The sequence below is a fragment of the Strigops habroptila genome, chromosome 9, assembly GCF_004027225.2.
Source record: "Strigops habroptila isolate Jane chromosome 9, bStrHab1.2.pri, whole genome shotgun sequence".
NCBI classification, from domain to species: domain Eukaryota; kingdom Metazoa; phylum Chordata; class Aves; order Psittaciformes; family Psittacidae; genus Strigops; species Strigops habroptila.
The window spans coordinates 22,472,341-22,536,968 of NC_044285.2; the positions used below are offsets into that span (position 1 = coordinate 22,472,341).

Genomic DNA, 64,628 nt, shown 5'->3' on the forward strand with positions numbered 1-64,628 from the left:
GAGCCATGCACAGCCTGTGTCCCCATGCCCACTTCCCCTGCCAGCGCCAGGGCAGCCCTGGTGCTGCCCCCAGCCTGGAGTGGAGGGCAGGTTGAGGCTGTGCTGGCCTGTGCCCCCCCACCCCGGGGGAGGGGTGTATGTGGTAGTGGGGTGTTGGCTCCCTGGGATCTTGTGCCCATCAGAGGGGCTAGTGGGGTGCTGGGAGGGGGGCAGCAGGCACCCCTAACGCCGGCATGGGGCCGGGTGGCAGTGAGCTGTCCCTGCAGTGGAACCCACTGTCCCGGCACTGCAGCACTGACCGGAGCAGCTCCATCGGGAGCATGGAGAGCCTGGACCAGCCTGGCCAGGCCTACTATGAAGGGGACCCCTCACCCGTTGACCAGGGCATGTACCACAGCAAGAGGGACTCGGCCTACAGCTCCTTTTCCGCCAGCTCCATCGCCTCGGACTGTGCCCTCTCGCTCCGCCCTGAGGAGGCCGCCTCTGTTGACTCCAGCCTCCAAGCCCCCTCCAAGCCCCCCGACGGGCGCTACCTGACCACAGGGGCTGAGCCGCCCAGCAGCCGGCACCCAGAGGCCTGGCGGGCGCCTGTGCCCCCCCAACCCCCTGTGAGGAGGGACAGCCTGCGGGCAGCCCCAGCTGGTGGAGGGGACCGGTGTCGGACCGTGGTGTCAGCAGATATGCTGCATGCCAAGGGCCGGTGGATCTCTGACACCTTCCTCTGCCAGCGGGATGGGGAGGCAGAGGCAGCAGGCAGTAGGACACCGGTGCCATACCCCATGAAGGACCGTCTCTCTGCCGACCAGTATTACATGCTGAGCTCCCACCTGGACCGGTGCGCAACCGAGCTGCTTGTGGGGGAGAGTGTGGAGCCTAGCAATCGGCTGTACCCGGATGGCAGTGCGCACCGAGTGCCAGATGCTGCGGCAGCAGGTGACAACCCTCTGCTGTCCCCACTCAAGGGCCACATGCTGCACCGGCACAGTGCTCCTGAGCAGCTCTTGGCCTCCCAGCTCCGCTCCCTTCAGATGGGCACCGGCAGCGGGCGAGCCTCGCTGGCGCCCGACGGGCACCGCTGGACTCTCTCCCCGCTGCAGCCCGAGGGCAGCCGGCCAGGGGCTACCCAGGACCCCCAGCTCTGCCCAGAGTCGTGCTGCCGCCTCCCGCCGTGCCGCTGCTGCCCGGAGCTGCAGCGAGCCTGCGGGCAGGACGGGCCGGGGGCCAGCCCTGCGCGCAGCACGGAGGGGCCGGGGGAAGAGGAGAGCCGGGGGGGGGGCCGGCGGGCCGGGGTTCCTCTTCACCGCTCCTCTCAGATGCGCCGCCGCAGCGACCGCTTCGCCACCAGCCTGCGCAACGAGATCCAGCGGCGCAAGGCCCAGCTGCAGAAGAGCCGCGGTCCCGGCGCCCCCCCGCCCGGCGAGGAGCCTGTGGAGGAGGCGGAGGAGCCCCCCGAGGGCAGCGTGCCGGCGGAGGGACCCCGCGCCCCGCCGGAGCGACTCAGCCCCGCGCCGAGCGAGGGCGGCAGGAGCCCGGACCGCTCGGGGGACCGGAGCATCCCCACCCCTGACCCGCCGCCGGTCTCCAAAGAGTCCCCGTCTCCCGAGCGGCTGGTGCCGACAGGCCGGGGCCACTGGCGCTGGTCCCCCGAGCGCAAGTTGCCGCTACGGCACTCGCCAAGCCTCGGCGAGCTGGAGGGCTACGGGCAGGGCCCGGCAGCCCCCGGCTCCCCACCACGGGGCGGGGATGAGGCCATCCTCCTGCCCTTCGCTGACCGCCGCCGGTTCTTCGAGGAAAGCAGCCGGCCGGCGCCGCCCCGGCACGGCAAATCTGCGGCGGGTGAGCCCGGTGCCTTCCAGCCCTCCGGCCCCGACCGCCGAGACCCTCGCCGTCTCTCCGTGGACCAGCCCTACAGCCCTCCCTCGCCCGGCCACCCTGGCTCTGCCGGCCCCTACGCTGAGTGCTGCCGGGAGAAGCCTCCCTGCTACAAGCCGTTGGGGAGGCCGGAGCTGGAGTACGTGCGGGGCTTCTCCTACCCCTACGGGGTCCCGATGCGTCCTGAGCCCTGCCGCTACTGCGGGGGGGACCCGTGCCCCCCGCCGCTGCCCCGTGGCCACACCTGCCGCTGCCACCTCCAGCCGTGGGCACGCTGCCCCGACTGCTGCTGCCCGGCGCCGCGCCCCGGGCGGGAGGAGAGCGACGCCTGGCCCCCCCGGAGAGCCTTTGCCCCGGTGAGTGAGACCCTGGGGCTGCGCCAGGAGCGCGCTGGCACCACCCTGCACCCCTGCAGCGTGACTCTGGGTTGGGATGGGCCAGGTGGTGCTGCAGAGGGGGATGCTGACCCCGCTTTCAAGCTCCCTCTACTCCCGCGTGCTGGAGAGAGACTCTTTATCAGGAACTGTAGTGATAGGACAAGGGGTGATGGGTTCAAACTGAAACAGGGGAAGTTCAGATTAGATATAACGAAGAAGTTCTTGACTGTGAGCATGATGAGGCACTGGCACTGGTTACCTAAAGAGGTGGTGAATGCTCCACCCCTGGCAGTGTTCATGGCCAGGTCAGACAGGACCTTGAGTGATGCGGTCTAGGGTGAGGCGTCCTTGCCTGTGCAGGGGTTGGAACTAGATGATCTTAAGGTCTTTTCTGACCCAAACTGCTCCATGATTCTACTTCCCCCACGCAGGAATTTCCTCTGGATGAGTGGGAACCACCAGCAATAACCAGGAAAGCCAGCCAGTCCAACAGGTGAGCACACGCTGGGTGCTGGGGTGATGGGATGTGCATGCCACTTGGTGAGGATCTCCGCCAGTGAGGTGTGGGAACCACTGTGGTTTTGGTCAGTGATGTACAAGGTGCTTCCCTTAACACCCCGGCCATAGTCGTGCTGTGCCCTGCAGAGCGGGGACATGTGCTACCTTGGGCATGCAGGGCCAAGGGCTGTGAGGAGGTGCCTGAGGCAGGGGAAGGGTCCATCCTACCCATGCTCAGGGGTCTGGAGGCATCTCTGGGGGGCTATGCCCAGCATGGGGGCACGGGAGAGCGTGGGCTTCCCCTGCCGGCTGGTGACTGGTAACCGAGGGAGGGCATGAGCTTTGGGGGGGGTGACTGACTTGGGAGATCGGTGTCCCCTTCTCTCCCCAGTGAGCTCACCCACTACCAACTGGGCTTCCCAAGGCTCGGCCCCTTCCACCCCTGCTTCAAGAGCAGCACTGAGCCAGAGTGGCTGCCCTGCTACCGAGCCACGTCTACTCATGATCTCTCATGGGATGGTGACCGCCTGGCCCGCTCTCCCGAGAGCCCTCCAGACCCCCTGCACCGCCCGCTGCGAGGCAGAGCCTTCTCTGAGAGCCACCTCAACCTGGAGCCTGCCAGCCCCCGGGGCCGCAACCAGAGGGGCCTGCTCCATGCTAAGCTGGACCCTGCTAGCATTCCCAAAAAGAAGGGTCCTCCGCCTCCCCGCCCACCGCCCCCCAACTGGGAGAAGTACAGGCAGCGCCGGACATTCCAGTGCCTGCGGGATGGTTCCGGGCACAGCTCTGCCTTCACCGCTGCCCCAGTGCTGCCCTGCAGCATCACTGAGGCTGCACGCGAGCGCTCGCAGAGCCTCACCGGGGAGCAGGGGGGCCGATCCTGGGGGCTTGCTGCCCGCCCCCCTGCCCCGCCAGGTACCTGGACCCAGTCTGAGCCTCCCAGATCACTCCACAAGATGCCTGGGCCCGATGCTGAGATTTGCAGGCAAGTGCCACCATGGTGCGGGAGTGGGAGCAGGGCTGCGGGCTCAGCCTGGGCACAGGGACGCTTCTGGGGCCATTTTGCCTTTTGAACCCTGTGTCGAACCATCCTAATCCACCCCTTGGGTCAGGCTGTGGGATTTTCTTGGGGCGGGGGATGTTCCTGAGCTCTTTCCCTGGGGTGGGAACAGTCCTGTGTGTCCCCTTGGCCCACGGGCAGGCAGGGGAGCTGATGTGGGTGCCCCCGGGCGGGGTGTTGGCAGGGCGGCAGAGGTCAGGGAGGAGCGGCTGAAGGCAAAGCACCCCTGGGAGGTGGAGGAGCAGCCCAAAAGGCTCAGCCGGAATCAGGAGCGGGGCTGGGTCAGCCCCCGGAGGGTGGGTGAGTGTTCCCTGCCCCTGCATGATGGCTCCAGCCCTACCACCCTGGAGGCTCCCAAACCCACCCCTGGAGTGACAGAGGGGGCGAGCTGCCAGGGGAACCAGCCCCAGCCCCGCCGCGTGGACTCGGAGGAGCTGCTGTGGGATGTGGCAGGCAGAGACCACTCTCTGGGTAGCATCCTGGCCCCCTCAGCCCCTCCTGGCACAACCACCAAGGTGGTGGGTGAGCTACCGGTGACGGGGCAGCGGCAGACCTGGCGGGAGCGTTTCCAGCAGGACTGGCATGTGGAGACCCTGGCGCAGGACAGGTAGGGACAGCGTGGCACTGTGCTGAGGATGGACTGCACCCTGCTGTCCCCAGTGCTGAGCCCCTGTCCCCACAGGCAGGGCTTTGAGCCCATCTCACCACCCCCTGCAAGCGCTGCCAGCTCCGCCTCCTACCCGGTGTATTATGGCTCAGGAGCAGGCAAAGCCGAGCTACTCGGCAAGGTGAAGGAGCTGCCGGACATGGTGGAGGGGAGCTCCGAGGAGGAGGAGGAGGTGGACCATGAGCTGGTGGAAAAGAAGGTAAAGCGGGCACTGCTGGGGACCATGGCCTCAGGGTTCCCTACTGCCGTTGCCAGGTACTTGCAGGGACTGGGGCATCATTGGTTGCTTGAGCGAGCCAGGGGTATTGCCAGATGCTCGTGGGTATTGGGGCCATTGCTGGGTGCTCACAGGGGCTGGGATGTTGACAGATGCCTGCGAAGACCAGTGGCGTTGCTGGGTGCTTGCGGGGCCTGGGAGTGTCACTGGATGCTCATGGGAACCAGGGGCATCACCAGATTCTTGTGGTCTGTGGGGCTGAGTGTGGATGGCAGCCCTGCACCCATGTGCCAATCCCCCAGCCCCAACGTGGGTGGCCCCCGCCACCCCTGACTCCTTCCTTCCCTCTGGCAGCTGCAGCTGATAGAGAGCCTGAGCCGCAAGCTGGCGGTGCTGCGGGAGGCGCAGCGGGGACTGCAGGAGGACATCAGCGCCAACGGGGCACTGGGCGAGGATGTGGCTGCGCGCCTGCAGGCCCTCTGCACCCCAGGGGAGTTCGACAAGTACCGCCTCTTTGTGGGCGACCTGGACAAGGTGGTCAACCTCCTGCTGTCCATCTCAGGGCGCCTGGCCCGGGTGGAGAGTGCCCTGGGCAGCCTGGGGCCGCATGCCCCTGCTGAGGACAAGGTGGGCACAGGGCAGGGGGGGGCTTGTGGGCCACTGGGCCACGGGACCCCACCAATGGTGCCAATCTTGCCCACAGGTGGCCTTGCGGGAGAAGCAGCAGCTGCTGGTGGCACAGCTGGAGGATGCCAAGGAGCTGAAGGAGCACGTGGGGCGGCGGGAGGAGGCAGTGGGTGCCATGGTGGCGCGGTACCTGCCCGCCGAGCACCTCCAGGACTACCAGCACTTCGTCAAGATGAAGTCAGCCCTCATTGCTGAGCAGCGGGAGCTGGAGGAGAAGATCAAGCTGGGTCAGGAGCAGCTCCGGTGCCTGCGTGAGAGCCTCGGCCAGGGCCCCAAGGGCTGCTAGCCGCCAGCCCAGCCTCCTCCCCCGGGCACTGGCCCCAGCTTGCTGCCAAAGCGGATCTGGCCCCTCGGGGGCTGTCCCTGCATCTGTCCGTCTGCTAGCCCCTGCCTTTTATTTATTTTTCCAGTTTACGAAGCAGGGGAGCTGGTGCCAGCCCAGGCGCTCGCAGGGGAGTGTGTGTGTGTGTGCCTCTGAGCTGCTCTGGGCTCTGTGGCCACCCAGCACCCTGTGGCCCAGCAGGACCAAATGGACAGATCCTGGCCCCCCACGGGGGGCTCCCTCTGCCTTGTCTGGGACATCAGTGCCTGTCCCATGGCTGGTGCTGCACCGTGTGCCTTAAACATCCTCCCAAGGTGCCCCTGGGCATATGCATGCAGTGCCTGGAAGGGTTAAACTGTCCTTATTCTCCCTCCATTATGTCTGTTTGTCCGGCTCTGTCCATCTGTCCGGTGGGAGCTGGAGGAATTTTGGCCCCCCCGGCATCCTCCTTCCTCTCCATTGTGTCCAAAACAATAGCCCTGGCCAGCAGGTCCTTAACCCGCTCCCCGCTGGCCTGAGGCACTGTGGGTGGCCAAGGCGGGTGCTAGTGGGTGCAGTGCACCCCTGACCTCGGGGACACTGCAGCGGGTGCCCTTGGAATGGTGCTGTGCCAGGGGCTGCAGGTATCCGCTGCCACCAGTGCTGTGGGTGCAGTGGCTACCTGGCCTCACCCAGCCCTTGCTTCCAGCCTCTGCTCTGCACCAGCAGGGATTAATAGAGGAAAAAACACACTGACGATGAAGGGGGGACCTGTCCCCCTGCTCTGTGCTGCAGCAACCCCAAGGAGCGCTTGGACCTCGCCCTGGGTCACCCCTGCCCTGCTACTGCCTGTCTATCCCCATGGGATGGTCAGGTGCCTTGATCCTGATTTTGCACAGGGGTTTCATGCGACCAACAGCAGCTTGGGGCGGGGGAGGAGAGAGGTGGGGAAAGAAGCGTTTAGGAGACGCAGGGTGGCCCACAGCCCCTTTCGGCGTGGCCGCAACTGGGCAGCCCAGCCCCAGGGTGCAGGCAGTGCCCGTGCTTGCCTGCTCTGCGCTGCAGCAGTCCTCCATGTCCCCCCCGCCCATCGAAAACTGCTCCCCGCACTTACTCGAGTGCGGTTCCCATCGCAGCGCCCCCCTCCCCGTGCCTGCCCTGGGACACTGCTAGGACCAAAGAGAGCACCCGCTGGGCACTGGGACTGTGCTGCTCTCGGGGGGAACAGGGACCCTCCCCAGGTCACCGCGCCGGGGCGGTGCCGGTGTCGGTGCCTTGCCGCGTTCCGTCGTGCCTCAGAGTAAAGGAGCAGCCGTAACTGCACAACTGCCGTGTGTCCCGCGTGGTTTGTCGCTTTGTCCCCGGTCAGTGGCACCAGAGCTCGCGGGTGCCACCGTGCAGGGTCACTCGAGCCCCATCGAGCACTTGGGACCCAGATGTCCCCGTGGCACCGCAGGTGTCTGGGCAGGCGGGTCCTTTGCGCCCGGTGGGTGCTACCAGGGTGTCAGGGTAGGGCGCAGTGCTGGAGCCCCCAGCGGCACATGGGGGGCTCACAGTGCTCGGGTGACGGCTGCAGCGTTGGCCGCGGCACCCAGCGCTAGAGCTTCGGGGGTGGCCCGTGGAGGGGTGGCGGGGCTGGGGGGGTCAGGGCCAGGGGGGGCCGCAGTGCGGCGTCAGCGCTGGCCGCTGGGTGGCAGCAGCGCGCGAGTGCGCGGGCACACACGTGTGAGAGCAGGTGTGTGTGGGCGCGCGCGCGCGCGTCAGAGTGCGCGTGCACAGGTGTTGGCGCGAGACCCCGCGCTCCGGGTGACCGCACGTGCATGTGCCCGCGTGTGTGAGCGCGTGTGTGCGCGCAGGCGAGCAAATGTACCGGCGGGTCATCGCCTTTGGAGACCATCTTGTCCCAACCCCACCTCCCACTAGAGCAGGTTTCTCCAAGCCCTGTCCAACCTGGCCTTGAACACTGCCAGGGATGGGGCAGCCACAGCTTCTCTGGACAGCCTGTGCCAGCGCCTCAGCACCCTCACAGGGAAGAGCTTCTGCCTCAGAGCTCATCTCAGTCTCCCCTCTGGCAGGTTAAAGCCATTCCCCCTTGTCCTGTCCCTACAGGCCCTTGTCCAAAGCCCCTCTCCAGGTTTCCTGGAGCCCCTTTAGGCACTGGAGCTGCTCTAAGATCTCGCCGGAGCCTTCTCTTCTCCAGGCTGACCCAGCCCAGGTCTCTCAGCCTGGCTCCAGAGCAGAGCTGCTCCAGCCCTTGCAGCATCTCCATGGCCTCCTCTGGGCTCACTCCAACAGCTCCACGTCGCTCTTGTGGTGTTGTCCCAGAGCTGGATGCAGGACTGCGGGGGGGGGGGGCGGGGTGTGTCTCCCCCGAGCACAGCAGAGGGGAAGAATCCCCTCCCTCGACCTGCTGCTCATGCTCTGGGGGTGCAGCCCAGCACATGGAGAGGGTTCTGGGCTCATATAGTTCATGTACAAGTGTATGGAGGTGCCAGTGCGTGTGCTCAATCATGCCTGTGCATGCCTGTGCACGTGTGATCGTATGCATGTATAATTGCATGGAGGTAGTACCCCTTGACTGGGGGATATGTGCCTGTGCATGTGTGGGCATGTGCACACATGTGTGTGCATGGCAGCAGTGTGTGTGCTCACCTATGCGCATACATGTGCAAGTGTGTGCCTGCAAGGGTGTGGGCACACGTATGTGCACAGCAGCAGCACATTTCCTTGCCAATGCCTGAGCTGTGCGTGCCAATGCGCGCATGGGTGTGTACACACATATGTGCATGGCCACAGTGTGCGTGCCATCCATGTGCATGCCCTTGCCTGTGTGGGTGCATGTGCTTTCCCACAGTGGGGGTGTGCATGCTGGTGCCAGTGTGCCATGTTCATACATGCGGGCACGGCAGCCGTGCATGTACTCACCCGTGCCCGTGCTTATGCCTACCCATGCTTGCGTGGGTGCTCACAGTGGTCATGCATGTGCCTGCCTGTGCCCGTGTGAGTGCTGCACCTGCGTGTGCGCTCACGCCTGGCTAAGCACATGTATGTGCACGGGCTTGCTCATGCCCGGGCCGCGCAGTCCCGTATGGGCGCGGGCGTGTGCACACGTATGTGCGCGCGGCTGTGCGTGTGCTCTGCCATCCCCGTGCCCGCGTGGGCGCCGCACACGTATGTGCGCGCGGCGGTGCGGGTGCCCGCCCGCGTTCTCGGGGCCGTGCGTGGGCCGCCCGCGCCGCCGCGCGCACCGGAGCAGGCCGGGGCTTGCGGCGCAGGGGCAGGGCCGGGGCCGCCCGCAGAGGCGCATCCCGCGGGGCCGGGGGGGCTGCGGGCGGGGGCCGGAGCAGCGGCGACCTTGCACGAGCGGCGGCGGCGCGGGGTGCGCAAGGTGTGTGCGCGGGGGGGTGCGCGGGGTGCGCTCCACCTTCCCCCCTCCCAGGCGTGCTGCGGGATGCTCGGCGGAGACCCGGCACCCGGCAGCCCCGAGGTTGGGGGGGTAGGGGGGGAGGGGCGAGGCCCGCAGCGAGGCGGGGTGCGCCCGGAGTCGGGCGGGGGGGGGCGGCAGCGCTGCGGTGCCCTCTCCTCCCACCCCCAAAAAGCTTGTTGCTGCTCGGGGACACGGCAAAACGTTTGCCTGCATCCGCGGGAGGGGGGCGGCGCAGGAGCCGCGTGGGGCCGGGCTCGGTGCCGTGGGGTGTCCCCCGCCAGCGCTGCACTGGCCAGGCTCGCTCGCCCAGGTAGGTGCCCCCCCAGTCCGACCGCAGCCCCCGTGGCGGGAGGGGGTACCGTGCGGTGACGGCTTCTCCTGCATGCGGGGAGCCCCGCGTCCCCCTCTCCATCCCACCACACCCGCAGCCACCTGCTTGGGACTGGCGACCCACCAGTGTGGGACCAGGAGATGCTCCCAGCCCTTCCCGGCTGCTGGAGTGGATGGCAGGAGGCAGCTGCTGCTTCTCATTGCCCACCCCCATCCCACCTCCCTCGATCTCCCCCCGCCACTGAGGGCAGCACAGCGTCCCGGGGATGGGCACCAGATGGGGGCCTGGCGCAGGCTGCAGCAAGGGTGGTGCACCCCAACGCCAGGGCATTGGGTGGCCGCAGTCTCCCAAGGTGGAGCAAGGAGCAGTGTTGGCATGCCAGGCAGGGTAAGGAAGAGTTGGGACACCAAAAAAAGGCAAGGAAGGAAAACTTTGCCTGCAAGGAAGCCACCCTGAGTGGCGTTCCTGTGCGAGGAGGTGCCTTCTCCCCTGATTTTGAGGATTGTACCTCCCATTTGGCTGAGCCATAGAGGATGAAGTGCCGTGCACCCCCTTTCAGGGCTCTTCCTCCATTCCTGTGTGTCCTTGTCCTCCCAGGGCTGTGTCAGGAGCCAGTGGAGCCGTGAGCCAAGCTGGGTGGGAGGATGGCTGAGAAGCTGGTGCCTGGGGACCTATTCCTGAGGAAGACCCGGGAGTCAGTGTCATCCCTGGACTCGGACAAGCTGGCACCCATCTCACCCGAGGCGGGTGGTGAGGAGTCGTCTGACAGCGAGGGCGAGCAGGAGGACAGTTCCCACAAGCTCATCCGGAAGGTGTCCACCTCGGGGCAGATGAGGAGCAAGGTCAGGGGCACGGGGGCTTGCGCAAGGGGCTGGCTGGCACCCGGGGTCCCTGCTGAGATTGGGGGTGTCTCTGTGTGTGTGTGTATGTTTTGCCTGCCCTGGGGTGTAAATCATTTCCAGGCACTTGCTGCTTGCAGACCTGCCCCCCAGCCAGTGCCCAGGGCAGTGCCAGGAGGGGTCTGGCTCCCTGTACACGAGGAGGGGCAAATGGGAAAGGTGCAAACCTCACAGTGGCAGGGTAAACATTGGTCCCGTGGGGCTGTGGAGCACAGTTTTTACCCCACTGTTTGGAGACAGGGTCTCTCCCGCACCCGGACTGCCCCCCCCCCCCCCACTTGCTTTCATCCCATGTTTGCATTCCCTGGGTTCCCCCCACCTGCCCGTGGGCAAAGGGCTGTCTCAGGAAGGCTCTGGCCCCTGGATGCCCGGGGGTGAGACTTAAGGCCATTGCGGTGCCGCAGGCTCCTGGGATCCTACACCCCGCGGCAGGCACCACGTGTGCAGGGCCTGGTGGGTGGCAGAATGGAGCCGGCATCTTCCACAGTGCCCCAGATTAATTCGGCTGTGCCAGCTCCCCTGTGGGCCCCGTTCCCGCAGCCTTCCCTATATCTGGTCCCCTGTGGTGATTTGCTGGGTGGATGGGGATACCTCTGAGGTCAAACGTGACACTCTTCTGTCTCCTGTCTGTTGGCATGAGGGCAGCTTGTGGCCATGTGTGTAGCTTGCTCAGAGGAACCTATTTTGGTAGGACTTCCAAAAATACGGGGTGCAGCGCCTGCTGGCCAAACGGGGGTGGGTGGCTGTAGATGTCCACGGTGGGGACAGTGAAATGGATAGGCACCTACTGCCTGCAGCGCAGGGGGAGATAACCTGGGCTGAACGGCCGGGTGGGAAGCACGGAGAGGAGGAGGTTTGGAGGGAGGCGTTTTGGGGAGGGAGGATGTGGGCACAACGCGGGAGGATGCTCTGGACAAGTAGTCCCTTTGCATCCACCTCCCCGGCAAGGAGGCGGCGGCATGAGTCAAGGCGGTGCCTGCAGTACAGGGGGGCTTCCACACCGCGACAGGGGATTCTCGCTCTGGGGCCATGGCAGAGCTCCCGCACCTGGCTCCCGTCCCCAGCCACCCCTCGGTGGGGTTTTGGTGGCTGCACCGCCCCAGGGTAGGGGGCAGCCAGGAGAGCTCCGCGTGGGATGCGGCTGCGGAGCTGGGAGCAGCCCCGGGCTCTGGACGCTGCGGGCATAGAGGGGGGCAGCAGGGCTGGGGGGATGAGGGATGCACTGGGTCTGGTGGCAGGTTGGGGCTGCTCAGGGCTGGGACGAGCTCCCCCCGCCGGCTGGCCCAGCCCTGGCTGCTGTGCCCAGTCTGGCACACTGGCACTGGGGGGACAAAGGGCGATTGCCCAGGAGTGCGGAAGTCGCATGCTGCCAACCCGGCACCGTTTGGTTTTCCCACTTGGCAGGAGACGTTTCCGGAGCAGGCAGTGCTGGGGGGGCTCTTGCTGAGTCCCTCCAGCTGCTCGAGGAACGTGCCTCAGTTTCCCCTTCTTTTGGAGGAGGCTGGTACCCCCTCTGCCCGCTGTGCCCTGGCTGCCAGGTGGGTGCCATGGGCTGTGTTGCGTGGGGGACACCATGGGAATTGGAGCCGGTGGGCAGGGTCCTGAGAATGCTCAGTGCTGTGTGTGAGCTCTCAGCACCCTCCTGGATGGGCAGCAGCAGCCACTGGAGCTTGCCACATGGCATTTGCCATGCCAGAGGGATTTGCCATGCTGCAGAGCACAGGGGATATCGCAGAGAGCCATCAATGCCAGGAAACCCAAGACAAAAGGGTGCATGGCCAGGCTGTGTGACAGCAGGACAGGGACACAAGCATGTCCTGAGCCCCCAGCCCGGGGATCAAAACTCCTCTACACCACCAGTAGGTCCCGCCTCGCTGGCTGGCAGGGTGCGTGTGAAGAACGGCTGAGCTGGTGGCTCCCTGCCCACTGCTGCCCGCATCCTGCCCGCTGCCAGCAATTAGCCATGCAGGAGGTGATGCCGCCAGTGTGCCAGGGAGGCTGGCAGCGTGATGGATGGGCAGGCGGGAAGAACGCAGCTGTGTTAATGGCCACAGAGCCGGGAGAGACGAGAGAGGGGTGAGAACTGGGCAGAGCTGAAAGCAAGCTGTGCATGTGCTATCCCCCCCAGATCTAAGTGTTTTCAGTGTCAGGGTTTTCCCTGCAGACCCCTTTGCCTTGGTCTGGATGGGGAGGCTTGCCAGCCTTGCTCCTTGCTGGCTGGGCTCCTTCCTCCCCCCTGGAGATGAGGATTTTAGGATGCGATTGCTGCTGCCGCCCAGGTTGGGCTGTCCGTGGCTCATGCCATGCTGTGGCGCACGTGCTGCCTGTCGCTTCGGCCGCGGCCACTGCTGCCGCTGGAGCGATGGGTGGCACGCGTGCTGTGGCAGGCACTGTTCTGAGCTGCTTCGACACCCGTGTGCACTCACACGGGGTTGGGAGTGGGGGGACACACCATTGCCTGCACCACGGAGACTGGGGCAGGTACCTAATTAGCACACAGTTAATGAGGGAGAGTCTAGTGCCAGGGCTGCAGCTCCTGAGAGATAACCAGGTACCGGGGTGGGGGGGAAAGCTGGCCTGTTTTTTGACCATTGGTGGTGGTTGGGGTGCTGGAAGGGGTCTATAGGAGCCTGCCATGAAAGGGGGCTGGGAAGGGTTGGGATCCTCACCCCACTGCCCACCCACACCGATTGGAAGGACCTCAGTCCCTGGTGATGGGAGTGAGCAGCTTCGCCCATGCTGGGGTGTTGCCCAGCCCCATGGGGACAGGAGCGGATGAGGATCATTTTGGGACCTGCTGAATCCACCATTCCCCGTGCTCCCCCTTCTCACAGATTCCTGTTCCCCCATCCCCTCCTCAAGCCTCCCCATCAATCCCGTCTCCCCGCTCCACACCCCCAGCTTGGCTTTCTCCGGGCTGTAATTTTTGGGCGCCCCGTGGGGCGCTTTGTGCTGGCTCAGCGGAGGCGGGAAGCCATTGTGCTCCGTGACAATGACAGCTGCCAGGCGCAGGTGCCCCCGCCGGCCTGAATGGCCCCAGGACGGATGGGGTCCTGCTGGTTCCCCCTCTTTCTCCTCCTCCTCACCACGGCCGGGGGCTGCCAGTTGCCTGCACCAGGTTTTGGGAGCACAGGGCAGAGCGGGGGCTGTGCCGTGACCCGGCGCTGGTCCTCCTGGGGCTGAGCATGGAGGGGAGGGGCGATGGGAAGAAGGGGGCAGTGCTCCGGGTGCAGCAGGTGGGGGTTGCACATCCTGCCCGCGTGGGCCAGGCGAGGCTCCCGGTGCTGCCTCGGCGCTGCTGAGCGGAGGCGGGAGCAATCCGCCAGCTCTGCTCGGCTCCGGCTGCAGGGAGCTGCCGTGAGCGGCTGCTGCCAGGGCGCCCGCACCAGAGCCGGGGGCTGCAGGCACCAAGTGGGGCAAAGGGGGCACGTGCCAGGGGTGGGGACATTGCCCACGCGGTGGGCACAGCGTGTGCTGCCATGGCGGTCAGGGGTATGGCTTGTCTGACCTTTAGAAAGGAGGCTCATGTTCCCGTATTCTTGGTGCTGCGGTACATCGCAGCACTTGGTGGGGCTGGGGGAGCCACCAGCATCCTTCCAGGAGGCGGGGGCAGGACAGTGGGGCTGTTGATACCCTGAGGAACGAGTGCTCCTGGTCCCTGCTGCAGGCACCGGACACGCTGCAGGCTCAGGGTGCTCTGGGAATGGGGCGAGCGGTGCCTGTGGGTGTCGGGGTGTTGGGGCAGTGGTGGGGGGCCCAGTAGGGTCATGCTGCAGAGCCCAGCTGTGGGGAGGGCTGCATGCCAAGGGCCAGATCTGGGCCAAAAGACAAGGAAAGCAAAGCAGGGCCTTTGGGGACAGGCCTGGAAACCTCCTTCCTGCAGTGGGAGGGTGGCATGTGGCTCCTGGGCAGCGTATCCTCCTGGCTTGGCACTGGTGAGGGACTGAAGCACCCCTCACATGGGGAAAAGCTGGGAGAGCTGGGACTGTTCAGACTGGAGGGAGGCTGGGGCTGAGGAGTCTCCAGCACTGTGGGTAAATATTTGGAGGGGAGAGTGCAGCAAAGAGGGAACAGGCTGTTTCCAGTGGTAGCCAATGATGAAAACATAGGAAATTGCATGTGAATACAAGGAAACACTTTTTCTACTGTGAGATTGGTCAAATGCTGGCACAGACTGCCCAGAGAGGCTGTGGAGTCTCCATCCATAGAGACATTCAGAACCCACGAGTTGAGCATCTCCACGATGCCGGGCAGCTCCCAGTGATCGCCATGGGCTCCATTCCCAGAGCTCCCTGCCAGCCAGCATCAGAGCCCATCTCCAGCCCAGGAATGTCCTGCATTGCTCCCTGGCTGGTGGCATGTGTCCTAGCAGGGGCTGGTGGGGGGACTGGCCGGTCACTGGGTCACCCCACACAGTGGGACCATACTGCAGGGCACAGTGAGGTTTCCTGGGGCTGAGGATGCAGGGGAGGCTGCAGGGGAGGCTGCAGGGCAGTCCAGGCTTGCTCTCCCTGATCAGAACTCACCAAGCCGGTGCCTAGAGTGCAAAGATAGCCCCAGTGCTGCCTGCCAGATGCTTGTGAGGTCCCCCAGAGGCTCTGCCCTCTCCCAGCTCATGCTTCTCATTGTGCGAGCACTGCCCTTGCCCGCCAGTGCCGGGCAGGGTGGCAGAGCCGTGGCAGAGCCATGGCAGGCGCAGGGTGCCACCGGCAGGATGCTCGGTGACCAGTGTGGCTGTCGATAGGGAAGCACGAGCTCATTTTTAAAAAGCAGTTGAAGGGTGTGACTGCTGGAGGATGAGGCACGGGGGGGGGGGGGGTCGCCCTTCTTCTGGGGGCTCCTTTCCTCGCTCCTCTCCTCCTGGTTAATCCTCCATCCCCTTCTGATGGCCTGAGTGGTGTCCTGTGGCACCACATAATGGCAAGTCAGGACTGGTACTGGAATTTACTTTCAAGGATCCCCCCCAGCACTGGGAAGGGGGATTTGGGGTCCTGCAATGGCAGCAGTTTACATCCTTGGGAAGTGCAGATGCAGTTGAGCCTGCAGAGCCATAGCATCCCCCGGGCACTGAACCCCCGGAAGAGCTCTGCCATATCTGCAAAGCCTGATAAGGTTTCCAACCGACTCCAGCACACGGGGTGCCCAGCAGACACGTGTGGCCCCATGGCTCTGCCCTGCTGCCCTGGCACCGGCGCAGGCTGGGGGATGAGCTCGTGCCTGGCAGGCTGCTGTGCTTGGAGCAGGGCGGCTGCCTGGGATGATGCTGGTGCAATGCAGGTCAGTGCATTGGTGGGTGCTGGGTCCCCCCTCCTCCTCCCTGGCTGAGGCAGCATGTTGCCATGGGGCCAAGCAGGAGCGGTGTAGGGCTGCAACTCAGGCGGGGAGCCAATGTGGTACCCACCAGCCATATGTGCCAGCATTCCAGAGTAACAGCCTTCCTGGCTCTGCTCCAGCAGCTACTTTGCTGTCCAAGCTGATCCCAGTGGGAAAACCCTCCCAGCCTAGCAGTGGCCAAACCTGGATGCGCTACAGGCTCTTCCTGTGGACGGTGGTGCCAGAGCTGGGTGAGTGGGGTGTGGGTTTGAAGCAGCATCCCAGGGCCGAGGGAAGAGCCAGCACTTAGGGGTGCGCTGTGGCCTGGAAGAAGCCCTGCTGCGGTGTGGTGCCGAGCGTGCAGCCAGCCCATGGTGTGTTGGCCCCTGGGGACCAGCCCAGTCCTGGTGGCACGGTGCTGGGGATCTGCCACCCTCCCGGGGTACTTTCAGCTGCATCCCTGGGGAGGCCCCGGTGCTGCTTGCTCTCCACCAGCTTTGGCAGAGCAGGAGATGGCGTTTCCATCCCTGCCTCTGCCTTCCCACCCTATGTCTCCAAGCCCCCATTGGTGCTGGGTACATCCCAGGCGGGGCTGAGCCCCCAGGCTGGGCACATCAGGGAGGGTCCCTGAGATGGGGCAGAGGAGGGCTGGGGCAGAGCCCCACAGTGGGAGCTGCCCTTGAGCTGGTGCCAGGCAGGTTGCCCATAGGTCTGGGCACCAGCATGGTGCCTCTGGGGCAGAGCCAGCGCTGGCTCTGCTGTGGCTCCCTGCAGCGCTGGCTGTGGCTCGCCGGCTGCAAAAGCTGTGTCTGGGGTGAGTGGAGGGGCCGGTGCTCGGTTTGGGGCACGGGGGACACAGGGCCATGTGGTGCCCAGCACAGAGCTCCCACTGCAGTGCCCGGGAGCTGTTGTGTGCGCAAAAGCTCTCCAGGCGGAAGAGGCAGCCCCTGCCCTGCGCTGTGGGTGCAAGGCTCCTGCTCCTAGGAATTATAGGGTACCTGATAACCACTTGCAATAGGGGATTGTATTACTGTGGTAACCTTGGAGCCCTGGCTGGTGCTGTGGTGCAGCCAGCAGGGCAGGGCAATGCCACCCTGTCACATCCCACCCGTTGCTCACCCGAGTGCTGGCCTTTGCCTTCCCCTTCCCTTTCCTGTTTGCGAAGGGGAAACGCTGGGCTCGCTCAGTGCCACCCACTGCAGCGCACCTCCCCACCGCGGGCCAGGTCTGCTGATGGCCTTGGCCGTCGGGTGCTTCCCAGGTCCCCTCCCCATCCCTAGTGCCAAAAGCAGGGGTCCAACACTGCTGAGCTGCTGGGGAGATGCTCTTGGCACAGGACAGGTGCTCCTGCCTGAGACTCACAGATGGGCAGGTGCAATGAGACCCCGAAACAGCACCTCAGGCAGTGTGACTCGTGTGCCTGCCCTGGCACCATGGCACTGCCAGGCTCTGTGGCTCATTCTGGAGAGGGGACATGCCTCATTTTCCCAAGGAGGAGGCTGGCTGGCCCCACACTGGTGCCAATCCAACCCGTGCCCCATCACACCAGCACTGGGGGGGACAGAGCCTGTGTGGACAGCCAGCCATGGGCATAAGGGGCTGTGCAGCGCGATGCTGTGCACGGTGGGGCAGAGGGCTCGGGCTTTGCTGCCACACCTGGGGCACCCCAGGCATGTGTTGGGAAGCACTCAAGGGTGGATGTGGGGAGAGATGACACCCAAGCTTCTCTGCATGGGTTTGCCACCCCATACCGGGATGCTGGTGATTAGTTAGTCTGCACTGGGAGGAAACTGAGGCACGTCCCCCCCCCAACCACAACACTGCGGGTGTCATAAAACTCTAATGAGTGTCCTGGTGGAGGTGGTGGGGGCTCTGCCTTTCGGGCTCTGTGCTATCCTGGGGCTGCTGCAGCGCTGGCAGCCATGTCCCTGTCCTGGGAATGGCCAGCAGTGTGACTTCCTGGGCCTGGGAGAGGCTTTTGCGGCGCTGGCTGCCAGAAGGAATTGCTGCAGCAGTGCAGATGGGAGTGTTTCAGGTCCGACCCCTCGCAGGAGGTGATGCTGTGTCCCTGGGCAGCATTCCTGGCTGCATCCTGCCACCTGCGTGGCCTTGGCCCCAGGTAGAGCTGAGCACCCATGCCCTGCTGCTCCTCACCATCACGGGCTCCCTGGCGCCTCTCATCACTGTCACATGTTGCCTGTCCTTCGCAGCAGCAAAAGCAATGATTGCAGCAACCCCAGAGCCTGTGCCTGTATCCACTGCGTGGCAAACAGCAACGGTGGAGTGGCATTTGTGGCTGGATCTCATCTGGCTGTGGCAAGACCCTGCTCTGTCTCCTCTTGACATGGGGCAGGGAATGCCAGGGTGCGTGGGTCATATGCGGATTTGGGAGTCACAGGTGGACCCCCTGCAAGGTTGTGCTCCCCTTGCTGGCTGTGCCGCAGCCTGTGCTCAGGGCAGCTCTGGGCTCACCATCTCCATATGCTCTCTCAGCCAAGAGGCTGGGGAGGGGATGCGGTGGTTCCTCCCTGGCACCGAGGACTGCACTGGGTGGGGCTGGCACTGGGGACATTGGGGCTGTTTGAACCTGTACCAGCACTGACAGGCAGCGTGGGCACGAGCCACAGGCAAACCCTGCACCAGTCCTGAGGGAAAAGGTGTTGATAGCGAGTGATAAAGGATTAAAATGTCCCTCTCAGAACCTGCGGCTGCAGACTGGAAGAGAGCTGAGGACATCCTGGTGCATGCCCTGGGGGCTCAGAGATGAGTTGGGCATCTGGGGGCGTCAGGGCTCGGGGAGCACCCCAGGTGGGGTTTTGGCTCTTTTGTGACCTTGGAGGCTCCTGCTCCTCTGAGTGCTTTGGCCATCACATTAGGAGCTGTGGGGCAATGGGTCGGTGCTCAGGCCAAGGTGTGTTTGCAGGCTGGCGGGTGCCTGCATGCCACCTCTTGCAGCATGTCACTGGGCACAGAAGCGCAGAGGCCCAGGGCCACGGTTCTGTCACGATGCCCTCGGTGCCCAGTGCTGGTTTTCACTTTAACGTGCCTCGTCACCATGCGCCGGGCTCCGGTACAGGGGCCGTTGCTGCTAATTGCACAGGAGCAGTGGTATGGGGCTGCCGGCGGTGTTCAGAGGAGATACAATCAAAGACAAGGCGCTGCCAGAGCACCTCTGCCACCCGCTTGGCACCTGCCACACACACTCGTTAGTTGAGCCTTGTAAACACCCTGCGGGGAGGGGAAATACTGGCCGGTGCCGCGGATGGGGAGGGCAGAGGCCGGTGGCTGGGCTGCTCCCAAGGGATGCACTGCACTCCCAGGGGATGTGCTGCCTACCGGGCTGCCCTCGGCCCTGCGTTGTCCCCTGCAGGGCTGGGCAGGACTGGCCCTATCCCAGCTGTCTGCTCCCCAGCCCAACAGGGGCTCGGGCCACAGTGCTCGGGTAACACCACCTCCGAGAAAGGTGCAGTCTTGTTGGCTCGGGGGCATTGGTGTCCCCTCCGAGGCAGCTCTCGCAGCCCCAGCTCTGCACTTGGCTTCAGGGAAGCTGCAGCATGTCGAAGGTCCCCAGATACTGCTCTGGGGATGAGGAGGAAGCGACCAGCAGTGGTGGCTCTGTGCTGCTGGAGACCTCCAACTGCCAGCACTGCTGTGCCCAGCAGCATCCTCCCAGGCCACAAGTGCCCGATGCCCAGGGTACGGCGAGTGATGGACACATCGTTTACTCTGCTACATCCTGCAGAGTGGAACCCCAGAACGTCCCATTGGTGCTCTGGGCACTGCTTAGCTCCTGGGGACCCAGGGACTAGTGTCGCTGGGTTGGGTGGGGGTGGCTTCGGGTGTCCTGGGACTGCAGGAGCTCATGACCCTGTGGTGTCTGCAGAAGAGCGTGAAGGAGGGACTGTTGCTGAAGCAGACGAGCTCCTTCCAGCGGTGGAAGAGGCGATACTTCAAGCTGCGGGGCAGGACGCTCTATTACGCCAAGGATGCCAAGGTGGGCTGGGGACAGGCTTCTGGCTTGCCCAGCCAGGGGGGCTGAGGCTGTGAAGCCCGGGAGGAGCCCAAGGTCCTGCCTGGTGGACTGGGGCACCGGTTTCTCCCCTGCAGTCCCTGATCTTCGACGAGGTGGACCTGTCTGATGCCAGCGTGGCTGAGACCAGCACCAAGAACATCAACAACAGTTTCACGGTGAGGCAGGTGCAGGGCTGCTGCTCGAAGCCTGGCAGAGCTGTGGGGCACCCCACAGCATAACCTCGTGCTGCTGGAGGCTGCTCTGGAAGCAGCATGCTGGGGTTTGCTGGGGGGTGGCTGGCCGTGCAGAAGCCTTGCAAGGGGACATGGGGACGGTGGCTGCTGCAGGTGATCACGCCATTCCGGAAGCTCATCCTATGTGCGGAGAACCGGAAGGAGATGGAGGACTGGATCAGCGCCCTGAAATCTGTCCAGAAGTGGGAGATCCATGAGGTGATGTGGGCAGGGGGCTGCACTGGTGCTTGTCTGCGAGTGGGTACCTGTCAGGAGCCTTTGGCTGCTGGACAGGAGCTTCTGTCCTTGGTGCAGCCACAGGAAGCACAGGAGCTGGGAGGGAGGGAGGGAGTGCTGGGGGGTCCCATGGGACTGAGGGTCAGGGCTGTGCCCCACGCAGGCCACGCAGTTCAACATGGAGCACTTCTCAGGCATGCACAACTGGTACGCCTGCTCCCATGCCCGTCCCACCTTCTGCAACGTGTGCCGCGAGGCTCTGCCAGGGGTCACCTCCCATGGCCTCTCCTGTGAAGGTCAGTGCCGGGGTCCTGCTGGGGAGTGGGCTGGGGGCCCCCTCCAAGGCTGGCCCGGAGCAGGAGGGATGCAGGGTAATGCCATCAGCTGCCATCACTGGCTGCGGAGGGGTTGGGGACCAGGGCTGCGCATTCCATGGGGACCATCGCTGCTTCCCCCCGTGCAGTCTGCAAGTTCAAGGCACACAAGCGCTGCGCTGTCAGAGCCACCAACAACTGCAAGTGGACAACCCTGGCTTCCATCGGCACTGAAATTATTGAGGATGAGGACGGGGTAAGCTGGGGAGTCCCTGCATGGGACCCTGGCAGGACAGAGTCACCAGCAGAGCTGGCCTTGCTGTGCCTCCACATCATGAGCCAGGGGTCCCTGTCACCTTGCTGTCCCCTGCACTGTGTGGCCTCTGGGCTTGGCGGGTGGGGACATGGCCTGGGGACACCTCTCCACCACCCAGCATCCTTTATTGCTCTCCATGTTTGCCACCTGCAAACTTTTGCTGAGGATGCCCCTGACCTGCCCCACGCTTTGGTGGCTGCAGGGCAGGGACAAGTGGGCACGCAGGGGGCCTGGAGCTGCTTGGCCCTACTGTGGGGACCGTCCCTTGGGTGCCGCTGTCCCTCGGGTGCAGCGGCGGTGGGGTGCTGTGCCGCTGGTGACACCCCCTCTCCACAGGTGGCCATGCCCCACCAGTGGCTGGAGGGGAACCTGCCCGTCAGCGCGCGCTGTGCTGTCTGCGACAGGACCTGCGGCAGCGTCAGGAGACTGCAGGACTGGCGGTGTCTCTGGTGCAAGGCCATTGTAAGGATGTGTCCATCCCCATGCCCACCCTGCCCATCCTGGGTTCATTGCTGGGGAAAATGAGGCTGGGGGCTTTAGTACCCCATTCCGTAGCTCTGCTGATGCACTTGTCTCTGTGTCCCCAGGTTCACAGTGCCTGCAAGGAGCTCTTTGGCAAGAGGTGCCCTCTGGGCCAGTACAAAGTGTCCATCATCCCGCCGACCGCCTTGAACAGCATTGATTCCGATGGTGAGTCACGGAGAGGATAGGGCTGGGCTGTGGGTGGAGGGGGATGGCCTGTTTGGGACAGGGCTGTGAGCTCTCTGAGCCTCTCTGCAGGCTTTGATTTATGGCACTACTCCTGCTTTCCTGTGGGGCACCAGGAACACGGCCATCAGTAGGCTCCAGAGCCACTGCCCATCTCAGCCGCACCTTTCTTGAAGGGTTGCTTGTTGCCCTGTGCTCTGTCCCGGGGTTGTGGGGCTGGCACCTCTCTCTAGTGTGTGGCTTCAGTTGCTTCTGCCAGGCTGACTCTCGTGGTGGCCCTGGCCATGGCCCCTCCATGCTGGGATGAGAGGCACCAGCCCTGGGACACTGACGTGGGGTGCCCCACATTGCACCCCAGTGGTTCAGCACCTCGCAGGGCGGGATGAGGCCCTTGCTTGGGTCATTTCTTAGTGTCTGAACCTCGGTAGGTTGTTGCTAGTGCAAAGCACAGTTTCCCCCTGGTGTGGCTGGTGCAGGGTGCTGGCGGAGAAGCAATGCACAGCCTGGGGGTCCCCCCCACCGCTCCCGCACCCTCTCCAGAGGGGCCCAGCAGCCTCCGGCGGGTGAAATCTGTTCTTCTGCTCCGGATATTTCTTTCCTCATTCTTTAATGGTTTTCACTGCTCGGCTCAGCCGGTGGCTCATCTGCTGCTTCTTACTCATCGGGTGCTGTCAGGGTAACCATCACGCGGCTTCTCCTCCAACTCCAGCACCACTCGTCTCCCTGGTAGTATCTCTGCCTGGTGCCTCTTCCGAGGCTGGTGCAGCTGCCATGACCCCAGGTCCGCTGCAGAGCCATGCCATCACGGTCCCCTTGTCCTGCCGTGGTGTCTCTTGGTGCGGGTGCTGCTGGTGAGGGCTCCTCCGTGGCAGCCACGCTCTGACTCAGCAGCCCCTGGTGTTTCCCTCTGCCAGTCGGCTCCGCTCAGCCGGGCTGGGAGCAGAGATCGCGCCATGCCAGGCAGTGCTGGGCCAGCCAGCGCTGCGCTGTGCTACGGGATGCTGCTCCCCGGTGGTGGAGGCACCAGGGCTCCCAGTCGCACCCAGTGGGGCTCCCTATGGGCCAGTGCTGCTGGCAGCAAGGGCTGATGCTTCCCCTGCTGCAGCATTGCCAGGTGTGCCAAGGGCACAAGCCAGCAGGTGCCGGCCTGTGTCCCGGGATGGCCAAGATGGGCCGGAGCTGAGTGTGGCTGCGAGCCAGCATTGAGCCTCCTCTGCCTTGGGCACATTTCGTTCGCCATCTCATTTCTTTAAAAGCATAGTGCTGGCTGCCAAGCCTCCCGAGGCTTCTGCGTCACTGACACCCACCCCACCGGAGCCCTGGCTGAGCAGGCGGTAGAGCTGGGGGCGTCAGCAGCCCCCAGGCCACGGCTGGTCCCCTGCGGTCACGCCAGCTGCCAGTACCACCTCTGGGAGCACCGCTCCTGGTGGGAGCGTGTTCCGCTCCCATCTGGGTTTGCTGGGTTGGTCCCAATCAGGCTGTTGGCACAGTGTGGAACTGACTCTCCTGTGCGCCCACCACCACTGCCCTTTTTGGAGTGGCAGCCCAGGGACGTGAGTCAGCTTGGTGACACATCTGTGCCTGCGGGGACAGTGATGGAGTTAGCTTGGATCTGCCCCAGCACTAGCCTTGCCCGTCTGTGTCCCCATCCCCATTCCCATTCACAGTTCCACCTCTTACTCTTCCACACCTTGCCATCCCCTGGGTAACCCCAGTCACTGTCCCTCCTGCCTGGCCCCAGCACCCTGCAGGGAGGCGCAGCACAGTCGGGGTGTCCATGTGGCCTCTGCTCTCCAGAGGTGCCTTTGTCAGCCAGGGCTGGGGCTCATGCGCTCTCGGGCTCGCTGCAGGTTTCTGGAAGGCCACGTGCCCCTCCAGCTGCTCCAGTCCGCTCCTGGCCTTCGTCAACTCCAAGAGTGGGGACAACCAGGGCGTCAAGTTCCTACGCAAGTTCAAGCAGTTCCTCAACCCAGCCCAAGTCTTCGACCTCATGAACGGGGGCCCACACCTGGGGTAAGTGCTGGGCTGGGTGCCACGGGGTGGCCAATGGGGCGCTGCGGGCACCTGGCTCAGCCACAGCCCTGCCTCCTGTCCCTGCACCAGGCTACGCCTCTTCCAGAAGTTCTCCACCTTCCGGATCCTGGTGTGTGGGGGGGACGGCAGCGTGGGCTGGGTGCTCTCCGAGATCGATGCCCTGGGCCTTCACAAGCAAGTGAGCGGGAGCGCCTGGCATGGCTGGCATGAGCCGGTACCAGCCCTCTGCTGCCAGGAGCCCCCCCATGCCCTGGGGCACTGCGAGTGATGGGCACGGCGGCACTGCGGTGTCACAGGAGCTGCTCTGAACGTGCCGTCTGATCCCTGTCCGCAGTGCCAGCTGGGCGTCCTGCCCCTGGGCACCGGCAATGACCTGGCGCGGGTGCTGGGCTGGGGCAGCCTGTGCGACGACGACACCCAGCTGCTGCAGATCCTTGAGAAGCTGGAGAGAGCTACCACCAAGATGCTGGACCGGTGAGCATGGCATGGGGCATGCACTGCTCTGCTCCCTCCCAGCCTTGGCACCTCGTGTGTCCCTGTGCGTGGCGCGGGGAGGTGGCGGGCAGCTGTGGTCTCTGCTTGGCAGGTGGAGCGTGCTGACGTACGAGGTGCCCAAGCAGTCCCCCCCGGCGCTGAAGGAGGAGAACGGGGACTCTAACATCCAGGTGGGCACCACCAGGGAGTGGGGGCTTGAGATGGAGAGGGCAAGTTGGGGGGCAGGTTCCTATTCACCCCATCAGCTGATGGGGGAGCACGCAGGGTGGGATTGCACAGGGAGAGCTGATGCCAGGGGTCCGTGGGGACCAGGGCTGAGAGGGCTGGTGGCTGGCTGCATGTGGTGATGACATGAGTCTGGCAGGTCTCAGCCTGGCAATTGTGGTGCTTGGGGGAGGGCAGCAGGGTGAGGCAGAGCTGGCCTGAAACTGGCAGGTTGTTCTGGACTCGTCCCCATGCTCCCTCTCCACCCCTTGCCTCAGTTTCTCTACTGCTGCAGCTGAGCATCCCCTCTGCCTGGCAGCGTGGGCATGGCTGAGCAGGGCTGTTCATGCCCACTCCAGGGCTGGCTGGGCAAGGCTCTGTCCTAGAGCTGGGCACCAGGCTGGGTGTCACGGCTCTGACTGTCCTCCCCTGTCCCACCCCAGGCCCAGATCTCCCACTACGCTGACTCTGTTGCCTTCCACCTGGCTAAGATCCTGGAGTCAGACAAGCACTCGGTGGTGATCTCCTCTGCAAAGTAAGGAGGGGGCTGGAGATGGGTGTGCTGGAGACCCCCACCGTGTCCCCAGTGGTGCTGAGCCCCACCACCAGAGGCTGCTGGTAGTGGTGGTGCCTGGCAGATCACCCTGGCACTGCCCCAGGGGGGCATTACCCCGGCAGCCCCCCTGGCTGTGCCTGGCTGTGTCATGCCCCTTCCCACCCTCTGGCTGCTTCCCCTTGCAGGTTTCTCTGCGGCACCGTCAATGACTTTGTGGCCGAGGTTGGGCGCGCTTACAAGAGGGCAACAGAGAACAAGCAGGAGGCTGAGCTGATGGCGCGGAAGGTGGGTTGCAGGGGAGGTGGCTGGAGGGCAGGGGCATGCTGGGGAGCACAGCCCAGGCAGAGAAAGGGCTGTCGGGGTCTGCTTTGGTGGCCTTTGCCCTTGCTGTGCGTGCAGCAGGGTGTGCTGTGCCTGGGGTACCCAGGCACTCGGGGTCCCCAGTCAGGCATGGAGTGCCTCGGCAAAGATGGGATGCCAGCACTCAAGCACCCAGCCCTGATGGGGAGGAGTGGCTTGTGCCAGGGTGCTGAGCTGGTGGCATCCTGCAGTGCGCCATGCTGAACGAGAAGCTGGACTCACTGGTGCGGGAGCTCAGCGAGGAAGCTCAGGCCATTGTGGTCCCTGAGGGAATTGTGCAGGCCACCCCTGCCGACACCAAGGACCAGGAGAAGGGCGGCAGCTTCAACCCCAGCCCCGTGCCTCGCATCTTCAAATCCAAGGAGCAGCTCATGCTGCGGGCAAACAGCCTGAAGAAAGCCCTGCGGCAGATCATCGAGCAGGCGGAGAAAGGTGAGGGGGGCTGGCAGCTCACACAGGGCTGTGGAGCCACCCCAGGCTGGTGCCGGACCCCTGCCTTGGTTTCCCCATCCAAACCCTTGGGGTGGCAGCAGCACTGTGCAGTCCAAGGACATCAGCCCTTCTCTGGTGCTTGTCCTGGCCAAGAGAAGTCCCCACAGTGGGGCAGAACCCACAAGGCTGACTCGGGGAGGGGGCATGGGGCCACAGGGCTGCCCAGACTCACTGTCATGCCCCTTTTCGCATCCAGCTGTGGATGAGCAGAACAAGCAGACCCAAGTATACCAGGGCAGTGTGGGCCCCAGCAAGGACAGTTCAGAGGAGCTCAACAAGGAGGAGGAGAGGCTGAGTAAGATGCCAATGAGACACATGGCTTTTTGGGGTGGAATGGGAATGAGCTGTGGGATGGGCTCAGGGTAAGAGCTGGTTCAGCAGCTGCCTTCTCTCCTCCTCGGCCAGGCTCCCAGCAGGAGATGGTGACCTCTGCATCTTCCTCTGTCATCCTGGACCGGCCAGACACCTTTGGCAGCTTGCAATTCCCTGAAGACCCCAGTGCCCTGTGAGTCTGGGGCCGTGCCCCACCAGGGACCCTAGCCCACCCTTGCTCCCCATCGCAGAGCAGGAGCGAAGCTGGGACCATGCTGCCCCTTGGAGGTGGCCACTGGGGCATCCTCTGCCCACGAGCATGGCAGCCCTGGTGCCCAGGCCTCCCTGCACAGTGGTGCCTGTGCCTGGTGCAGAATGTCTTGCTGCCAGCCCCTTGGCCAGTACCATGCTCATGCTGGGAGCTCTGGGCCCCCCCTGCCCATTGTAGGCAGGTCCTGGGTGTGCCATGGGCGTCCCACTGTGGAGACTAAGGGAGGGGGCTCCAATCATCCCTGCTGGCTTTGGTCAGGTTTCCCAGTGCCAACCCCTCCAGGAGCTCACACCACAGCTCCGGCAGGTTCATACCCTGTCCCCTGGTGCCAGCCCTGCAGGTGTCCATGGTGTGCAGTTGCCTCCCAACCTGCTTACCCCATCTGCTGCTTTCAGCCACTTCTCAGAGAAATGTGTCATGAACAACTACTTTGGCATCGGCCTGGATGCCAAGATCTCCCTGGAGTTCAACAACAAACGGGATGAGCACCCCAAGAAGTGCAGGTTGGCTGGATCCCCCCCTGGGAAAAACATATCCCCCTGGCTGTCGGGTGCCCAGAGCAGGAGGGGCCACCAGGGTGCCAGGAGCCATGGGGCTGGCTCAGGGCTGACATTGCCTGGCTGGGGACCCCTTCCTGCAGCAGGTTTCCCACCTGCACCCAGCCCCTCTCACTGCCCCGCTTCACTCTGCAGTAGCCGCACCAAGAACATGATGTGGTATGGGGTGCTGGGCACGAAGGAGCTCCTGCAGCGCACCTACAAGAACCTGGAGCAGCGGGTGCAGCTGGAGGTATGGGTCTGGGGGCACAGGGATCGGGCGGCGACCAGCAGCGCAGCGGCCCCCCAAGCTCAGCCCTCTCTTGCAGTGTGACGGGGTGCCCATCTCGCTGCCCAGTCTGCAGGGCATTGCTGTGCTCAACATCCCCAGCTATGCGGGGGGCATCAACTTCTGGGGAGGCACCAAGGAGGACAACGTGAGTGCCAGTGCTGTGGAGCTGGGAGAGGGGCACAATGTCCTTCCCATGGACCCAGCGAACCTCGGAGCCCTCAGGCAGGGGCCTAGGATGCCCCTGTCTTGGGCACACACAGGGGGAAAAGCTAGGTCCCAAGATGAGCCCAGTCTGGAAGTCTCACTTGTACCGGTCCTCTGCAGAACTTTGGAGCTCCATCTTTCGATGACAAGAAGCTGGAGGTGGTGGCAGTCTTTGGCAGTATCCAGATGGCCGTGTCGCGGGTCATCAACCTCCAGCACCATCGCATCGCACAGGTAGGGGCAAGGGGCCCCACGGGACCCCGTGTGGTGCCGGACAACTTTTGGGGCACCAGCTGAGCTCCTGACTGGCACTGGTGCCACACTGGGAGGCTTTGCAGCAGTTGAAGCCAGTGGTGCGGTGCCAGCTGCACTGCCCACCCTAGGCTGTCTGCCCCGCAGTGCCGTGTGGTGAAGATCACCATTCGGGGGGATGAGGGCGTCCCAGTGCAGGTGGATGGAGAAGCCTGGATCCAGCCACCCGGCATCATCAAGATCCAGCACAAGAACCGAGCCCAGATGCTGACACGGGACCGGGTGAGCACAGCTTGGAGTTGCACAGCCTGTGCAGTGGGGCTGCGCTGGGGCACAGGGAGGTGCAACAGGCTGAGTGAGGGGCCATCTCCACCCCTCGCAGGCATTTGAAAACACTCTCAAGTCCTGGGAGGACAAGCAGAAGGGGGAGAGCTACCGTGCAGCTGTGCGGCCACGACTCAGCTCCCAGCAGTCCATGGAGTACCTGACAGAGGAGGAGAGCAGCCTCTTGCAGCAGGTCTCGCGGGTGGCCAAGACCCTCATCGCCAGGTCTGGCTGTGGGATGGGTGACGTGGTAGGCATGGGGCAGGGGAGCTTTGCTGCAGCGCGGCCACCCAGAGCTCCAGGGGTCCGCGACCTCATGCCGTGCTGCCTGGGGAGCCCCAGCAGCTCCAGCCCCTGTCTCTTGCAGGATCCATGAGGCAGCCAAGGCTCACAAAGCCATGGAGCAGGAGCTGGCACACGCTGTCAACACCAGTTCCCTGGCACTGAGCGAGGCCCTCTCCAATAAAACTGCAGGCACTTCGGAGGTGAGCCGATGCTGGGGGTGCAGGACAACCTCTGCTCAGCCAGCGCAGGCCCTGCCGCTCACAGGGTCATCCCTCCTGGCCCTCAGTTTCTCAGCAGGAATGCAGCTGTGGAGGTGGTGCTGAGCATCAAGGAGCTGTACGCTGAGACCAGAGCATTCCTGGAGGGGAAGGCGGTGAGTGGGGGTCCAGAGAGTGCCCTAAGCCCCCAGTGCAGGAACCTGTGCCTCTGGAGTGGCAGCAGTGCTGGGGACGGTCCCTGTTGCCCACAGCTGGACTCGCCACAGGAGGAGGAGGCTCTGCACGGGCCCCTGGGTGTGCTGGGCCAGGAGCTGCAGCGGCTGCTGGACATCCACTGGCTGGGGCCCATCACCCACCCCACTGAGGAGGTGGGTCATGGGGGCCGGGTGGGGGGGTGGCCCCGGGGAACGACCCCGGGGGCTGCAGGGCCCCGCTTAGCCTGGCTTCTCACAGGAGGGCGCTGGCAGCACCAACAAGGGCAGCTTCAAGCTTCGCCTCAACATCCCCAAGCCGAGGAAGGACAAGGCGCAAAAGCAGAAGACCAACAGCGTGCTCCCAGGTAAAGCGCTTGCAGCCCACGCTGTGGTAGGGACCCCCACATGCTGACCTACCCATCGCCTTCCTGTCCTGAGCATGCTGTGGAGAGACTCTCTGAGAGGGGGACAGCACATGTCCTGGCTGGCTGGGGATGTCACCTTTGTCACCAACAGCCCCATAGACCTTAGTTTTTCTGCTATCGGACGTATGGAACCCCCAGGCCCTGTAACTTCACCACCACTGTGAGGGGGAGAAGGGGCTGCGGTATGGCTCAGCCCTTTGGGTAAGTCCATGCCCCAGGGCTGGGAGGCTTGTTGAGGGGGAGATGCTGAGATGCTCTGTAGGTAAGCTAAAGACAGGAGGAACCTCGCCAGCCTCAGCCTGCCATGGCCGTGGCTCTGCCAGAGGTGGAGGGGGGATGCTGGCTGCAGCCTGCCCCACCGCTGCCCTCAGCGCCTCCCCTGCTGCATCCCGCTGCCTCACAGGGGCCCATTCACCTCTGTGATTTTCCTCCCTGCTAGCAGAGAAGTGGGGCTCCGAGGAGGTGGCAGCTTGGCTGGAAGCACTCGGTTTAGGGGAGTACAGAGACATTTTTGTCCGGCATGACATCCAGGGCTCTGAGTTGATCCTGCTGGAGAGGAGAGACCTGAAGGTACAACCCTTCTTGTGCACTGCTTGCTTGGCTGGCATGCAGGATATGGGAGCAGGGGAGGGGGCTGGCCCTGGCCATCCAGCTTGCAAGGCTCTGAACACCCATACCAGGATCAACAGCACCATGCTTGCTCCTGCCCCCAGCATGGGGACATGCCTATAAGATTACAGAGGGCTCCTAGCAAGGAGCATGCTCTGGCAGGGAGCATGGGAAGAGCTGGGGTTTGCAACCTTGTCCTCCATGCTGCAGCTTGCCCACAGCAAGAGCTGATCCCCTATGAGCACAACAGCAGCACTCTCTCCTCCCTCTAGGACCTGGGCATCACCAAAGTGGGCCACATGAAGAGAATCCTCCAGGCCATTAAGGAGCTCAGCAACCCGCCCTAGACCATGCCGTGTGCTGCCCTTAGGGACAAGGGGTCGGGCAGGGGGGCACAAGGTCCCTGCTGTGCCCTGTGCGTGTGGAGCGCCCCTGCTTGCCTTGCTTTATCTGTTTGTCCCCCAGTGTCCCTGGAGCCGCTGCTTCTCCCCAAGCCTGTGGGGCTGGAAACACTGAAACTGAGGTCTAACCCCCCATCCAGCCCCTGGCAGCGTCACTAGAGGAGCTGGGGCTGCCGTCTGTGTGCCCAAGCTGTGGCCAAAGCAGAGATTCCCCTTTCCCACATGGGTATTTAAGCTGTGTAAATATCTGGAGAAGAGACACTCATTGCTGCTGCTCGTGTAGTGTCATTACTGAGGGGAAGCCATGGGGTGTAGGGGGATGGGACTTAGCCCCTTCCAGCCTTCACCTCTCAGTGTCCTGCTTCCCACCATGCAACAAGCTTCCTGCTCCCCATCATGCAACAATCCACCAGCCCCTGCCCCAACCCAGCAAGGGGAACTGCAGCATAGTCTCCACCATCCCTGCCCATGTCCCAGAACCAACACCAGCCACCACATAAGACAAACACAATATTTTATTCACAGCTACATGAGTTTTCTTTTTTTTTTTTTTAATACCACTCCCTCCCCTTTAGTTAAAATTGTTCTTTATGTACATGGTGCTCCCCTGCCAGAGAGCGCCCAGCTATTTACAGGCTATGTACAGAGACAGGGCTAGCAGCTCTTCAGTATCTCCTCCAGCTTGAGCATGTCCATGGGGGTGACCTTGGCAACCTCAAAGAAGACCCTGGAAGGAAGCTTGTTGGCTTAGACCTCAGCTACAGCCCTCTCCCCGCCTATCAGGGCCCCACAGTTCTCTGCAGCACCCCAGGGCACATGGTGGTGATAGTGCCACCCTGCACTGAGAGGGCAGAGCCCCGTGATCCTCACCTGTGTGAGTACTTGGTGCGCACAGCCTTCAGCTTGTCCCGGGGCTGGTATGTGAGCAGGAAATTCAGCCTCTTCACCAGGGGGTGGAGGTCCTGGGAGCGGTACCCACTGTAGTACTCCAGCGTGGGGGTCTGCAAACAGACAGCAGGGCTGGGCTGGATCCTCTCAGGGAGAGCATAGCCGTCATCTTCCCTCTCCAGCCCCCCAAACCTGAGCATAGTCCTGGAGCATCACCCATGCACACTGGTCCATGCACTCCCACACCCCATGGTGCCTCCCCGGGCACGTCGGCAGGGACATGGGGCTGGGTGGGCACTTACCCAGCCACCGAGGTTCTTCATGGTGAGCGCCAGCAGCAGGCAGCTGGCAGCCAGCTTCGAGGGGCTCTCCCGGGCATAGTCGTACTCCTGCAGGGTCATCTCGCAGAGGAAGCGGGCCAGCGTCAGTGTCTCCATGGTGGCACGGGCGCACTGCGGCCAGGCAGGCATGCAGGGAAAGGCTCAGCCTCTACAGCAATGCTGCTTCCTTCCCCTTCCCCCCCTTTTCAGGATCTAGTGTTGCCTCTGGGGTACAGGACACAGATCCCACACCCCACCAGCATCCTTACTCCTCAGTCCTGGTCAAACCCTTCCTTCTTGTGAGCCCTGGGCCTCGGGGATGCATGTTACCCCCCTGGGGAGCCAGTACATGGGGTGCCTGGGGGCACCGTGAGACCAGCCCACCTGCCTGCTGCACCCACCTTGGCAAAGCGCCGAAGGAAGCGGTAGGGGATGGGGATGTTGATGTCGAACTTGAGGGTGCTGAGGATGCTCATCTCCATAGCAATGAGCTCTTCCCGCTTGTAGGCATCGTCGCAGATGTAAAGGAAGTCATCCACGCATGGCGGGCAGCGCTCCTGGTGGGGCACAACCGCTCAGCACCGCGACAGGGCTCATCCAGGCACCACCCAGGAAATCCTACCAGTCTGCAGGCCCTGTAAGGGTTCATGCCCTGCCAGACCCCAAAAGGACTGTTACAACACCCAGTGGGCTTTTGTGTCGCCTGCACTGCCCCAGCCCTTGGCAGTGACTTGAAGCCTTGCTTGCCTGAAGGGAGCTTGGGTGGCCTGGTGGTCTCTGCAGAACAGAAAGAAGCCAGGTCTCCAGTGACACCAAGAGACAGGATCCAGCCCACCAGGACTGCATTTGCAGCCCTTTGGCATAGGAAGGGTCAACACAAGGACAGGCATGCCACCCCAAGCTGCTCCCAGGGCGGTGGCCTGACACCACAGGGACCTGGCCTTCTCTAATGACCTGTGGGGATCAGGGAGGCACAGCTGCCCCCAGCCCAGCACAGCACACAAGGAGTCACCTCAAATTTGGAGGCAATGAGGATGGCAGTGGAGCCGATGAGCTGCAGCTTGTCCCTCATGCTCACCACCTCCACCAGGTAGTGGTCCACCAGCTTCACAGCCAGATACAGCGTCTCGTGGTTCAGCTCAAAGTTCTCCTGCAGGGATGGGGGCAGGAGGCGGTGTCAGGCAGAAGGCCAGACCCACCTGGCCCCCCCGGTTCCATCACAGGGGCCAGAGGTGCCCGTGGGGCCAGGCTCACCGCCAGCCTGGGGAGTGGCAAGGTCAGCTCTGCACTGGGGGCACCCACAGGAACCTCTACTGCCACACTGAGATCCCCCCACACCAAAGGCAGGTTGGGGTAGATCTGCAGAAGGCCGTGCCCCCTCCCCATGCGCCTGGTACATACCTGCACTTCCACCATCCAGTCCACCAGGATGGCGCGCATGTCCCTGCTGATGTCTGGCTGCTTCTCCATGTAGTCAGGGAGCATAAACTTCTCCTGCCAAGGTAGTGGCTGTCAGAGACTCACCGGGCACCAGCATGTCAAGCGAGCCCCCTCCTGCCCCATGCAGACCCCCACCAGAGCCTCCAGGCAGCGGGTGGCCCTGCTCACACCAGTGCACGCCCCAGACATGCATCACCTACCTCTCTTCCCCGCATGTACTCAAAGATGTCCTTGGCGTACTCGGCATTGGCATAGGGGTCACCCAGCTGCTCCTTGTCGATGTCCTCCACAGCAGGCACCTGGTGGGACAGAGCCAGCGGTCGGGGAACAAACCTGAGCCCTGTGTGTGCTGGTCACTCCTTCAGGGCAAGGCTGCTGTACCTCTGGCCCCCATTCCCCATCTGCCCCCATCACCATGCAGCCCCACCCCACTCTTTCCCATAGGAGGTCTTTTGAAGACGGAAGGTTTGGGGGGTTACCCCAAACCCTCCCCAGCTTCACATCACACTGCCCAAGTATCTCCGAGGTACAAAGCATTGCACAGTGCCCCTACATCAACAGTGGCAGCCTTAGACCAGCACCATTAGGATGAGACTGGGGCCAGGCTTGCAGCCCAGGGTCCATACCCCCTCCTTGGAGGGATCCAGTACCTGAGCAGGCACTGGCTCCTCTGGCACAGGATCCTCCTTGGGATGTGAAGGAGCCTCTATTGGGGGAGTTTTCTTCATTGACCTGGACAGGACAAGAACGTGAATCATTGCTGGGAGGAAGCCACATCTCTTGCCCAATTCTCCAGAGCCCCTTGCTGCCTGAGGAAGGGTCTAAACCACCCCTAAAATATCCCCATAGAGACTCTTAGAATCATTTAGGTTGGAAAAGACTTTTAAGGTCATCCAGTCCAACTCTAAATCTAATACTGCCAAGTCCACCGCTAAACCATGCCCCCAAGTGCCACATCCATGTGACTTTTAAACACCTCTAGGGATGGTAACGCCACTGCTTCCCTGGGCAGCCTGTTCCAGTGTTTGACAAGCCTTTTAGTGAGGAAATTTTTCCTGTTACCCAATCTAAACCTTCTCTGGCACAACTTGGGGCTGGTTTACCTATTGTCTGTCCTCCCCATCTGGCTCACAGTCTCCACTGCCCAAAGGAAGTCCCCACCACTGCTTGTTCTTCCCCATGGGAGAGGTTTGCAGGTGCTGGTCCTGCAGCATCCCCCAGTCCCTGTCCCCATCTCCTCTGGCTACTCACTTTTTCAGGTTGATCTCATTGTTCTTGGCCACCCCCAAAGCAGCATGGGCTCTCTGTGCCTTGTTTGGTGCCACTTTCACAGCCTCCTTCTTCCCTGCCACCACCTGGTTCTTGTGAGCCTGTTTGGGCCAGAACAGGGCATACAGAGGGGTGCCCTGCATGGACATCTCTCCTCCCACAGGCAGGACATGGGATACCCCCCACTCTGTGTCGGAGGGAGTACCCAGCCCCACTCCAGTGGGGGGCTCACAGGGGGTACCAAAGCAGAAGCACTTACATTGGTGATGTCCCCAAACGCCGACCTTTTCTTGGGTGCGCCCTGGGGTGAGGATGGAGACCTCTTGGCCTGACAGCTCTCCTCCTGCAATAGAAGCTGTTTGAAATGGGGGCCTGCTGCCGCATAGGATCCCCCCATGCCCCTTGCCTGGCTCAGGACTCACCTTTTCTGCGTTGGCATTCTCTGCAGCAGGACCCATCTTGCCTGCTCGGGGCTGCTTGGTGGTCACCATCTTGGCATTGCGCGGCAACGGCATCCTCTCCCTCAGCCTCTAGAAACAAGCTGGAAACAGAGCAGGGCTTGATGCAGGCGGCTGCCCAGGGACACCATCACAGGCCACAATACTTGTCTCTCCTTGGGGGTAGTGCAGGAGGGACAAGCACCAACCCCCTCCCCAAGCATGGCAAGCAGAGGGTGCCCTGGGGCAACCCCAGAGAGGTGTTCTGGAGGTGCAGGAAAGGGCTGGTGTGCTCCTTCCATTGGAAAACAGGACAAGATGGACATGGAGCCACATGACCCCCTCCAACAGCACCCTGCTGGGAGCAGGACTGATGTGTGAGAGACAGCGTGCATCTCCCTACATCTCAGAGAGGGATATAAAGGCTCCCACTGCCTTACCCCCCACCCCAAACACAGGGCAGGTAAGTGGGCTTAGGGCAACCTCCACACTCCAGGGGAGCGGAAGCCCTCAGGACAGGAGCCCCCACCGCTGCCCTCCCCCAGGGCGCTAGGGAAGGGGCCTACAGAGCCCATGGCGGGGCAGGGGACCGGCACCCTCGAAGGAGGAAGGGGCTCAGCAACCACCCCCCAAGCGCAGGTCGCACTCCCCTGCAGCCCAGAGTCCGGCGGAGAGCCGGAAACCCCCTCCCCTGCAGCTCCCGAAGGGCCGGGAGGCCCAAAGGCCGCACTCCCCTGCAGCCCACAGCCCCCCGGAAGCCGGGGAACCCAGAAGCCAGCAGCCCCACCGCACTCACCCGCAGCCCCACCGCACTCACCCGCAGCCCCACCGCACTCACCCGCAGCCCTACTCCACGCCGCCACCCGCGGCCGGCCCCGGCTCTTTTGAAAGTAGCAGTTCGGCAGCGGCCGGCCAGCACTGGCCGAGCGTCCTCCAATCAGAGCGGGGGGTGGGGCCAGACGGCTGCCAATCGGCGAGCGGATAGGGATGCGGTTGCTAAGGGGCAGGACGGCAGGGTTTAAAATTCAGCCCCGGCAACCAATAGAAGCGCGGGCTGGCAGCGGGGGCGGGCCGGCCGGCTGCAGAGCCTGGCGGTGATTGGTGGGACGCGTTGCCGTTTAAATCGGTGCCGCGGGGCCGCTGGGCAGCGTGTCATGGCGGTCTGTGGGTTCAGCTGAGGATGTTGCTCCACCACCTCCTGTGGGACCCGGCACACCGAGGAGCATCTCCGGCTCGGGTGGAGCGACCTCCGCAGGCCGCTGGGCCCAGCGCTCCTGCAGCGGCCTCGACCCCTGCCCGCAGCCGGGGCTGCAGGTGCCCCCTGACGACGGGGCTGCTCTCCTGCGCCGGGCTGGGCTCTCTGGCTGGGGGAACAGGGGACTGGGCTGACCGTGCAGCTCCTGTGAGCCGGTGTTGCGAATGAGCGATTCGGGTCGCTTAAAGAACACGGTCAACGGCATCGGCAAAGCCGTTTTAACACGATGCCGTGAGAAGGTGGTTAATTGGGTGCAAGGTTCGCTGTTACTGCACTGCACGATCACCTGAACAACGATTCAAACCTACCGAGGCAGTGTCAAAGTTACTGAGGCACAAACCAGAGCTGCCTCGCTACGAGGTTACACGCCGCACCCGTCGCTTACCAAAGATCTGCTGCTGGTGAAAGGAGGGGGAACCGTGAGGGTGTCCCAGGCCGCAGGCAGATCTATCACCCCCAGCCAGGCAGGGATGGCACCAGCAGTCACCAGTTCATCCCCACTGGTTGAGCTCTGAGGGCTGCAACCTGCTGCTGTGGATGCAGCCTCAAATGGGGCATAAGCGGGTGCTGTTTAATATGCTGGCCAGGGAGAGAGCTCCTTGCCCCCCAAAACCCTTGGCAGATTCCCAGCAAAATCTTCCAGATCCCTAAACTTAATCCAAGAAAATCCTTTGGGATAATCCCACACCTGCATGCTGCTGTTGCTGATGGAGCTGATGAATACCTTGCTAGGGAAACATCGCAGTGCCAGAATCCAAAGGGACTTAAACCTGCTACCCAGGGGCCATGCAGGCAGAATCAGTCCTTTCTCCCTGCAGACAGGCAGCGCCTCTTGGGCCACATGCAGGCAGCTCTGCCATGTCTCTAGCAGAAAGACCTGGGGCTGCTGATGGCCAGGAGCAGCAGAATGGCTTTGGGGTGCTCACGGGGGGGGTGTGGGGGTTTAAACATGGTTTAATCCACAGATCTCGGGTACCATCAGTCCCCAGAAAGTGTCAGGGCTGCTGTGGCTCCAGCCCATCCCATTTCCACCTCATCCGCTTGCCCTCTCCAGCCCCAGCTCCAGTGGTGCTGCCGCTGCTGTCCCTGGCCTGGGAGCTCCCTGAGGTCTACTCACTGCTGGCCTGGGATCCCTGTGGGATCCGGGTGTCTGCCTTTCCTTGCGCATGTTGGAGCAGTGCACCCTCCAGCCAAAAATATGCATCGGGTTCATACTCGCCAGGCAGAGCTGAGACACATCCCACTGCTGATGGAAACACAGTGCATCGGCCTGTGGGATAAGATCTTCAGCCAGAAAACCTCCATCCAGGTTTGCCTGCGGCTCTGCGGGGGCTCGGGCAAGTCACCTGCTTTGGGGCAGGTCCACATCTGCCCATCCTGCCCCGGCTTGGCGTGGGAAGCCGGATTTTCCAGTCCCCACGGTACTGCCTCTCCTCGTGAGGCTCTTGGGAAGCCTGGCCCCACTGTGGGAGCTGCAGCTCGCACCGCACATGCCACAGGGGTGCTGGGGGAAAGATGGAGGAGCAAGAAGTGGTCCCTGCAAGACAAACCCCTGGGTCTGCCGCAGGAGCTGTGCCAGCTGTCCAAGCACAGAGGCAGGTCTGTGGTCTCAGTCCTGCCCATCATCTAAGGATGCTGGGGGGCAGTTTGAGGCCAGAGTCCCCCAGACTCCCCTTGGGCTCTGGCATCCCTCAGCAAACCCCCACTTCAGGCAGGATACCGGTCCTTGCTGCCCCTCATTGGAGCAGGAGCACGAGGCTGCTGCATTGCCACAGCGCTCAGCTCTGCACCAGCAGAGCATCCACTGCCGAGCACAGTGCGGCTCCAGTGCCCCCCTGGCTCCCAGAGACCACCAGCACCAGCTGGATTAAGGGGTGCACTGATGTCTCCCCCAGCCCTCTCTTGCTGTGCCCAGTCCAAGCACTTCACGTGCAGTGATGGATGGAGAAACAGACCCCGCAACGTGCCAGCTCAAGACCATTGGTGCCTGCAGTGTCCCTACTGGGAGACATCTGGGTTGCCGCTTCCATGCATCCCCTTCCCACAGCACTACAGAGCCTGTGCTGCCTGTGCTGCTGGAGCAGCCCCCAGGCCCAGCCTGGCTCTCTTCACTGTGGACTGACAACAAGCCCCTATGCACAGCATCTGGGGATGCTTGTTCCATGATTGCTCACCGGACAGAGAGCCTCAGGCTCAAGAAGAGGAGTGAGGGCAGGGAAGCATCATTCATGGGATCCATGTGGGCCATTTTCACCCCCTTTCCCTTCCTCAGGCTAAAACTTTATCCTTTCCCATGCTAAATCAGGCCCAACTTGTTGCTCCTCATGGCCCAGCGCCAGAAACACAGGCAGAGAGGCAAGGAGCTGATCTGCACAGGGAAGGCTCAGTTTTGCTGCTTCCTTTTCTCTCCATTTACACCATTAACGGCAGAGGTCAGGGAGGGCCATTGCTCTGCAAGCCGTTGTGTTTATTCACTGGAAAAAGCCCGAGTGAGTTGCCTCCAGGGGTCCCCTGCCAGTGGGGGAAGCACAAAGGAAAGCCTGGATCAACACCTGGGGCAGAGCACCAGCACAGTGCCAAGCTCCCTGGGGGGACCGGGGCCGCGAGGCACATGGAATGGGAGAGCTGTGCTGGGTGATGCTCTCCCACCCGCTCTGCCTGCACCCTCCCCGCATCCCCACTGTCAGCACGCAGCCTGAGCACTGCAGGGTGTTGGCAACACCAGGAGTGGAAGCAGCAGCATCCAAGAAGAAACAGGAGCAAACAGCCTGGGAAGGCTCAGGGCGGTCTTGGCTGAGCAGGGTAAGTACTAGAGCCAGCCAGTGCGAGCCAGGAACAGGGAGGTTATCTTAGGGTTAGTGCTGTGTTTGCAGCAAAGCAGCTGGTGGTCCCCGGGGCCACCCCGCAGCCCCTCATCGCACCCAGGGACCACATCTTACGACCCCTGGGTTAGAGGTTTCCAGGCTGGTGGAGCAGTGGGTTGATGGCCACACTGGGGCCGCTGTGGCCCTGCTGCCACTCGGGATGCCCACTCACCCTGAGGAGCACAAACTCCATCTCTCCCATGTTGGATCCCACTCAGCCTCCACCTCCCGTTGCTCTTCATCCGTTTTTTTCCAGTTCTCATTTGGTGGCCGATTTGATCTTGTGGATGGCATATGGGCTCGACTCCTTGGGCATCCAGATCTCCTCCCTGCCACGGCCCTGGTGCTCCACCGCTCCCTCCATGGCTGCTGTCAGCTCAGGGCTGAAGATGCTGTCGGTGGCACGGTAGGTGCGGGTGAGGCGGCGGAAGGAGGAGTCCGAAGAGCTGTCGTCAGGAAGGTCTTCGTCCTGCTCATCCTGCAGCTTGGTCCTGCTCAGCTCTGAGCTGCTGCCCAGCTCTGGGTCTCTGATAGCCTCCCCCACCTCCTGGAGGAAGGTGGTTTTGGGGCTGACAATGCACAGCAGGAGCATGAGGCCTCCGGAGACCCCACAAAGAAAGTAAAGGCCAACTTTCTCTGGGACGCCTGAGGGGGTTAAGAGCAAAGAGAGACACCAGGGTACAAACTGCCTCTGCAGTCTGCGGGTACCAGTGCCTGGAAACCCCCCTCTGCTGGGCACATGTGGGGAAGAGGTGCCCTCAGCACCCAGGGCTGACTCTGCCTCAGTGATCGTGGGAGCATCACCCATCATCAGCACGCATCGATGTCCTGAAATGCCCCTTTCTCCATAGGAAACCCCCATTGGGATGCAGGGTAGGCAGAGCAGGGAGAGGAATCATCTTGCCAGGTACTTAAATGAACCATTTCCCCTGGCAAGGGAAATTTTTGCCTGCAGAGCAGTGCCCTCCATCAGTGCCCCCACAGATAGGGCAGGAAGGAAGGAGACCCAGCTGGTGCCAGTCAGAGAAGGAAGGTCTGTGGACAGGACCTCAGCAGCACCACAACCACCTGTGCTGCAGGACCCTGGGGCTCATTCCACCACCGAGCTCCTGCCCATGTGCCCCTGGACCAGCACGGGTGCTCAAGCCAGGGCTGAGTGGGGGCCACCACGGGCCCTAAGCCACCCTCCCAAGCCTGTCCCACTCCCCCGGGTGCTGCGTGAGAACCGGGGAACACACGTACCCCAGAGGTGGGCAAAAGCTGCCAGAGAGCTAGTAAAAATCATCCGGTCTTCCCGGAGCCTGGAGAACCTGGGCCCTTTGTACCAGCCACCTGTAGTGGACAAGGGGATGTGAGCTGAGGCTCAAGGTGCTCCCCAGCGCCCTGCTGCCGGCTGCCTGCCCCCGTCCCCATGCCACTCTCCTTCCTTCCTGCACAAGCGCTCCTCTGCCTGCGGGATGCTCCCGGTGGGTTCCCCACTCCTCAGCTCCCAGCAGACCACATCTCTCCAGCTGCTCAGACATGGGCACTGACTGGTGGGTGGCGTTAGCCATGGGACTGTGATGCTGGGGTGGAGCTGCAGGGCATGTCCCAGTGGGGGGTACCACAGGCACAGATGGGCCATGGAAGGCCTGGGTCACCCAGGCGCGGACACAGTGCCACAAGGCTTTTGACATAGCCTTCCCCTCATGATACCGTGCATGTAGTCCGAGAGCAGGAAGGGGTCCGAGGTGTCAGGGCCCACCTCCTCCAGCAGCTGCTTGGACACTGCAAGGAGAGCACACAGGGAGCATCACCAGCCAGCAGCCCCCTGCGTGGCCAGCAGCCCCGCACCCTGCCTGCATGGCACTGGGTTGCACAGCAGCGGCTCATCTGTGGCCCCGGCCCTGCAGTGGCTCTCACCGCAGGTGTAGGACACTCGTAGCTGTTTCTTTGTGCCAGGGAGGCACGGATCCCCAAAAGTGGCCTGGTCAGCAGCCACTGTGCAGTTCCCCCTGCGGTGGCACTTCCTGGAGACCCTCCGCAGGGCATCCGGAGCCAAGCACTCTGCAAAGACACAGGGCATGGACCTGTGGGCAGACCTGCCTGCCCCTGCCTGTGGGGCACTGAGGGGCACAGGAGCAGCCCAATGCCATACTTGTGCCGTGCTCTCTGCCCGGCTTCTGTCCCTATTTCTCTGGCTCGACTCATTCTGGCGTACCCATATGCGGTCCTGCAGTGTTCAGGGCGTCGCACTCCGGTTTGCCCCGCAGGAATCGTCCGTAATTGGCAGAGTAAATGGCCAGCACGGATTTTGGCCGGCACTGCAGCCTCAGCTTGTCATTCTCACACACAGTCTTGACCCGATGGTTCCCTGGGGAGTGACAGCGCGGAGTGTCCCACTGCATCCCAAGCCACCTGCAGCCCCCCTCTCTCAGCCCAGCCACGGGTGTGAGACCTACCACAGGCAGTGCTGCAGGAGGGCCGCAAGGCGCTGGAGCATCTCAGCTCCCTCCTCTGCCCTTCCCAAGCAGCTGAGGCTGGGGAGAGGCCATCGCAGCATTGCCCAGACCCTGCTCCACCTTACCTGGCCGGCACTTGTAGGAAGCGATGAGGTACTTGTGTGTGCCCGGGCACGGGTCTGGCCCAAACACTTGGCTGTGCACTGAGAACTGGCACCACTGCTGGTCCTGACACTCAGCCAGCAGCTTCTGGAGAGCAAAGCAGGACAGACAAAAAGGCAGGCGAGGAGTCCTGAGGCTGCTCTCGCTGCCTTGATGCCACCACCAGACTCAGATAAACAGCTTCTCCCCCCGCAGAGGTGTCCCACGGCTGCTCCCACCCCGAGCCACAGCCTCCCTGCTCCTCGTGTTGGGTCCTGAACCAGCCCCCTGCACCCGCACAGAGCTGTGCGCCAGTGCTGCACCGTGCGACGGGTGTGCAACATGGGCAGCGCGCACCGTAACACAGCCCTGTGCAACACCCGTGCACCCTGACGCGGCTCCGTGTAATGCACGCGTGCGGCCACCAGATGTCTCGGGCACCGGGTGCCCTTTGCCGTTGCCCACCCGGTGGCTCTGGGCTCTGGCAGCCCACGGCGCCGTTGTGCCGGCCCCTAGCATCCCCCCGGGAAGTGGATTGCCCTGCAGCTGAGATCCCACCACCCGCGATGATGGAGCTCCTGTCTGTCTCTTTGGTCTCCAAACATCTCTGCTGGGTCATATCCTCCATCCTGTGCTTGACACACAAGCCTGGGGGACCCTGCAGGATGATTTGTGTGGCTGACATGGTCCAGCTCGGCCCTTGCAGAGCTCCTGGGGCATGCAGGATGCCAGAAGGGGATCTGCAACTGGAGCAGGACAGGGCAGCAAAGCCTCACGAGCTCCTAGAGCAGGGAACTGGCCCCTCAGCTCTTGTTCCTTTTCTCAAACTCCACGTTCCCCTTCTGACGGGCAGGTGCATGCAGCTGGGTTTGCTGCAGTTTTGCAGGTCCCAGCTCTAGCAAGGAGCTGGAACTGGATCAGAAAAGCAGCACGTGAAACCATGTTCCCATCGAGGGACCCTCCTGCTGCCCCCTCCCCATGTCCTGCCCGCCTTCCCTTCATGTGCCAGCTACTGCCAGCCACAGACCCTCCTTTGGGCCTCCTTCATGAACCTGCTTCCGGGGCCCTGCCAGCAGGACAAGTGCTTCTCTTGGTCTGGGAAGAGCCTGACTCTGTGCTGACCCCTCCTGAGCCTGTCCCGTGTCCCCAGCCTGCCACCCAACTGCCAGGAGCCAGCCCAGCTGCCAGGGCTGCATTCTGCTGCATTCTGCTGCATCCTGCTAAATCCTGCGGGATTACTCCAGAAGCCAACTTAGGACAGAGCACAGCCTCCTGCCTGCCCCGCGACACACTGCAGAAGGTCTTGTCCACCCTCTTCTCCCAAAAACCCTCCCAGGAAAGGAACCCACATGTGAATCCCGATGCCGATGGCAGCAGCCTCCCTTGGGGCACAGCTGCCCAGCCAAAGCAGGCAGCCCGGTGACCCAGGGAAGAAGCGGCGTCGGTCCCGGTCCCCAAGACCCTGCCCTTACCAGGTGGGCCGTGGCGGACACGCACTCGGTGCTCTCCTGGGAAGCATTGCCAGGGCTGGGGCAGAGGTTGGGGCTGGGCACGCGACGCCCGTAGAAGGCTCCGAGGATGCTGATGGTGGTCCTGCGAGGGCAGACAATGAGCAGCTGCTCCCCGTCGCAGGTGTGCGTGGTGTGGTTCCTCAGCACCTTGTGCAGGTACCCTGAGGGGGGAGAGCATGGTGACGTTTGCCAGAGGGATGCTGGAGCTCAGTGGTGGTGGTGCTGTGCTCCTGGCAGCTAGTGGCAGTGGGGACACCCTGGGCTGGGAGCTTATGGGGCAAACAGGAGCAGGATGGATTCGCAGCAAATCTCACATCCAGCATTGCAGCCAAGGGGCTGGAAAGCAGCATGGAGAAGCCGAGCTGGTTAGCAAAGGGAAGTGAAAGCTGGAGGCAGGACGACAGGTCAGGAAAAACGAGTACGGAAGAATCCCATGAGAAGTAGTCAAAGGTTTAGAGAAAATCAGGTTAGATATGGAGACATGGGGAAAATTGAGCAAGGATGAGCCAGAGATGATCACCCAGAGATTATTGCCAGAGCAGGGAGAGGAGGATGCTTTCTGTGACATGATGTCAAGCCATGGGCTGGATCAGGGAAGGGTCCAGCGGCCACTGCAAGCTCCCACAGTTGGCTGGGTCGGTGTGAATGAGTGTGGGCCACTAAGTCATCCTCTGACCCCAGCTGATGCTGGGTCTCTGCCAGAGAAGCCCAGTGCACTGTTGCCAGCCATTCCCAGTCCATGGCCTTTTCAATGAGAACTGGCCCCTTCTCTCCGTGAATTCTCCCTTCTAATCTTGCCTAGTTTGTGTCACAGACCCCAGTCCTCAGCTGTGAAGTCCTCGGAGGGACTCGCATCCCAGCCCCGTGCTGGGGTCCATGGCAGGACACGCACCCCAACCCCAGCCCGCAGTGTGTCAAACTCCCCCAGACCAACACAAGGAGGTGGGAGCTCCAGCATCCAGCCCCATGCTTCTCCCGCTGTCCCTCTGCAAACCGGTGCCAGGCTCAGCTGCACAAAGGGCCCCTTTCACCTCCCTTGCTGCCATGAACCCTCTGTCCCCTGCAGCTGGCATCCTGCCCCAGGAGGAGCCAGGGATGCGGCTGGGAGCTGCTGGGAGTTAATCGGGGTTAATCTTTCTCCTTGCAAACGTGGGATAAGCAAGGGGAAGGGCCGCAGCCCTGCACAGGAGAGCCCTTGCCTGCTCCTCTGAGTGATGGAGGAGAGAGGAGGGGAGAGGCAGAGGAGGGTGGATGGGAGCAGACAAGCTGTCTTAGCCTTGTCAGAGCTCCTGTGAGATGCAAAGATGCTCCATGGAGGGCACATGAGAGCAGGATCAGCCCCTTGGGGTGCAGTGCCCAAATGGAAGGGGGCAGGACAAGCCCTGTCCTGCACTTCTCCTCTAGTCGCCCCACATCACGGGCTGCTGTGGGCCTTGAGGCACAGGGGCCCTGCCCAGGACCCTGCTGGCCCCGTCTCCTTCCTCTGCACCTGTGGAAGCAGCAGCTCCATGCTCACAGCAGCAGCCAGGCTCTTGAGCAGGCTCCAGAGCTGCCCGGCTTCTGCCTGGCACCACCTCCAGCCCCGCCTGCCCATGACTGAGGCGGCTGGTGGCCGGACAGCCAGGGCACGGTGGGCTGAGGGACATGGGCGAGGAACAGGAGGAGAAACGAGTTTTCCCAAATCCAGCCTGCCCTGCAGCAGGGCACCCTCCTCTGCTGCTCCATCGCACTGCTTTGGGGCAGTGAGCACTTGTGAAGATGGTTTTTTCAGGTGAAGCCATGGCGAGGAAGCTGCAGGCAGACTGTGAATAATTCCAACGCAGCTGACTCAGTCCCTGCTGGTGCGGCTGTGCCGTCAGCTCTGCCCAGATGAAATCACATCCTCTTCCTACTCCTCCTCTTTCTCGGCACCTGCGCTGCCTCTCAGCGGCTCTGTGCTGGGCTCTCGGGTGTGAAGTGTTGCAGGGCTGGTTCCTGCCTGCACCATCCTGACTATCCTAAGTGCTGTGGCACAAAAGATCCCAAAATTCTGCCTTGGCTACCAGTGCTGGCCTTGGGGAGAGGGTCTGGCTGTGCCCTGTGGCAGTGCACCTTGCAGCCCCCTCCTCATGGGCAGCTCTGGATGGGTACCACAGCCACCAGCTCCAGACAGGAACTGGGTAGAGCTTCAGCCCATCTCTGCCCTCACTTTTGCAGAGCAACAAAGGCTTGCAGGGAAGCCCTGGCTGCTCCAGGAGTCTTCAGCTTCACACACCACCCAAGGCCATGAGCATCATGTCTGTGCACGGGGGGCTCAGGAAAGCTTGGGGACTGCCTTAAGATTTGGTGTTTTGCATTTCTCCCTCCAAAGGGAGCGCAGCAGCAGCAGTGCAGGAAGCGGCCCCCTCACTCACAGCAGGGCTGTGGGACACATACAGGGTGTTTTTAGACCTAACCCTGCCTTGGTGAGGATACGAAACTCCAATTTCTTTTTGCAAACTTCCTCTGGCCTTCACCAGTTGATGCCTCACTTGTTGTCCCAACCCCACCAACCCGCTGTTGCCTCACCCGCCCCTCGCACTGTCCCCAGCATCCCTCATCACCCTGCCTGTGCCCCAACTCACCGGAGAGCTCCGGGCTAGCCTCCAGCCCCGCGGCCAGGCAGAGGAGGACCAGGGCTGCTGCTGGCCCCACCAGCCTGGCCATGGCACAAGTGCTGCCGGCTGCAGCGCGGTCACAGTGGCGGCTGGCGCCAGGCAGGCAGTGCAGGGACAATGGCTCGCTTCTGTGCCCTGCCCAAGCGCTGCAGCCGGGCGGGAGCCTCTGTGCCTGCTCTGTGTGAGCTGCCAGGGAGAGGGGCTGCTCCGGACAGCTGGGGCACGCTCAGCACAGGGACCCCCCCCCCCGCGGGGAGGGACAGAGGGACGTGTTCCCAGAGGCGCAAGCGATGCTGTGCCTTGGCACCAGTGTCGCTGGCAGCCAGCAGCTCCTTCCTGCCTGCCTTTGTTCCCCCACAGGGGCTTGGTGACGTTTCCAATGTGCCTCCTGGTTTTGCACGGACATGGGGAGGCAGAAGTCCGGATGCACGTGTGCCATAATCTCCATCTCGGCTTTCTGAGGAGGAAGGGAAGGACTGCCCAAGTGCCTTCGGAGGCGGCTGCTCCTATGGAAAGGGCAAACACCCTCCCTGCAAAACCCACTGCGGGCAGGGGCCTCTTCGCTGCTGCCCTTCTTCCCCCACAGCCTCTGCAGGGCCAGATGTCGGGCACTCCGACATCCCACGAGGAGCGCACCGGGCCATGCCCCACACCACAGCAGTTAAACCCCTGCCCGCTGCCTCAGCTGTTCGCTTGGGGGGACGTGTCTGGCTGAGGTCAGCCGCAAGCAGCAGCTGGCAGTGCCAGGAGCCCACGCGTCTCCCGCAGGCTCAGCACGCCTTGGGCTGGGGCAGCAGCAGAGACCAGCATACATCACCCAGTGGTCCATAGCAGGGTGCGGGCAGTGGGATGGGCGCTGGGGGTGCTGCCGTGGCCCCACTTGGTGCTCGCAGTGCCATTATTTCATCCCTCTCGCTCACTGAAAAGTTTCCTGTCCCATCAGGCAGAGTGTCAAGTCCTCCAAACTTCTGCCCCCTGCTTCGATGGGGCAGAGAGGAAAATACCTCCCAGCTACCTTCTCCCTGTGCAGCCCTCGGTGTAAGCACTGCTCTGGGCTGCACAGCAGGACCAGGGAGAAACATCTCCCTTAGGAAGACTCCCCTGGGATCCTGTACAATCCTTTCCCAGCCCGACTGCTTCGGGTGGACACTTTCTTATCAGGGTTTGATGATTTTTAGGAAAGCCTGAGCTTACCCAAGCTGGGGCGGGTGTGTGGAGAGGGGGCTGAATTGGGATCCCCATTTCGTGCAAAGCTCGGTACCAGTTACAGGGTCCCAAGGCGTGAGACAGGACTTGCCCAAGAGAGGAGCTAAGCTTGTGGCTGCTGGGTAGCCGCCTCCACTGGGCCCACAGCCAGGATGATCTGACGGCAAATGCTTCCCTCCCATCCTGGGAAGGAAAGCAAGCCAGTCATCCTTCCTGTGACACAGCCCAAATTCCAGGAACGGGGGGGGCCCTGGTGGGGGTCAGCCCTGGATACATCCCATGGTCTTGCCATGCACCGCCCTGGCTGGCCTGCTGCCAGCAGCTCTCTGGGGTTCCCCCTGAGCTCTCCTCTGCTGCTCTGCAGCCCTGCTGAGGCCTGCACCCGGCTCCTTCTAACCAGGGGTGCTCAGAGGAGCCCGCCCTGGTGGTGCTGGGCAGGCAGGGGAGCTGTGCCCTCGGGGAGGCAGTGGGAAGGTGCCAGCTCGGTTCACCCCAAAGAGACGAAGAAGCAGCAAGACCTGGACTCTGGTGTCTGGGCACAAGGGCAGGAGAATGGTGAAGGGGCAAGACCAGAGCAGAGCAGCACGAGGAGTGATGGGAGAGATGCTTCCCCTGCAAACCCAGCTGGAAAGGAGATGATGGCAGCGGTGCCGGGGCTGCCAGCTCAGGGCTCTGAAGCACCAGAGCAGCGGCTGGGCTGGTGAGATAGGGTGGAAGGGGACCCATGAATGTGTCCAGATAGACCCGTGCTGAGTCACAGCTGGGAGGCCTCACAGCTTCCCCCTCCCCGGCGGCAGGTCCCAGCAGGCGCACACCCCATTGCTCCTCCCCACTTCAAAAGGAAGGAAAGGGCAAGCCCTGGCCCTCCGTGAGCGGGTGCGAGCGCAGCTGAGGTGCTCCAGCCCTCAGCTCTCTGAAAGCCTTCCCTGCTGGCGCTCCACAGAGGACAGACCAACTCAGTACAGCAGTGAGCGATCCCTCTGCACGCCGCTGGGATGGAGAGTCGGCAGCACAGCGCCACCGAGGAGCCTGAGATTGAGCTGTTTGTGAAGGTGGGTCCCCGGTGGGACGGTTGCTCTTCGGCAGTTCCCTGCAGGCTCATCCTCACCAGGCTCCAGCTGGGTGTGGGTGGTGGGAATTCGGGGGCGTCTTTACGTCTTGGGAGGCTGGAGATGGGAACCAAGTTTGGGATCACTGGCCACGAAGGCAGCTGAGTGGGTGCCCAGGGGAGGGGACCCGGTGCAGGCACCAGTGGGTGTCACACTAGCATCCTGCAGGATGCCCCAGTCTTGTACCCGGGGAGCAGCGCTGCTGGCAGCTAGTGTGACAGGGGAGTGGGCACACGCACGCCTCTCGCTCCCAGATAAGAGGAGCCCCCACAGGGGAGCAGCGAGTGGCAGTGTTGAGCAGCCGCCTCAGCTTCTCCTGTGGGCCAGGGCTGCAAAGGGGAGCCAGTGGGTGCCCACAGTGGGAGGGATGGGGTGGCCTCACAGAGCAGGTCAGAGGGTTACTCACTGGAAATGGAGTTTTTCCCTGTTCAGTAATTTTCTGAACACTTCTCCAGGAACATTTTAACACTCGAGTTTGAAATATCCACAGTGGCCATGTGGTGTGAAGGAAAAGAGGAGTCAACGCTGCTGGCTGGTATCCACATGTGCCAGCAGCGATGCCAGTGGGGCCCCAGGACACTGTCAATTGGCAGTGGCCAAGGGGAGCGAAGCCTCCCTGTGCCACCACATGGAGGTTTCAAGGGCAGTTTCCCTGTAGCTACTTGTTTTGGTGGGCTCCGCTCCTCTCCCAGGGCAGGTCTGTGTCTGGAAGCACTGCAGCGCCTGGCCGGAGGCACCGGCATCCCCAGCACAGGCACCCGGCAGCACTGGGCACCGTGCAGTGCTCAGCTTGGGTAGCACTTGGGAATACGTGTTGGAAAGGATCACCTGAGACTCTGTGGGAGGAATGACCCCATCCCTTTGCCAAGACTGTGGCCACGGTCGTGCTTGCCAGGCACTGAGCTTGGCTGAGGCAGATCCAGACAAGTGTATTTTCTTGGTGAAGTAATTGGGGTCTTGAATTCCCTTCTTAGCACCGCTTGTTCCCAGGGGTGGCCGGGGAGAAGTGGAAAACGACACATGAGTTGACTGCAATGGCGGCTGCATGTTCCAGGGGCTTTCAGAGGGAAGGGAAACTGAAAACAAAGCAGCAGCGTCCTCAGTACTTCCCCTGTGCCTTAATTTAGCACAAAAAACCCCTTCTGGTAACCCTTTGTTACCAGACAAAGTGATGCTGTGCCTTCTCCTCCCATTCAGCACCCAGTTTTACCAAAGTCACCCGCCCATGCCATCATGCCTTGCACTTCATCTGGGCCAGGGTCTGTCCTGAGACAGCCATAAATCATCAGCGTGTGGCAGCCACACATCATCAGTGTGATAGCCATAAGTCACGGGGGCAGCCAGTGCTCCCACAGGCACCCACCCGCACGCTGCCCCTGCCTGGCTTTCACTCTGGCAAATGCTGCAGTTGACTTGGTGAGGACAGGGAGGGTGTGAAGCAGGTCCTGCATCACCTTTGGGTTGGGGCAGGAGGTCCCCAGAGGGCTGGCAATTTTTTGCCCTGCCGTAGTCCCGATGAGAGCATCGTCCTATGGCTGTGGGGCTCTCCCCGCCTAGAGGAACCTCTGCCCCCCAGCCTCACGAGGCATTTAGCTGTCCTAGGGCTGCTCCCTGGGCTTTGGAGTGGCTGCAGGAACCATGGGCAGGTCCTGGTGGGTGCTGAGCCCTTCGCAGTGCCTCAGGCATGCAGAGCTGCTCCCTCCTCCCACCGCATTTCATGCTGTTTCACTGAGGGGGAAACCACAGGAACTGCCAAGTAACTTTGGGTTTTGATGCAGCTTCATGAAGCCTCAGAGAGCTTGGGCTAGAAACTTACCCCTCCTTGGAGATGCTGTCCCAGCCCGTGCTGGGTTTATCCATCATCTGGAGGGGAAAAGAGTGAGGAAGGTCAGCCTGGGGGCTGCTGGCTCTGCACCCCGGCCCCTGCTGCAGCCTGGGGCGGAGGGGGTGAGCAGGGGCAGAGGCTTTGCAGAGGCGGAAGTGAAGGGCGATGACTTCCCCGCCATCGGTGAGGGGGAAGCTGCTGAGGAGGGACAGTGTGTGGCTTTGAGTGTCCCTAGCCCCTCTCCCCGAGTGCCCTGGCTCCCAGTGCTCTCCCCATGGCAGAGTGCCCGGCTCTGGTGCCAGCAGGGAGCCCCTGTGGCTGTGCTCCCTTGCAGGACAGCCAATACACAACCTTATCCCTTACTGAAGGAGCCTGTTGGTTATAAGCTGACCCGGGAGACTCCCAGGCGGCAGCTTCCCAGGAGTGATTCTTATTAATAGCCAACAAAAGGCCTCCTGCATGAATTCAGCTTCACTTCTGGGTATATCCCAGAATCTGTTTCTTAGTTCCCATTTCCTTTCTCAGGAGCATCATTTCAGGACAGCTGAGCATAGGAAACGCTGGTTAAGAAGTAATTTTCATTCCCCTGAAAGGACTAGAAGGTGTTGGCATGGTGGAAAAGAGGACACCACCTCCAGCGGAGCCCTCAGAGTGTTGGGGGGTTGGTTTGATCAGTTTAGCATCTCCCGTAGTGCGAGTTTGAGGCTGGTGAGTCTATCCTGGAGAAGCCAAGCACTCCCAGCTTTCCACGGGTATGGGCAGTCCACAGGTTTCCGTAGGTATGGGCAGGTGACTCGTGGCAGTTACCTCCAGCCCAGCAGAGCCAGGCGCAGGTCTCCACATCTTTGCTAATGGAGCATCCTCAGCCTGCCTGCCTTTGGGGCCCCAGTGAGGTGCAAGCTCTGGAGCAACCTCTAGCTGCCCAACCTGGACATTACTGCTGCTGCTTGACTTCTGCACCCCAGATCCTCCCAGCTCCCATCGCACCCCTGCTCGGCCCCAGCGCTTCAGCTCCCTGGCTGACCTCGAGGCTCAGCGCAGAGCCAGGGGTTGTGCCGCCCGCCAGGGTGCCATGGGAGCAGCATCCCTTGTGAAGGAGCTGGCGTGGCTGCACTGCTCCTCCAGCCACCAGCAGGATACCACACACACATGATGTAGGGCTGTGCTTCATGTGCAGCTGAGGAACTGCCAAATGCTCTTAAAGAAGTCGGGTTTCCTGTGAGCCATTTTACTAACTTCCCTCAGCAGCGTCTGTACCCATTTTCATGCACTGGGGGTGGGGGGTAGGGATGGGGCGGAAGAGGGAACGTGCCCCATTCATCTTAGCCAAACTCCTAAGGAGTCTCAATCCTTTTTGCAAAGGGTATTTTCAGCTGCTGCATAGCAAGGAAATGGGCTTTGCTCTACCTGCTGCTGCTTTCCCTTAGGATTGCCTAGTGGGCATCATCTGGGTGAGAGGCTGATGAGGGAGCCCTGCTGGGACACAGGCAGGTTGTCCAAGCTCCTTGCTTCCCCACTGCTGTTTGACCCCATCCTGGTCACAGAGCAGCCCCTTGAGCACTGAGATGCTGCAGCTGTGTCCACGCAGAGGGGTTGAAAGGGACTGTCTGCACATGACCAAAGCTTTAGGAGCTAACACATGGCTCCCTTCCCCACTGATGCTGCATGGGATGCCAGCACAGATCCACCATTGCTCAGTCCTGCCACCCCTAGCCCTTTTGTCCTGAGGCCCAGGAGGCTGCTTGGGTGGTTCTTGGCCATTATCAACACCGGGGAAATCACGCCTGGGTTTGTTATACGCACACAGAACTGGAGGCAGACACTAACAGCACATGAAAACAAACTGCTCTTTTCCTGGCAAACATGAGCACATTTCCCTTCTCACCGCCCTCTCCAGCCTGGCCTCCCGGCCAAGCGGACCCTCCCTTCCTCCCCATCCACCAGCAGTCGCTCTCCACCTCCTTCCCCTGCCTCCTCCTTCTCCTCCTGGCTTTATCTCACGTTTCTGGGAAGGATCTGACCCCAGGCATCCTGAGGATGCTCTCTGATCTTCCCAGTGGCAGCAGGGCCATGGCTCAGAGGAGCGATCCTGCAGCCAAGTGAGCCCTGGCGTTGGGCTGGGTCCCTGCAGCATGCGGTGCCAGGGTGCCGGTCCGGTCCTCTGTATGCCTTCCTCCCAAGACCGGCTCCAGAGGCTCTCCACCTCCAGGCATTCCACCAGAGCCCAGCCCGGGCACTAAATCCCCGTTTCTCTGCTTCCCCTCCAGGCTGGTCTGGATGGAGAGAACATCGGGAACTGCCCCTTCTGCCAGCGCCTTTTCATGGTGCTGTGGCTGAAAGGGGTCAAGTTCAACGTCACCACAGTGGACATGACCAGGTGAGCAGCTCCACGGCCCAGCCCTGGGCCAGCAGTGGGACGAGACACCCCGGCTCAGCTCCATTCCTCCTGCCCTGGAGCCAGCATGCCAGAGGGATGGGGTGATGGTCCCCACCATGGGGTGCCACAGGGGGGCCAGCATAGAGCTCCAGCCACGTGCCAACCTGTGTGTGGCACAGGAACCCCTGTGCTCTGGCTGCGGGTACAAGCCTGAGGTGCTGCAGGGCAGACTGAGAGGCTGGCGAGTTCTTCTCAGCCCCCCAAACCCAGCGGCACATGAAAGTGGGGATGCTCCCAGTACTTGCCCCCAAACACAGCCCCACCTCAGCCTGGCCCGTTTACCATGGGGAGGCCACAGGCACTGAGCCCGCTTGTTTCCTCCACTCCAGGAAACCTGAAGAGTTGAAGGACTTAGCACCGGGCACTAACCCACCCTTCTTGCTGTTCAACAAGGAGCTGAAAACAGACTTCATCAAGATTGAGGAGTTCCTAGAGCAGACCCTGGGCCCACCCATGTAACCTCAAGCTCCCTCCTTCCCCTCTGGGGCTGCTGGGAATGCCGCAGCATTGTGTAGTGCTGGGCAGATTGGGAAACCGAGGCAGGGTGCTGGGTTTGCACCCAGGGCAATGCACGACAGGGCTGGCTCCCAACCAGCACCCGGCACCCGGCTCCGCAGGGATGCGGATGGCAGCGTTGCGGGGCTGAGCCCCCTGGGGAAGGCAGCGGGTTGGGCTGTGAGGGGAGGGGTCTGGGATGGGCTGGAATGGAAAACAATGGGAGGAAACGCTTGGGTCCCTTGGCACACAGGGCATAACTCACCTGGGAACCACAGGGCTGAATCCTGCATTGATCCTCGCCTGCACTGACACAAGTGTATCTTTGAAGGTATCCACGCCTCAGCCCCAAGTACAAGGAGTCCTTCGATGTGGGGAGCGACATCTTTGCCAAGTTCTCAGCATACGTCAAGAACTCACGCAAGGAAGCGAATATCAGTAAGAAATGCCATGATCTGCCTTGCTGGGTGGGGAGATGCTTTTGTCTGCATCTGGGCGAGGTTAACCTGCAGGTGAGGGGTCCCGCTGCCTTCCCCACCAAAGCCTCCCTGGTGAGCAGAGGAGCGGGCAGGAAGGACGAAGGCAGCCCTGTGCTCCATGGGGCTGATGGCCCTGTGTGCAGGCGCTGGGGAGAGGAGTGTGGGGTGATGCTGGTGGGGTCCCCTGGGAGCAGAGGCTCTGGCCAGGGTGCAGCGGTGTGCAGCACCAGTGTGGCCCTGCGGGCTCAGCCCACGGCACTGGCTCACGGCGCCTGTGCCCCCGTGCACCCAGGTTTCGAGAAGGCGCTGCTACGGGAGTTCCAGCGCCTGGATGTTTACCTGAACACGCCTCTCCCCCACGAGATCGACCAGGACAGTGTGGAAGATGTCACCGTCTCCAAGAGGAGATTTCTGGATGGAGACCACCTGACACTGGCTGACTGCAACCTCCTGCCCAAACTGCATATCATCAAGGTAATGGCACAGTCCTGGGGCTGCAGTGGGGATACCCACCCCAAGGGGGTGACGAGGTGGGGGGATGCAAACAGGAGCTGAGGCTCCTGTATTTGTCCCAGAGAGCGAATCTTCCCCAGGCCTGTGAAGTCTCAGCCGCCTTCTCTCTTCTCCTCTCCAGATTGCAGCCAAAAAGTACCGCAACTTTGAGATCCCAGCGGACATGACGGGCGTGTGGCGCTACCTCACCAACGCATACGCCTGCGACGAGTTCAGCCACACGTGTCCTGCGGATGAGGAGATTGAGCACACCTATGCCAGCGTGGCCAGGAAGATGACCTAACCCACGGGGGGCACCCGCCTCCCTCCGTGAGGCAGGGACCAGAGGGGGCTCACGGCACCGCTGCCCCCCGCCTTTCTGAATAGTGCCTTGCTTCACATCGCTGCTCCTCCCGCTCCTCCGGCACAGACCCATGCCCGCGCAGCCACAGCACAACCGCATCCCTGCTCCCCGAAAATGGGCCTCATGGCCTGTGCCCACATGTCACGAGAAAAGTGGAGCGCTCACCTGCCACAGCAGCACTGCATGGAAGAGCAGCTGAGAGACTTCCCCCATGGCTGGGCCAGCTCTGCCTCTCCATCCGCTGCTGGAGCTGCTTTGCCAGCCCTGCGCTGCCCCAGCCACACCATATGCTTAGGAAGAGGTGTCCCGGGATCCCAGCACACCTCCTGGGCTGGAGCTGTTTGAGCTCGCCTGGTCACTCATCTGCACAGCAACCTACAGCCTGCATTTGGGCAAGCCCTCTCTTCCACCACAGCATCCAAGCTCCATCTGAAGAACCAAAAGGCTCCGTCCTCAGTAGTTTGTTGCAGTGACACATTGTTCTCACTGCTCAGGAGTCCTAACATGCATCCTACTGCCCATTAGGATATGGGGGCAGGAGGATGGTGCCCGGTGTGAAAGTGCCAGGACCTCTTGTGGGAGGGAAGGGGGGTGCAGAGGCATGCAAAGGGCTGAGGATGGAGGGCTGAGGACCGGGGCATCCCTCCCCTGTGTGCCAGAACCCAGGGCCATGTGCTGCTTGCTTCAAGGTCCCATGTGGCTCCTACGAGCTAAGAAACCTCTCCCTGCCTTGCAAGACGCTGCAGGAGATGCAGCCATGTGCTGATGTAGCTCCACCTCAGTCCCCACCAGCACGTCAGGTGCCTGACTGGGAGATGAGGCACACAGGGTATGGAATCCATCTGGTTTCCACATCCTGCTACCGGACAGCCCAAGAGGCAAAAGCTGCTGAACAGAGCGCTGTGTCTGCAGGAGACATGGCGGCAGGTTTGGTGCTCCCTGGCTCAGCACTGTGCCTTCCTGTCCAGCATCGCTGATGCAAGAGGAATTAAAGCTGCTCTGCACAGCCCCGACACCCCATCCTCCCCATCCAAGACCCTCAGCTCCCCCAGGGCTCCTGCCGGTGCCTGTGAGCTCAGCCAGCCTGCCCCCCCAGCCAGCCTGTGGGCAAAACAATACTGTACAGTGAGCACGGTGGGTCCTGCGAGGCTGTGGCAGAACCCCTCCGGCCCTCGCTGCCACTTCCCTCTTTGCACTAAAAGGTGTGTCCTTGCAAGCCTGCCTTTCATAGCACTGGGTTTGGGGACTGGTTTTGTTCTTAACGAGGTTTGGTTTGTTTGGGTTTTTTAATCTAAGAACAGCAATAAACTTTATTTTAATACGCCTCGCTTGTGTAGCATCAGCGCGAGAGCTGCAGCCAACGGGCACGGAGGATGCTGAGCGGGGAAACCCTGTCCCATGGGAGAGATGTCCCTGCGCAGGGCCTGTGCACGGACATGGGCCCTTGCCCTGCACATGGTGGTGGGAGGATGCAGGGAATAAGTAATCACAGGATGCTGCTCTGGCGTGAGGGGTTTATTCAGCTCCTGCCGGCAGCTGGCACGTCCCTGCCAGGCCATGGTGGCAGCTCTGCCTTGCTGGAGGGTCGCTTTATGGGAGAAGCACTGTCCCACACCCTGGATCTTCATGGCACTCTTCCGCTGCCCCACGACACCCCTCCTCTGCTGCAGACCCTCTCCCCTTTCCCCACAGGGGACTGGAGCCCTTTCACAGCTCAGTGCAATCAGCCCACCACGGGTGCAGGGTCATGTGCGGATGGAAGGCATTGGGATCGCGGTGGCAGGATGCGGCCGGCAGAGCTCCTCCTGAACCCCTCACTTGGTGACACAGTATTTCCACAAGCAAGCTGGGGAGAAAGGAAAAGACACCCATGCAAGGGGATGCTGCAGCGCTTGGCTACAGCTGGAAAGTTTAAAGGAAGGGAGATGTCCATCTCTTCTCCTAGGCTCTCTGGCTCTGAAGTCAGTTCTAGGAGCACAGCCTGGGAGCTGAATGCCTCAGTTCACACCACGGGTACCTTTTACCCCAAGTCATGAGCATCTCCACGCCAAGCCCGGCCCCTGCTTGCCACAGCCTCTTTGCAGGTTGTCTTGGGTTCAGCTTAAACCACAACACAGGTCAGTGCAAGTGGGCTGGATCCCAGGACCCGCTGGGCACTCACCTCTCTTGCTGGACTGGGGGGGGGCCTGGTCTGTCTGGGCAAATCCCTGGCTCTGGAGATCACCCACAGCCACCATCTTCCAGAGGAATGCATCAAGGTCTTCACCCTGCTGTGGCACAGCAGCCCCATCACCCGTGTACAGTGCCCATGTGCCAAAAGCAGCCCCCAAGCCCTGTCCGCTCACTGCTAGACCAGTGAGGGAAGCAGCATCAGCCCCCGAGCAGGATGGCCTCAGTTCCCAGTGATGGCCAGCAGGGATGGAGTCTGCTGCGACCAGTGGTGAGCCGGCCCAAGGGAGTCCCCTGCCCAGCAGTGTCCCCCTGGGCTGCACCCAGGCCATAGGGGCGCCTCCACTCACCAAGGGTCTGGGGACATCCTCCTGGAGAGCGCGTTTCTCTCCTGAAAACAATAAAAACCAGTGCTGTGAGCACAGAGGGGCTGTGGGTGCAGGGCTGGGGGCAGGGGCCAGGGGAGAAAGGACATGGCATCACTGCCTGCTCCTCTCCATCTCCCCTGGGGGATGTAGCCTGCAGCACTCCTTCCTCCTGGATGCAGCCCCTTCCCTATCCAAGACCATCCTGGTGCCCCCACACCAGCCCCATCCATGGGTCCATCTCACCGTGAGCTCTGGGACTCACCGCTGCCACGAGCTGCTCTGTGGTCATGGCTCGCTCCTTCCCCCAGTGCAGGCAGAGCCTGGTTCAGGTTCCTGAATGGCCGGAGTCCTGCTGCAGGCTTGCTCTCAGCCATGAAGCCACCTGCACTGTCAGCCAGGCTAAAATCCATCGGCATGAGGTCTGGGTTGAATGGGGAGACAGTGACAAGGACAAAGCGGCTCATTGGAGGTAGGCTTGTTCCCCAGGCGGTGGGATGCAGAGATGCAGAGCCTGAGTGTAGTCTGCAGGTCCCAGGAATGGCAGGCAGGTTGTTTGAGGGGGACTAGGGCGCATCCCTTCGCCCGGCCACGCGTACCAGCCCAGGCTAGGAGCCAGGGCGCTGCCCATGGCACTGTGAGCATGGCCTCAGCAGAGGGGACGGATTGCCTCCCTCGCCCTGCAGTGATGCTCCTCCTAATGCAGCCCAGGACACTGTTGACTACCTTTCCTGCAAGGGCACATTGCTGTCTTGTCAACTTGGCATCGACCAGACAGCCCTGGCATGTGCTGGTGTCTGGGGTTGTTCCTCCTCAGGGGCAAGACTCAGCATTTCTCCCTGCTGAACAGCACAAGGTCCTTCTCAGCCCACGTCTCCAGCCTATCCAAGTTCCTTGGGACAGCAGCATGACCCTGTGGTGTTATCGGCCACTTCTCCTAGCTCTGTGCCAACTGCTGAGGGTGCACTCTACCCCATGGTCCATCATTAACATCTTAATGAAGATGCTAAACACAATCATTCCTCATACCAACCCTCAGGATGCACCACCGGTGACTGGCCTCCAGCTGGACTTCATGTCATGGATCACAGCCACCTTTCAACCCCACTTATCTAACCTGGGCTTTGCTACCTGACCTGTGAGGACGCTGTGAGAGGCAGCACCAGCAGCCAAGGCACACAGCACCCACTGCCTGGCACTGCCTCCAGCATGGCTGCAGCAGGCAGGCGGAGAAGGTGCCCATCAGCCACCAACATCCCCCCTGCCACTAAAGTCCCTTCTAAGGGCAGCTCTGAGTACCCCAGCCCAGCCTCGCTTAGCCGGGGAGGGTTGAGCCCAGACCCCGGTGTCCCAGGTAGCACCTCAGGTGAGCACAAGCAGGAATCTCCCCTGGGTGAGTCTGTCCCAAGGCAGTCTCTCTGTGCTGCTCTGAGGAGAGGGATAATTTAAGGTCACCACAAAACCAGGCGTTAGGCACATGGCTATGACTCAGGCAACAAGTCCCTTGCTGTCTGAGTGTATTTAACTGGAAAGCAGCTGGTGTGTCGGGGCTTTCCAGCATCTTACCCTTTGAGCCATCCCTCCTCCAGTGCCCGCCTGTGCACAGCCCGCGGGAAGCTTCTCCAAGCTCCAGGAGCTGAGCAATCCCAAGCGCTTGGCCTTGAATTCCCTTTGCCTCAGACATGTGGTCAAGTTGCTGAAGCTCTGGAAGTCCCCGTGAGTCAGCCAAGGGCAGCTCCTGTGCAGGCACCCTGGGCAGGCTCCAGGGCCACTTGCACAAGCAGATCATGGGCCTGAGGTCACACTGTCCTTCGGGACTCAAGCTCTGCCCAAGCTGCAGCGAAGCCCCAGCACATGCTGCAGCCAGCCAGTGTCATGGCACCAGGTCCCACTGCTGGTGGGGAGGCTGGTACCAGCCCTGTGACATGAGTAGAGCTCACGCCAGCTCAGGCCCTCCCAGGCCACCCAGTGTGCGCCACTTGCTCTGCACATGAGCTGCAGTTCCCTCATCTCCTGTTCTTCTGACACCCAATCTCCTGTAGGACGTCAGAAGAACACCGAGCCCAGAGGATGCTTTTTACCCTCCCGGCTGGCTGATCTCCAGGGAAACGTTGTCTGCCACCCCAGAGTACCTGAACACACCACTCAAACTCTGCTGTCCACAGATCACAACAGCCAACACAGTCCCTTGGGTACAGGATGGTCTTCTGTCCAACCTGGTCACACTAGGAATGGGTTTAACCCTGCTGGCCATACACTGCTGCTAAGAGCACTGGGGAAACACCTTCCCAGGTCAGAAGGTCTTTCTGCCCAGAGGAAGAAGTGGGAAGCTGCGCTGCTGTGCATGTCTGCAGAAGCCAAGCCTCCATGAAACACCAGATAGGAGCCAGCGTTCAGTGCCAGCCGCAATGTGGTGCACAGGGACAAACCTCATCTGGCTTTCAGGCACAAACACCCGGTTCAGGTGTCCTTACCTTGGGCTCTGTCGCTCTCAGGGTAGGCAGGGTAAGCGCTGCTGCAGCAAGCCTCCAGCAGTAGTGCCAAGGTGACAACCATCCTCTGGGGAGGCATCTCCTCTCCTTCTCCAAGCTTTTACCAGTTTCCTGGGAGCCTGCAAGTGGGGGAGTCGAGGTGGTTCTCTTTTATGTCCTCCGGCTCTCTGCAATCGATCTGCTCTCATCAGGTGGATTGCCTTTGCTGCTGGGCTGGCCATCCATCCTGATGACAGGGGATGACTGGCCCTGCTCTCCCCCCACTTCGATCTCTGCCACTCTCAAATGAGGATGTTTGATAAATGCTTGGCTGGGTTTTCAGAAGCTCCACTGCTTACCATGGCTGTGCTGTGCTGGGGGATGAAGTGCCATGGAAGGCTTAACTATGGACAGGTGGGGTCTGGAGGAGGATCAGAAGAGAAATGGGGCCAATATCTGGACAAAACATGTGGATCCACACTCTCTTTTTGCATGATCTTCTTCTCCAAGAGTTACCACGTTTCCTGCTCCCTTCACATCTCATGGCAACACGAGGGCAGTGCAAAGCCTTTGTCCACCCGGGCATCCTCAGTGGGTGCCCCAGTCCCTAATGACAGGACCCAGCAAGTGACAAGACTCATCCTCTGCAGCCAGCAGCTGTGGAGCAGCTCAGAGCCAGTGCTGGAGTCTGAGTAGTCTGGGCTTAAATACCCGTTTTTCTTTCTGAAAAAGAAAAGGGAGTCAGGGATGGAGGCCTTGCAGGCAGTGTCCCAAAGCAATGTCCATGAGGCGAGGTCATGAAAAATGGCTTTCCTGAGAGAATAATACAGAGAGAATAATGCATCCTTTCAAAAGACGCAGGTACAGAGGCAGACCCCATGTGCTCCACATGTCATCAGGCACCTGGCCCAGCTCTCCCATGTCCAGGTTTCTCCAGTTCCCATCTGAGACCCCATCTTATTCACAAGCTTCACTTTCAAATGATTCTATTAACAGCAAAGTGGAACTGATTCTAATGAAATCTCTGCCTAGAAGGCTTAATTCAGAGAAAGCCAGTGGAAACTGCTCTCTTTGGTGGCCTCAGCCAGGCCACCTTTGCTGTGACAGCAGCTTGCACCCTTGCTCATAAAATGCCGTACTTCCTGAGACCAGTGAGGAAGAGACTATCAATCAGACATAAGAGGATTTTAGGCTCTCAGGAGCTGAAAACCAACATTGGGTGTTATTCCTGGCAGAGCAGTTTGTTTAGTGTCCTTTCCTGTCCACATCAAGGCTGGGGCTCGGCCAGGCTGAGCAGTACCTGCTTCAGAGGTGCCACAAGGAAACACCTTTGAAATCTTGGTAGGAGATCCATGTTCCTCCATCTCTTGTGTTCTCTCCTTTTGTGGGGTGGGACATCACGGAGTCTTTCCTGTGGAAGATTGGAGAGGATGCTTGGGAACCTGAGCATCTGTCTGTTAACCATGAGGCTGACCACGGCGCTGCTGACCACAGAACAGGGACATGGGAGCATCTGCACGCCCAGGCGCAGGCTCTCATTCTTCACGGAGTGGTTGAAGGTGCATTGACAGATCATTACTTCTGGCTGCAAACCCCTGTCTGTCAGGCACGGATCAGACCGGGAGACAGATGAGGTGAAGCGTTCATCCATCCTGCCTGGGCGCACCGCTCAGCTGGGACTTTTCTCCTAACAGAAATCCATACCTAGCCTATTTTCTAGCTGCTTCCATCCCCTGGATGCCAGTTTCATGCCATGTAACAAAAAATCCCGGAGAATCATTGCTTCTGCTCTCAGGACATAGGCAAGAGGCATGGCCTGGAGAGGGGCAACACAGGGAGAAAGCCTGGAAACCCCACTGACTTCACACGTGCATCACAGGAGATGATGTGCCTTGAGCCCAGAGGGCAGTTCTGCCCGTGCCATGCATGACCTAGAGCATGAACTGTCTGTGTGGACAGAGAGCTGCAGAGTAGCGTGCCCACAGCAGCACAGGGAGATGGGGAAGGCACTGAGCTGTGACACCAGGCCACTCCTGTCCGCAGCCCGGAGATCCCCTGACGTGTGCATCGGGAGGACGGGGAGCACAAGGACCGGCCGTATCTCACAGACCCTGCCTCGGAAGAGCTGGGGCAAGCTGTCGGGCTCCTCCATCCAACACAGGAGGGCAGTTCATCCTGTGGAGCAAGGGCAGCTGGTGACACGCAGCTCCTTCAGCAGAGTGCTCGTGGCACCTGCTGGATGCAGACACATGCAGGAACTAGGTGTGGGCATTCCCGGACTAGCACATGCAGCGGGAGCAGTTCTGCAGCCTCCCAGCCCCAGAGCTTGGCCCGAGACACTGCTCTCTGCCACCCATGGCTTTCTAAGACAAATAGGGACCTTCCTTTGTCCTGGCAGCCTGCAAAATAATAGAGCTTAATTTCCCCCCGTCGTTTCAGGAGCTGCCACGTCCCTCGTGTTTGTTGGGTGCCGTTTCCTCTGTGGTGGCTGTAAAAGTCCCATTAGCCCCAACACAGCAATTTTCCGCTCTCCAATAATTTTATAGGCTGGCAGTTCTCTGAGAATTAGTAATAAGAAATACCCCCTTGCATAGCCCTAACCCCGCTGTGCCTAATACAGAGCTGTTTTCAGCTGCATTCCTCTCATCACTTTGATCTGGGACCGGCAGAAGCTGAGAGCAGGAGAGCAGCCGGGAGCAGCCTATTGATCACGGTGAGTCAGAGCTCTCACAAACCTCCGCACCAGCTCTCGGCACCGAGCTGCGGCCGCCGGCCTGAGGCAGCACCAGGAACAGCCCCGGCCCCCGGGGGGAGGGTGGGAGCCGGGGTGCGTGACCCTGCCCGAGCACTGCGGCAGCGATGTAGGGGCCCAGCCCGGCGTCCTGCTGCACTGGCTTGGCTGGGACCTGCCCCTGGACCCGGCTCCAACCCCTGCAGTGAGCATCGCATCTTCTTGCCGTGGCTCTGCAGAGCCACTCACACCTCCGAGGTGAAGCAAAAACCCCCTCTCACATCCACTCGGAAACTTCAGCTGCTGAAATGCCATCTTAAAATGTCATGTTTGCCTTTTTCCACCCTGCATGCACGTCTCTGTTTCATACAGAACGGGAACGTCTCAGCTGCTTCAACCACCCACCAGGCCAGGGTGAGTCCCTGCTGCCAGTGAATAACTCGCCTGAATCACCCTCGGGATCCAAGCGCTGCAGCTCAGAACAGCGCTGGTTGCTTTTACCTTGAAGGCCCTGGCAGGATGCTACAAAAGCACTGGCTGTGCCCCGGCCCGAGCTTGGCATCCAGCAGCTGCCCTGCCACATGCAGTGACCGTCGGGAGCAGTGCTGGAGCTGAAGCCCCTGTTTTCATCTGATCACAGAGTGAAACAAATTACGGAAACTCAGAGCCTTGTTTCAGCTGAGCCTGTGAGGAACTCAGCTGGCAGCAAACAGCGTGTGGTGATAGTACCCGTGCTTCTTCCAGCACCTCCTGGGACAACCTCCCTCCTTTTGTCAAAATGCAGCCCAACCTACTTAATATACCACATCTCCCCCCATCTGGCTGGACACCCGCTGCTCCCAGCGCCGCTCTATCCCTCCCCTCCTCAGCTGGACAGAGGAGAGAAAATACAACGAAAGGCTCCTGGGTTGGGATAACCACCATGCTGCCTGACACCGGGAAGGTTTCCCTTGCCACAGGCACAGCCTCAAACTCACCCCGACACAACTGCAGGGCAAGGCTCCTCAGAAGAAACCTGCCCCAGTGCTGGCAGGTGGGATCAGAAACCAGCCCAGCAGTTTATGGCTGGAGATCCAGCCTTTTCCCACACGATAGCCACACAAAGACCAGCTGCAGGTGCAGTTTTCTTCCAGGGAAACCCCCAAACATTCTTGGTGCCTTTCCCAGACGCTTCTCAGGCAGGGCAGTGCTGGTTCTGTAACATACAAACAAGCAGCACGGGAGCCAGTTTTCCATAGCAAATTAGTGTCATTTAAAAGCCAGCTCCAGTGCACCTTCAGGATTTCCAGACAAGTAAAAGAAAGTAAAAGGTCTCCTCTTTCAGTAGAGGTTTCTATGTGAGCGAATACATAAATCTGCACTAGTATATATACTGTACACACACATACACACGTAGATGGATAAACAGATAAGAGTCTCAAGCTTCAGCTTTGGTATGTATCCTTATGCTTTGGTTCAGGAACACCAAAACCACAGAGGGCAGCTCTGAAGATCCCGATGCCACCCGCGCATGGCAGCCTGTGCCTGTGCCTGTGCCTGCCCCGGGAGCTACCGCACCCCTGGCCCCGCGGGCATGGGCAGGTCTGAGCTCGCACCGTCGCGGCTGTGGCAGTTCCGGGAGCCACCTTGAGCTCTGCGGACGCCGTGACCCGGGACGCAGCTGCTACAGCTCCCGGGCCGAGGGACGCGGCTCGTAGCCGCAGGCACCGGTCCGCGGCTGGCCGGGGCTGGGCGCACCCGGCGCTACCTGCTCCGGGGCACCCTCCTGCACGCTGCCATCACCTGCCTGCGGAACAGCCCCACAGTCACGCAGGGGCTGGTGGGTGCAGATGAACTGCCCCCCATCTTCCTCCTCCTCCTCGCTGGCCGGCAGCTTCACGGAGCTGAGCGGTATCCAGCGCCCTGCCAGGCCAAGCCTCTCCTGCTCGTCCTCCTGCCTGGGACTCCTGCCCGGTGTGGGCAAGGGAAGGCAGCTGCCTGCTTCAGGGGCTGGGCACTGGCATTTAGAATAGAGCTGGAGGTGCAGGGAGAGCCATGTCTTGGATGTCTGGTATTCCCTGTCACCTGTGTAGCTGTCTCCCACCAGTCCCACTGGCACTGACTGCTCCAGCACATCATCACCATCACGCGTCTCTCCATCCTCCTCTGGTAGCAGCGAGACCTGGCAGCCCAAGACCTGCCCCAGCACAGGATGCAAGACACAGGATGGGTCCCTTCCCTCCTGGCAGCCTGGCCCAAACCCGTTGGCACAGTAGCCACTCATATCCTGGGAAAGGCTTTCCGTGAGGAGCTGCTGGGCTGCGGGTGTCTGCTCAGCTGCAGGCGGCCCGTGGGAGCGGGGAATGGGCAGCAGGAGCAGGGCGAGGGAGTCCTGCTGGAGCTCGAGGGTGGGCGCCCTAATGGTCACGCTCAGCTCCCCGTTCAGGAGACCCTGCTGTGAAACAGTCAGCATCAGCCTCAGCCTGCAGGGACTGTGCTGGGCCACAGGTCCTGTCATGCTGCTGCTCCCAAGCTATGCCCCGGCTGCCAGAGGCCATGGGAAAGCTCTCGGTTGCGCAGGGGCACAAACAATCCCTGCACAGAAGTCAGGGAGAACAGGAAAGCAAAGGGTTGGACAATGGTTTTGGTGGTGCAAGAGGTGGAGGGAAGGAGGTGCTGAGCCCCCTGGAAGTGCAGGGGACCCTGACTTGGCCACAGCATACGGGGAGCAGAGGGAGGAGCACTGTTCACTCACAAGTGTTTTCGGGAGGTGCGTCTCCGAGGGGCTGTGGAAGAGAAGACGCTGGAGGAAGCAGAGCCCTGACACAGTCAGCAGCAGGAAGACGCCACTTAGCACAACAAGGAGGACCCAGGGAAAGCCTGTGAGGAGGTCACAACAGGCTGAGGGATGGAAAGACCCCATCCTGCATCCTACCCAGCCGGCATCCCCCTAGCCTGCATCCCCCAAGCCCACATTCCCCCAGCCCACCCTATGCTTGCATCTCCCCAGAGCTCCTGTGGCAGGCTGTTTGAGGAGAAGATGCAGGGCAAGCCAAGGGGGATGGCAAGAGAACATCTCTTTTCCCTGCCCATGGCAGTGGGGTTGTTATTAGACGATCTTAAGGTCCTTTCCAACCCTAACTATTCTATGATTCTATCTCCCATAAAAAGGTCTCCACAGGGCCACCAACCTGGCTGGAACGGCTGTGAGGTGGGTGACCCACAGCTCCACACATGCCCATGCCACAAGCAGGACCCAAGCTGAGCTGGTGAGAGGTCCCACCTGCAGTGCCCACGGCAGTCATCATGCACTGCTCAGCCTCGTGGCTCCGCTCCCGGGACATGTCCGCGGCCACCGTCCGGATGCAGTA

At 61.7% G+C, this 64,628-nt stretch overlaps 6 protein-coding genes across 24 annotated transcripts in view; 3 read left to right on the top strand and 3 right to left on the bottom strand.

Annotated features, from left to right (window-relative positions):
• SHROOM4 (shroom family member 4) overlaps positions 1-7,006 on the top strand; it is a 12,294-nt gene extending 5,288 nt beyond the window's left edge. For 2 of the 6 annotated variants that reach the window (XM_030498570.2, XM_030498575.1), the window contains 7 exons: positions 251-2,228; positions 2,681-2,742; positions 3,139-3,732; positions 3,992-4,414; positions 4,490-4,673; positions 5,046-5,318; positions 5,395-7,006. In XM_030498570.2, coding sequence (XP_030354430.1) covers positions 251-2,228; positions 2,681-2,742; positions 3,139-3,732; positions 3,992-4,414; positions 4,490-4,673; positions 5,046-5,318; positions 5,395-5,664 — 3,784 coding nt within the window. In that variant the 3' untranslated portion in view covers positions 5,665-7,006. The remainder of the gene's footprint in view (positions 1-250; positions 2,229-2,680; positions 2,743-3,138; positions 3,733-3,991; positions 4,415-4,489; positions 4,674-5,045; positions 5,319-5,394) is intronic. The other 4 variants (XM_030498572.1, XM_030498571.2, XM_030498574.2 and 1 more) reach the window with 4 other exon arrangements.
• A 1,856-nt stretch (positions 7,007-8,862) lies between these two features.
• LOC115613295 (diacylglycerol kinase delta-like) lies at positions 8,863-30,198 on the top strand. Of its 4 annotated transcripts, none has more exons than XM_030498589.1 (30): positions 8,863-9,067; positions 10,035-10,279; positions 19,533-19,643; positions 19,757-19,837; positions 20,009-20,113; positions 20,295-20,427; positions 20,595-20,701; positions 21,098-21,223; positions 21,349-21,451; positions 23,320-23,482; positions 23,573-23,681; positions 23,838-23,977; positions 24,090-24,168; positions 24,646-24,737; positions 24,944-25,043; positions 25,310-25,550; positions 25,807-25,905; positions 26,016-26,115; positions 26,589-26,696; positions 26,886-26,982; positions 27,059-27,166; positions 27,346-27,459; positions 27,625-27,759; positions 27,860-28,026; positions 28,169-28,286; positions 28,373-28,459; positions 28,556-28,672; positions 28,758-28,863; positions 29,363-29,493; positions 29,805-30,198. In XM_030498589.1, the coding sequence occupies exons 2-30, from the start codon at positions 10,082-10,084 to the stop codon at positions 29,877-29,879; spliced, it is 3,450 nt and encodes a 1,149-aa protein (XP_030354449.1). In that variant the 5' UTR covers positions 8,863-9,067; positions 10,035-10,081; the 3' UTR covers positions 29,880-30,198. The 4 variants fall into 4 exon arrangements, with proteins under 4 accessions (XP_030354449.1, XP_030354450.1, XP_030354447.1 ...); XM_030498590.1 differs by having other exon boundaries at positions 29,366-29,493; XM_030498587.1 differs by having other exon boundaries at positions 28,373-28,672.
• A 231-nt stretch (positions 30,199-30,429) lies between these two features.
• CCNB3 (cyclin B3) lies at positions 30,430-35,179 on the bottom strand. Of its 3 annotated transcripts, none has more exons than XM_030498630.2 (12): positions 35,105-35,141; positions 34,273-34,391; positions 34,110-34,193; positions 33,833-33,951; positions 33,232-33,313; positions 32,782-32,880; positions 32,543-32,635; positions 32,154-32,291; positions 31,543-31,698; positions 31,124-31,273; positions 30,804-30,934; positions 30,430-30,660 (listed from the first exon to the last, which is right to left on the bottom strand). In XM_030498630.2, exons 2-12 carry the CDS (start codon positions 34,363-34,365, stop codon positions 30,588-30,590), a joined length of 1,218 nt encoding a protein of 405 aa, XP_030354490.1. In that variant the 5' UTR covers positions 34,366-34,391; positions 35,105-35,141; the 3' UTR covers positions 30,430-30,587. The 3 variants fall into 3 exon arrangements, with proteins under 3 accessions (XP_030354490.1, XP_030354492.1, XP_030354491.1); XM_030498632.2 differs by lacking the exon at positions 35,105-35,141 and adding an exon at positions 35,084-35,100; XM_030498631.1 differs by having other exon boundaries at positions 30,431-30,660; positions 35,126-35,179.
• Positions 35,180-37,984: 2,805 nt separating this feature from the next.
• On the bottom strand, positions 37,985-45,493 carry LOC115613311 (protein eva-1 homolog C-like). 4 transcript variants are annotated; one of them, XR_003993339.1, is made up of 9 exons: positions 45,103-45,493; positions 42,461-42,660; positions 40,973-41,096; positions 40,607-40,759; positions 40,309-40,452; positions 40,102-40,173; positions 39,649-39,738; positions 38,579-39,051; positions 38,003-38,053 (listed from the first exon to the last, which is right to left on the bottom strand). XR_003993339.1 is itself a non-coding variant. In XM_030498627.1 (8 exons), the coding sequence occupies exons 1-8, from the start codon at positions 45,182-45,184 to the stop codon at positions 38,666-38,668; spliced, it is 1,251 nt and encodes a 416-aa protein (XP_030354487.1). In that variant the 5' UTR covers positions 45,185-45,493; the 3' UTR covers positions 37,985-38,665. The 4 variants fall into 4 exon arrangements, 3 of the variants coding, with proteins under 3 accessions (XP_030354487.1, XP_030354489.1, XP_030354488.1); XM_030498627.1 differs by having other exon boundaries at positions 37,985-39,051; XM_030498629.1 differs by lacking the exon at positions 39,649-39,738 and having other exon boundaries at positions 37,996-39,051; positions 45,103-45,492.
• A 1,625-nt stretch (positions 45,494-47,118) lies between these two features.
• LOC115613323 (chloride intracellular channel protein 2-like) lies at positions 47,119-54,863 on the top strand. The gene is made up of 6 exons (XM_030498649.1): positions 47,119-47,393; positions 51,543-51,652; positions 52,042-52,167; positions 52,539-52,645; positions 52,979-53,160; positions 53,321-54,863. The coding sequence occupies exons 1-6, from the start codon at positions 47,337-47,339 to the stop codon at positions 53,480-53,482; spliced, it is 744 nt and encodes a 247-aa protein (XP_030354509.1). The 5' UTR covers positions 47,119-47,336; the 3' UTR covers positions 53,483-54,863.
• A 7,643-nt stretch (positions 54,864-62,506) lies between these two features.
• Positions 62,507-64,628, bottom strand: part of LOC115613306 (interleukin-20 receptor subunit alpha-like) — a 6,651-nt gene continuing 4,529 nt past the window's right edge. For 4 of the 6 annotated variants that reach the window (XM_030498620.1, XM_030498617.1, XM_030498619.1 and 1 more), the window contains 3 exons: positions 64,541-64,628; positions 64,013-64,137; positions 62,507-63,712 (listed from right to left, as the gene is read on the bottom strand). The exon at positions 64,541-64,628 is cut by the window's right edge and continues 66 nt beyond it. In XM_030498620.1, the coding sequence (XP_030354480.1) occupies positions 62,942-63,712; positions 64,013-64,137; positions 64,541-64,628 (984 nt within the window). In that variant the 3' untranslated portion in view covers positions 62,507-62,941. The remainder of the gene's footprint in view (positions 63,713-64,012; positions 64,138-64,540) is intronic. The other 2 variants (XM_030498621.1, XM_030498618.1) reach the window with 2 other exon arrangements.

Coding starts and splice junctions, on each gene's coding strand:
- LOC115613295 (XM_030498587.1), top strand. CDS start 10,082: ATGGCTGAGAAGCTGGTGCCTGGGGACCTATTCCTGAGGAAGACCCGG. Junction 25,906..26,015: donor CAAGGAGGAGGAGAGGCTGA/GTAAGATGCCAA, acceptor CTCCTCGGCCAG/GCTCCCAGCAGGAGATGGTG. Junction 27,167..27,345: donor GAGGCACCAAGGAGGACAAC/GTGAGTGCCAGT, acceptor GGTCCTCTGCAG/AACTTTGGAGCTCCATCTTT.
- CCNB3 (XM_030498630.2), bottom strand. CDS start 34,365: ATGCCGTTGCCGCGCAATGCCAAGATGGTGACCACCAAGCAGCCCCGA. Junction 32,881..33,231: donor AGGAGCCAGTGCCTGCTCAG/GTACTGGATCCC, acceptor CTGTCCCACCAG/GTGCCTGCTGTGGAGGACAT. Junction 30,935..31,123: donor TGAAGAACCTCGGTGGCTGG/GTAAGTGCCCAC, acceptor GTCTGTTTGCAG/ACCCCCACGCTGGAGTACTA.
- LOC115613311 (XM_030498627.1), bottom strand. CDS start 45,184: ATGGCCAGGCTGGTGGGGCCAGCAGCAGCCCTGGTCCTCCTCTGCCTG. Junction 39,739..40,101: donor GCTCTCGGACTACATGCACG/GTATCATGAGGG, acceptor TGTCCACTACAG/GTGGCTGGTACAAAGGGCCC. Junction 39,052..39,648: donor AGCTTTTGCCCACCTCTGGG/GTACGTGTGTTC, acceptor TAACCCCCTCAG/GCGTCCCAGAGAAAGTTGGC.
- LOC115613323 (XM_030498649.1), top strand. CDS start 47,337: ATGGAGAGTCGGCAGCACAGCGCCACCGAGGAGCCTGAGATTGAGCTG. Junction 47,394..51,542: donor AGATTGAGCTGTTTGTGAAG/GTGGGTCCCCGG, acceptor CTTCCCCTCCAG/GCTGGTCTGGATGGAGAGAA. Junction 53,161..53,320: donor CCAAACTGCATATCATCAAG/GTAATGGCACAG, acceptor TCTCCTCTCCAG/ATTGCAGCCAAAAAGTACCG.